The 66,394-nt window shown below is 48.6% G+C and overlaps 9 protein-coding genes and 1 long non-coding RNA gene across 19 annotated transcripts in view; 2 read left to right on the top strand and 8 right to left on the bottom strand.

Annotated features, from left to right (window-relative positions):
* LOC148890945 (uncharacterized) overlaps window positions 1-2,270 on the bottom strand; it is a 3,601-nt gene extending 1,331 nt beyond the window's left edge. For both annotated transcript variants that reach the window (XR_016116449.1, XR_016116448.1), the window contains exons 1-3: window positions 1,508-2,270; window positions 1,354-1,409; window positions 1,159-1,269 (exon numbers count right to left, since the gene is read on the bottom strand). This is a non-coding gene — a long non-coding RNA (uncharacterized LOC148890945). The remainder of the gene's footprint in view (window positions 1-1,158; window positions 1,270-1,353; window positions 1,410-1,507) is intronic.
* Window positions 2,271-6,463: 4,193 nt separating this feature from the next.
* Window positions 6,464-11,723, bottom strand: LOC148890946 (potassium voltage-gated channel subfamily V member 2). The gene is made up of 6 exons (XM_089007613.1): window positions 11,567-11,723; window positions 10,794-10,996; window positions 10,127-10,720; window positions 8,822-9,455; window positions 8,519-8,644; window positions 6,464-7,146 (listed from the first exon to the last, which is right to left on the bottom strand). The coding sequence occupies exons 3-6, from the start codon at window positions 10,651-10,653 to the stop codon at window positions 6,826-6,828; spliced, it is 1,608 nt and encodes a 535-aa protein (XP_088863739.1). The 5' UTR covers window positions 10,654-10,720; window positions 10,794-10,996; window positions 11,567-11,723; the 3' UTR covers window positions 6,464-6,825.
* A 105-nt stretch (window positions 11,724-11,828) lies between these two features.
* rps28 (ribosomal protein S28) lies at window positions 11,829-13,652 on the bottom strand. 2 transcript variants are annotated; one of them, XM_089007616.1, is made up of 4 exons: window positions 13,585-13,652; window positions 13,224-13,271; window positions 12,078-12,200; window positions 11,829-11,944 (listed from the first exon to the last, which is right to left on the bottom strand). In XM_089007616.1, exons 1-3 carry the CDS (start codon window positions 13,621-13,623, stop codon window positions 12,078-12,080), a joined length of 210 nt encoding a protein of 69 aa, XP_088863742.1. In that variant the 5' UTR covers window positions 13,624-13,652; the 3' UTR covers window positions 11,829-11,944. The 2 variants fall into 2 exon arrangements, with proteins under 2 accessions (XP_088863742.1, XP_088863741.1); XM_089007615.1 differs by having other exon boundaries at window positions 13,525-13,638.
* A 5,140-nt stretch (window positions 13,653-18,792) lies between these two features.
* Window positions 18,793-25,574, top strand: angptl4 (angiopoietin like 4). Its single transcript, XM_089007614.1, has 7 exons — window positions 18,793-19,365; window positions 19,842-19,952; window positions 21,304-21,388; window positions 22,401-22,514; window positions 22,601-22,696; window positions 22,792-23,076; window positions 24,225-25,574. The coding sequence occupies exons 1-7, from the start codon at window positions 18,889-18,891 to the stop codon at window positions 24,407-24,409; spliced, it is 1,353 nt and encodes a 450-aa protein (XP_088863740.1). The 5' UTR covers window positions 18,793-18,888; the 3' UTR covers window positions 24,410-25,574.
* Window positions 25,575-26,620: 1,046 nt separating this feature from the next.
* LOC148890949 (dipeptidyl peptidase 9-like) lies at window positions 26,621-39,597 on the bottom strand. Of its 8 annotated transcripts, XM_089007608.1 has the most exons (23): window positions 39,449-39,597; window positions 37,602-37,927; window positions 36,470-36,555; window positions 35,477-35,601; window positions 35,166-35,393; window positions 34,949-35,061; window positions 34,345-34,518; window positions 34,019-34,190; window positions 32,958-33,068; window positions 32,719-32,847; window positions 32,588-32,649; window positions 32,417-32,517; window positions 31,567-31,744; window positions 31,150-31,309; window positions 30,948-31,027; window positions 30,691-30,843; window positions 30,457-30,592; window positions 29,601-29,746; window positions 29,377-29,523; window positions 29,132-29,284; window positions 28,775-28,917; window positions 28,584-28,695; window positions 26,621-28,094 (listed from the first exon to the last, which is right to left on the bottom strand). In XM_089007608.1, coding segments are annotated over exons 3-23 (2,718 nt in total). In that variant the 5' UTR covers window positions 36,472-36,555; window positions 37,602-37,927; window positions 39,449-39,597; the 3' UTR covers window positions 26,621-28,001. The 8 variants fall into 8 exon arrangements, 7 of the variants coding, with proteins under 7 accessions (XP_088863734.1, XP_088863738.1, XP_088863733.1 ...); XR_016116385.1 differs by lacking the exon at window positions 35,477-35,601 and having other exon boundaries at window positions 28,775-29,035; window positions 37,530-37,927; XM_089007612.1 differs by lacking the exon at window positions 35,477-35,601.
* Window positions 39,598-40,662: 1,065 nt separating this feature from the next.
* Window positions 40,663-43,379, bottom strand: rps15 (ribosomal protein S15). Its single transcript, XM_089008942.1, has 4 exons — window positions 43,319-43,379; window positions 42,878-42,963; window positions 41,271-41,505; window positions 40,663-40,827 (listed from the first exon to the last, which is right to left on the bottom strand). Exons 1-4 carry the CDS (start codon window positions 43,319-43,321, stop codon window positions 40,714-40,716), a joined length of 438 nt encoding a protein of 145 aa, XP_088865068.1. The 5' UTR covers window positions 43,322-43,379; the 3' UTR covers window positions 40,663-40,713.
* Window positions 43,380-44,564: 1,185 nt separating this feature from the next.
* cnn2 (calponin 2) lies at window positions 44,565-52,282 on the bottom strand. The gene is made up of 7 exons (XM_089008618.1): window positions 52,122-52,282; window positions 47,778-47,899; window positions 47,636-47,702; window positions 47,186-47,323; window positions 46,981-47,097; window positions 46,235-46,381; window positions 44,565-45,727 (listed from the first exon to the last, which is right to left on the bottom strand). Exons 1-7 carry the CDS (start codon window positions 52,173-52,175, stop codon window positions 45,425-45,427), a joined length of 948 nt encoding a protein of 315 aa, XP_088864744.1. The 5' UTR covers window positions 52,176-52,282; the 3' UTR covers window positions 44,565-45,424.
* Window positions 52,283-53,981: 1,699 nt separating this feature from the next.
* On the bottom strand, window positions 53,982-58,856 carry LOC148890952 (mediator of RNA polymerase II transcription subunit 26-like). Its single transcript, XM_089008653.1, has 2 exons — window positions 58,845-58,856; window positions 53,982-57,936 (listed from the first exon to the last, which is right to left on the bottom strand). Exons 1-2 carry the CDS (start codon window positions 58,854-58,856, stop codon window positions 56,437-56,439), a joined length of 1,512 nt encoding a protein of 503 aa, XP_088864779.1. The 3' UTR covers window positions 53,982-56,436.
* Window positions 58,040-63,015, bottom strand: LOC148890953 (mediator of RNA polymerase II transcription subunit 26-like). Its single transcript, XM_089008558.1, has 4 exons — window positions 62,888-63,015; window positions 61,908-62,420; window positions 61,027-61,101; window positions 58,040-60,441 (listed from the first exon to the last, which is right to left on the bottom strand). Exons 2-4 carry the CDS (start codon window positions 61,986-61,988, stop codon window positions 58,936-58,938), a joined length of 1,662 nt encoding a protein of 553 aa, XP_088864684.1. The 5' UTR covers window positions 61,989-62,420; window positions 62,888-63,015; the 3' UTR covers window positions 58,040-58,935.
* A 476-nt stretch (window positions 63,016-63,491) lies between these two features.
* Window positions 63,492-66,339, top strand: tmem70 (transmembrane protein 70). Its single transcript, XM_089008559.1, has 3 exons — window positions 63,492-63,787; window positions 64,657-64,753; window positions 65,518-66,339. The coding sequence occupies exons 1-3, from the start codon at window positions 63,626-63,628 to the stop codon at window positions 65,958-65,960; spliced, it is 702 nt and encodes a 233-aa protein (XP_088864685.1). The 5' UTR covers window positions 63,492-63,625; the 3' UTR covers window positions 65,961-66,339.
* The last annotated feature ends 55 nt before the right edge of the window (window positions 66,340-66,394 follow it).

Here is a 66,394-nt window from a genome sequence, read left to right on the forward strand (position 1 = left end):
ACGAGATAGGTGGCCTTACTACCCACCTATTAAAAATGGCATTTTCTGTGTCGCTCTCTTGTTACTATTTATAATTGTATTTTATTTATTTATGTACCTATGCTTGTCTGTGACTGTAAAGTGTCCTTGAGAGCTTTGAAAGGCGCTTAAAATAAAATCTATGACTACTCATTCATCAGGAAGAGCTGCACACCACCAACCACGTCCACTGTCGCCGGCGGGAATCTTCAAGATTCCGTCAGTCTCGATGAAGCTGCCCCATCTGACCACCGGCGCTGGGGGAGGGATAAACAGACTTGTTCATGATGATTGAATGCACTACATGGTTAACATTGTAGATATTTATTGATTTCCAGGGGTTATACAGACCTGTGCCGAATGTAGGTAGGTCATCTCAGGATTGGTGCTCAGCTCTTTCTGATGAATGCGAGTAGAGCTCAAGACCGACGTACATGAAACTGACAAATCCATCTGTGTTCTTAATTTCCATGCTTCGTACCACAGCAACCTAGCTGCCTAACAGTCAAACCGGTTAACCGGCTGCCGAATCAAACCCCTTAACTTTACCCAATCATGATTTTATTGTTTTATGTATTGTTTTTATTTTAAAGTGTCCTTGGGTGTTCAGAAAGGCACTTGTAAATTAAATGTATTATAATAAACCTCCTGTATAATGCCTGAATTCTACATTAAACCCAAAGCACACCCCAACTCGAATCCACGATCCATAAAAACAGGGGTGTCCCAACTTGGCACCCGACCGCTGTCCTTCCATAGTCCAACTTCCCTGGGTGGGACACACCAGATTCAAACAATCAGCTCATCAGCCAGCATTTGAACGATCCTGATTGTTTGAAAGAGATGTGCTCATCCGGGGACAGCAAGAAAACAGACAGAACAGTGGCCATTGAGGGGCAAGCTTCGACATTCCCTAGTTTCCCGGATTACGAGATAGGTCGCCTTACTACCCATCTATTTAAAACTGCATTTTCTGTCTGGCTCTCTTGTTAACATTTATAATTGTATTTTATGCATTATATTTATGAATGCATTATTTATTTATTTATTTTTAATTTATTTATTAGAGTACCTATGCTTGACTGTGACTGTAAAGTGTCCTTGAGAGCTTTGAAAGGTGCTTAAAATAAAATGTATTACTCATTCATCAGGAAGAGCTGCGCACCGCCAACCACGTCCACTTTGTCACCGGCGGGCATCTTTTTCAGCATTCCATCAGTATCGATGAAGCTGCCCATCTGAACACCGGCGCTGGGGGAGGCATAAACAGACGTATTCATGATAATTGAATGCACAATGAATTATACTGACCTGCACTGAATATTGGAAACTCACCTCCCTCCAGCAATGGGTCAAACACACTGTATGCCTGCAGCCAGCATTAACGTCTCCTGGAACATCAAGAAAAACAGGACGGCGGTCATTGAGGATCAGGTTTGGCCATCCCCTGGTTTCAGGGGTTTGCAGATTAAGCGTTCGGTGGCGTTACCCATTCATCAGGAAGGGCTCCACACCGCCAACCACGTCCACTTTCTGTCGCCGGTGGGCATATTGTTTAGCATTCCGTCGGTCTTGATGAAGCTGCCCATCTGACCACCGGCACTGGGGGAGGCATAAACGTCAGTCATGTTAACATTGATTTAATAAACTACCGGGGTTAACATTGTAGATATTTATTGTGATTTCTAGGGGTTATACAGACCTGTGCTGAATGTAGGAGTGGTGCTCAGCTCTTTTTGATGAATGCAAGTAGAGCTCAAGACCTCTACGTACATGAAATTGACAGATCCATCTGTGTTCTTAATTTCCATGCTGTGTACCACAGCAACCTAGCTGCCTAACAGTCAAACCGGTTAACCGGCTGTCTAATCAAACCTCGAACCGCTTAACTTTACCCAATCATGATTTTATTGTAAAGTGTCCTTGGATTTTCAGAAAGGCGCTTGTAATGTTAAATGTATTATAAACCTCCGGTATTATGCCTTAATTCTACATTAAACCCAAAGCACAACCCAACTCGAATCTGGGATCCATAAAAACAGGGTGTGTCCCAACTTGGCACTCAACCGCTGTCCTTCCATAGTCCAGCTTCCCTGGGTGGGACACACCTGATTCAGACAATCAGCTCATCAGCCAGCATTTGAACAATCCTGATTGTTTGAATGAAATGTGTTCATCCTGGGACAGCAAGAAAACAGACAGGACAGTGGCCATTGAGGGGCAAGCTTTGACATTCCCTGGTTTCTGGGGTTCGCGGATTCCGAGTTAGGTGGCTTTAGTACCCACCTATTTAAAATTGTATTTTCTGTGTCGCTCTCCAATTACCACTTATAATTGTATTTTATTTATTTATTTATTTATTGTTTTTTTAATGTAAGTACCTATGCTTTTCTGTGACTGAAAAGTGTCATTGGGAGCTTGGAAAGGAGCTTAAAATAAAGTCTATTACTACTCATTCATCAGGAAGAGCTGCACACAGCCAACCACATCCACTTTCTGTCGCCGGCGGGCATCTTGTTCAGCAGTCCGTCAGTAACGATGAAGCTGCCCATCTGAACACCGGCGCTGGGGGAGGCATAAATAGACGTATTCATGACGATTGAATGCACAATGAATTATACTAACTGCGCTGAATGAGTTGACCTCACCCCAGCAATGGGTCAAGCATGTCGTATGCCTGCAGCCAGCATTAACGTTATCCTGGAACATCAAGAAAACGAACAGGACAGCGGTCATTGAGGACCAGGTTTGGACATTCCCTGGTTTCAGGGGTTTGCAGATTAAGAGTTAGGTTGCGTTACTCATTCATCAGGAAGAGCTGCACACTGCCAACCACGTCCACTTTGTTAGTGGCGGGCATCTTGTTCAGCATTCGGTCAATTGCAATGAAGCAGCTCATCGGAACACCGGCGCTCAGGGAGGCATAAACGTCAGTCCTGTCAACATTGATTTAATAAACTACGGGGGTTAACATTGTTGATATTTTTGATTTGTAGGGGTTATACAGACCTGTGCCGAATGTAGGTAGGTCATCTCAGCAGGAGTGGTGCTCAGCTCTTTCTGATCAATGTGGATAGAGCTCAAAACCTCTACGTAGATGAAACTGACAAATACATCCGTGGTCCCAATTTCCATGCTGCGTACCACAGTAACCTAGCTGCCTAACAGTCAAACCGGTTAACCGGCTGCCTAATCAAACCTCGAACCCCTTAACTTTACCCAAACCTCCAGTACAACGCCTGAATTAAACCCAAAGCACACCCTAAGTCGATCCAGGACCCGTCTCAACTTGGCCTTGTGTGTTCTACATACTTGGCAATAAAGAGGATTCTGAACCACTGTCCTCCCATAGTCCAGCTTCCCTGGGTGGGACACACCTGATTCAGACAATCAGCTCTTCAGCCAGCATTTGAACGATCCTGATTGTTTGAATGAGATGTGCTCATCTTGGGAGAGCAAGAAAACAGACAGGACAGTGGCCATTGAGGGGCAAGCTTTGACATTCCCGGGTTTCTGTGGTTTGCGGATTACGAGATAGGTGGCGTTACTACCCACCTATTTAAAATTGCATTTTCTGTGGACCTTAATTATTAATTCTTGAGTTATACAGACCTGTGCTGAATATTGGGAACTCGCCTCACCCCAGCAATGATGAACCGTATCTGACAGGGTACAGCAAGCCCAATGAGCCAACGCCGAATGGTGTGCCGGGAGTCCTTTTAACTGCCAATGATTGAAACGACCTCCACCTGTGCAGCCGCATGCAGGGCCGATGGTGTCACCCATGACACACACACACACACGCTTGTTTTTTTTTTTTTTCCTTTGCTCACAGAATCTCAATGGCTTAATCATTTTACAATACAAGCTATTAGTTCATTTAAAGAGCCATCTGTTGAGAAAACACTCACCACCAAATGCTATCAACAGTACTGTTGTCACGGTTTGCCAGGTGGTGATGGTGGCAGATCCCAAAAAAGCAGGCCAGAGGGCGCAGCAGGGTGTATTTGACAAATCCTCAAACATCAAAGTCACCTGAAAAGAAGAGCACCAATTGCCAAAGAAAACCACGAGTTCAACTCTGCATGCAATATGAACCATACCTGACAGGGTGAAGCAAGCCCAATGAGCCGACGCCGAATGGTCACAAGGTGTGCCAGGAGTCCTTTTAACTGCCACTGACTGAAACGACCGACACATGTGCAGCTGCAGGCGAGGCCGACGGCGTCACCCATTGGTCGCCAACCACAACGTGACAACTGGCCGTATAGTTAGAACTCGTCTTAATTTGACTGCAATATGATGTTTTGTTTATTGTAAAAGAATAGTTTAATGATTAATTTAATCATAAAGAACCGTGACAAAAGTAGCCTTTTATTTAGGTTCAAAGGACTTAAGTCATAAATTTGTACCTAAATATTCAGGATTGAGTAGAATCAGAATCAGAATCATCTTTATTGCCAAGTATGTAGAACACACAAGGAATTTGTTTCCGGTCAAACACACTGCACTAGTCTCATCATCAAAAAATTGCAAAGAGGCACTATACACTTCTATTTGGGTGACTGTTGAAAGAGTTAGTTGCCTGGGGGAAATAGCAATAATGCATCATAATTTAAAATTTAAAAATAACACTAAGGGGGCGAAAATGTTTTGTCAAAACTCTGCCGTAGCCGTCGCTGCCAAAATTACTTTCAATAACAATTTCAATAAAATGTAATTGAAATTGGACTTAAATGTTAAATGCACATAAAAAATGGCAAACAAAGCATCATTTGATTAAAGATTAACACAAGGTTGAAGATTAAAATAAGGCAATTGAAGGTGCCAAACAAATTGTTAAATTCCTTTGATGTCATATTCAGCTGGCGTTATTTGCTGTGGTGACTGACCCCTTGAAGGGAAACACCGAAAGGAAAAGAAGTGATTTGTCCGCTGTTGATTTGACTTGGTGCGTTGGCACGGCGTGTTCACCAGAGGGCGATGAAGTGCAGCGGACCCGATTGATTCGACGGGGTGCTTCTCAATTTAATATTGAGATTTTTCGGCTGGTGTGCCATTCGTGAAAGTAATCAGATTGCATGCCATGGGCACTGTTTTCTCGACAGGGTGCGATGGCGCGGCGTGTCCACCGGAGGAGGTCAGAGAACGAGGCTTTGTTTTTCGGGGGACTGAGGCTCGTCAACGTCATGGTTGAATAATGTATACCTAAGACAATCGTTACAATATGAATCGCAATCAAATAAAATGGATGCTCCAGCTGCGTGCTTGCTTTCAACATTTAGCTTGTAGTAGAAGAGCACGTTCCACCATGTTATCCAAGAGCCACTGGTGAAAAGGACACTTTGATCCTCTCCTCTTTCATCTAGAACCGCTTCATGTAACAAAGAGGGTACAGCAAGTGCTTAAGAATGAATGACTCTCTGTTTCTTTGTGTTATATTATTTGCTACTTATCTATGAAAAGGTTTCTTCAGCCGTCATCTGTACTGCTTGGAAGGTGTCGGACGTTTCGCTTCTCATCCAAGAGGCTTCGTCAGTGAACTAAAATTTTGCTGGTAGCTCCGGTAAAAAAAAATTGAGTTTGCTGACAAAGCTTCTTGGATGAGAAGCGAAACGTCTGACACCTTCAAAGAAGTCCAGATGATGGTTGAAGAAACCTTTTCATCGATGGACCACTCCTGTACGACAGAGAGCTTACACAGACCTATTTGCTACTTCCTTCTTTCCTTTCCTCTTCCTTTCATCGCTTTGCTGCTGTGAAGTGTAAATGTCTCCACTGCGAGACTATCTATCCATTCATTTTCCGTACCGCTCATTCATGCTGGAGCCTATGCCAGCCATCTTCGGGCACCAGGCAGGGGACACCCTGAATTGTTTGCCATCCAATCGCAGGGCAAACACAGACAAACAACCAACCTCACTCACACTCGCACCTCAGGACAATTTGGAGAGAACATACAAACTCCACACAGGACGGCCGGACCGAGTCTTGAACTCACGACCTCTTCAGCGTGAAGCCGGCGTACTACCCACTCCATACTGGGCCGCCATTGCGAGATAAATAAAAGTAAATCCATTCCACGCACCACCTTTCGCATATTTATTCTGGGTATTTTTTTCTTGTTTGAGTACCAATTCCTTTCATCACTTTGCTGCTGTGAAATGTAAATTTCTCCACTGTGAGACTAATAAAGGCAAATCCAATCCAATCCAATCCAATCCAATAAAACACTAGCCAGACCTCTGGCAGTGTTTTTCCCTTCCACAAGTGGTCAGCATTTGCCTTTTTTCCGCTTTGTTCCAGCTTCAGCTGTTGTTAAAGCTTTTTCAAACCAATATGTATTGCATTGTATTTTGGACAGCCGCCCTTATTTCAAGCTCATACCTACCCAAATCATTTAGGAATTACTTTAACTCATTTTTTCTGGTGAAAGAACAGAGTCTAAGGTTTCTTAATCTGTATTGAAAGTTTATGTAGTCCTAAAAGACAATATTCAGCGGGTCAGGGAATTGGAGTGACAATGACAAAAACCCTGGCACGGGAGTGGACACATTTTTGCACGTCTGGCAGTCAATGAGTTGAGTAAAGCGTCCCTCTTTAGATTACCAGTATGATTGACATCAATACACATTTGAGTGTGTTTGTAATCTTGTAGCAGTCTTAGCTGCTCATTGTCGTCGCTTCCTTTGTATTGTTCTCAAGAGATCCTTCTACTTGAGTGGCAAGCATTTAAAGCCATTTCAAGTTAGTAAGGTTGCGCTCTGGCTCTTTTGTTTTGGTAGTTTGACGTCTTTATTTATTGGTTTACTGGTGTTGGCCCTCAAAAGTAGGCTGGCTTCCACTGGGCCTATAGTGGAGCTCATCGTCAGAGTCCTCATCCTGGGCTTGCAAGCAGCTGTTCCACTTGTTCTGCAGACGTCTCCTCAGCTGGAATGTGCGCTCGGTGTTTGAAAATGTATATTCTTGCTCCTTCAGTTTAGCATAGTAGTCTGAAAATTTGTTGAAAAGAATGGAGATGGGCATGCCGTTGAGGATGATGCCAAAGGAAATGCAGCCAAAGGCCACGCAGCGCCCCAGATAGGAGATGGGAACCACGTCTCCGTAGCCTACAGTGGAGATGCTCACCTAGACAGGGAGGACAACATGGAAATGTTTTCTGAACAAAAAGGATTGTGCACAATCACGCTCAATTTAAATGAAAAAATCTCTACGAACACAAAGTCAAACAAATCTAGCAGACGGCTGCCATATTGATAGAGATTAGACAGTATAGAAGTGATCATATTTAAAAGTTTCATGTTGTTATGTGCTTAGTGAACATGTGTGACTCGAGTACACAATGAAAGCACATATCAAATTGAAGTTTGAATCTCCATCCATGTATTCAAAACTATGACATCATTTCAAATTGATCGGACACAGAATTCACTCAAATGAATGATACAGTATTTTCTGGACTATAAGGCGCACCTTCAAACAAATGACATACAGTAAAGTCTCGTTATATCGATATCGGATATATCGATAGTCCCGGTTATATCGATATTTTTTCGGACTCCCTTGAATATCGATATAACGAGACTTTACTGTATTTAAAAATGTTTCCATACATAAGGTGCACCACATTATAAGGGGCATCTTCAATGAATGCACATATTTTAAAATGTTTTCCATACATAAGGCCTGTTTTTAATGTGGACAATTATCAATGAACACATTTTGCCCCTTTTCTGACATATTGCAAACCAAGTTAGGAATTGAATTACCATATTTTCTGCACCGTTTGCGCCCCCATACCTATCTGACCTTCTTCAAATTTCTATTCCCTCTCGTTCCCTCAGATCCTCCCCCCCTGCCCGTCTCAGCACGATGGGTGACAGAGCCTTCAGCTGCTCTGCCCCCAAACTTTGTAACTCACTTCCTCCCAACATTGGTAACATGGATTCTCTTCCCGCCTTCAAGTCCCTTCTCAAAAGCCACACATTTAAAATGGACTTTTCTGTCTAGCTCTCTCTCTTGTTTCTATTTATAATTTTATTTTATTGATTGCATTGTAGTTGTGATTATATTTTATTTATTATAGTACCTATGCTTGTCTGTGACTCTAAAGTGTCCTTGAGAGCTTTGAAAGGCGCTTAAAATGTAATGTATTATTATTATGATATCTAGCTAGCTATCTATTAGCTACATAACTAGCTAGCTATTTGAGTCGGGAAACATATTAGCTATCTATTAGCTAGCTAGCTAGCTATTAGCTATCTAGCTCTCGATTAGCTGGATAGCTAGCTCTCTATCTTTTTGAGTTATTCTGGGTTGAGTTGTGTGGCTGCCGCTGCTCACCCACAGAAAAACGTGTCATGTGACTGTAAAGTGACCTTGCGTTTTGAAAGGCACTTATAAATTAAATGTATTATTATTATTATCATCAATGGTGGCTGAGCTTTTTATGAATGAGTTGCAAATCCCTTCAAAGCTCAGGTCAGCAAGTGATGCTTACCGCCGCCCACCACCAGGCATCCGGAATGCTGCTGAATGGCGTTCCGGGCTGGTCGACCTCCACTGAATGCATCAGAGCTGAGAAGGTGAAGATGCCCATGGCGATGAAGAGAAACAGACAACACACCTGAAAGATCACAAGACAACAGTCACGGTCACCCACACATCATCGTTTATCGGACGGTTCGTGACCCGTCCGATCTTCAGGGCAAGTCAACGGCAAGGAAAGAAATGAGGTGATGATTTTGGGCGGCCGCAATTGATTGCGAACGCCGGCTGGAGTGCTTTTGTGGGATGTTCCCACCTGCTCAGAGCACTGACGAATGGTGAAGCCAAAGGCCCTCATGCCCGTGGAGTGACGGGCCAACTTGAGGATTCGAAAGATGCGCATCAGCTTAATGACTTTCAGCACCTTGCTGACTTTGCTGACCCTGGCCATGGCCTTCAAATCTTCCTGCGCACTCATGTCCTCCGAATCGATCACAAAGGTCTCAAACATGATCTGGATGAAGTAGGGCATGACAGCCACAATGTCGACAAAGTTGAGAGCGCTCTTGACAAAGTGCTCGACGTTGGATGTGGTGAGCAAGCGCAAGAAGTACTCCAAGGTGAAGAAGAGAATGGAAGAAATCTCCACCCATTCCATGTAGGTTTTGCCCGCCAGTTTGTATTGCCGGAGTTCTTCCACTGTGTTCATTGTCATGGAAACGATGGAGATGAGCACAAAGAGACTGGAAAATACTGCAAAGGCCTTGGCTGACATCGACGAGTAAGGGTTCTCCATGAGGTCCCAAAGAATCTTCCGAAAGTTGCCCAGAAACATGGTCTTGTAGCCCTCGTCATCCTGGTGCGGCTTGATCTCGTCGATCAGCTCCTGGTTGACCTTCAGTTGGTCTCTGATGTCGTCCACCTTCTCCTCAAACAGAATACGGCAGCACCTGTGGACAGGGAGAAGATGTAAGCCAGGTATCTCCCCTTCCATACATCACATAGACTTTGACTCTTTCATGATATCCGCCCCATGACCTTTCTAAGAACCTGGGCACATGCGGTGGAGACACAGACTGTTTTCAGACCGTTTCATGGGTCTCCCGTTTGAACGATGTCCTCGCAGTCCTTTAGGACTACACACAAAAATGATTTGGACTCTCTGGATAGCTTTTAACGGTAACAATGTCCCAAAGACTGTTTCCCTTAGCGCAATTGAAGGCCAGAAAAAAGGACCCAAAACCAGGTGTGCTCAAAAGCGGCTCTGGAGTTCGCCTATTGGGGTTGTCTTGGACGTCTCCCTCCTCCAACACACCCGCTTCAAATTGAATTTGAATTGGGTTTGTCGGAAAAGAGAGACATCGGAAACAGGCTAGACGGGCTCTCCTGAGGGCCAGAAAAGAGCAGCCCAGATGCAAATGAGCCAGCTGGTTGAACGTGAGGCCCAGTGGTGGCTTATATGGGCCCCGTGATTGATTGGCCATCAGTCCAGGGGTGTCTGGTAGGGCTGGGGCAAGCTCCGGCACACGGAGATGCCAGCGAGGGTGGCAGTCACTTGTCCAAAGGAGTTCAATTTGACCTGTAAGGCTCGCATTCAACGGGAATACAATGAAGGCCGCACCTTGGGGTGTCTTTCAGTTTCAGCCCCCAAAAGGCCATCTCTTCCTCAAAGTTGACAGGGCACAGACTGTCCATCACCCACAAGACGTTGCTGCAATAGTAGTGGAAGATGTAGTGGAAGAACATTGGATCCCTGTCAAAGAAGAACTCATTGTTCAGAACATTGTAGTCGTCACAAAGCGTCAGACGCTTGGCTGTATCGTCACACAGGGCCAGGATTCCGATCCTGGTTTTGGGGTGTCGCAGGACCAGGTGTTTGGGAATGTGGAACAGCTTGCCGCCCACGTTGAGGTTCACGATGTTTGCTTTTCTCAGTCGCGACGGATCTTTGCTCTGCACTTTCTCTCCGTCCGGGGTGTCAAGGTTGTCCATGGACGTCCATTGCTTCACCGAACTGTCCTGAGAAAAAGGGAATTCGCTCTCTTGATCCTCAATGCTTTGTGAGAAGCTCTTTTCCCGTTTGATGGTGGCAAAAAGACTGGAGCGCCGCTTCTTCAGCACTTTCAGCTTGGGTTTTATAGCCTCCATGGCGGCGGCTACTCGCAGGACCCTCGACAGGACAAATCCAAAGTCTACCGATGAAATTGGCGGACGACTGCAACAACAATGTTCCAGTCAAAAGCCATTCAAAACAAACGCCTGACTGCGTGGAGTGAATGGATGCTTACAGGTTGACAAAAACTCGTCATGCAAGAAGACCGACTGCATGAAGTTGGGGATTCGGTCTCAGCCTCAGATTGGATAATCCTATTGCTGCGCTTCCTGTGCAAACGCCAAGTTAAAAATACTCTTCGCAGGGATTAGCCTTGTGATTGAAGGATTGGAGCTCTGACCGCCACCAGAACCAAGCTGGGACCCTGTCATGTCTGGACTAATGGAAAAGGCAAACCATAAAACCAGGGATGAGAATGACAAATGAGGGAAAAAAAGGCAGGGGGGGGGGGTTGCACTCGCACATATACAGTACTTTGTGATACCATGAATGTTGTTTTCTGTTCCTGATGATTGGTACAAATCCAGCCAAACGATCAGAATAAAAGTCAAGTTGCTGGGTCCATACGCAAGGTTACTGCTAGCTCGCCTGCACACGACTCATTAGCTTGCACGCTTGCTTTTGCTGCCTCTTGCAGAAGTATATTGATGCTAACGTTAGCATGGAGCTTGTCATCGTGCCACTGACATTTGATTGTTTCATTGCAAATTGGAAGCTGTTCTCTCCACAAAGGCAAATCAACCCGATTTGTTTTTACTCGTCCACTTATTCAAAAGGGGGAATTTACCTGTTTCTACATCAACGGCACCAAAGTCAAGATCATCCAATCAAAATGGTGTATACTGACAACCGGCGTCAGTATCATCCAATCAAAATGCCGCATTCCGACAACACAAGGCCAAACAGGAAATGAACAGCGTAAAAGCCAGAATACGTATTTAGTTTTACCTGGTCATTTTGGTCTGAAAGTCGGAAATCCATCGATCGGCGGAAAGTTCACATCCCTGCAAGTAGCATTTAGTGCTGGGCCAGGGTTAGCCGTTTGGCCACACTCGCCAAATTGCTCACCATCGCCAAGTTCTACCACACATCTTGAGTATTCCAGAAGATTCTATCTGACCATTTTCTACTACAAGCGGATGAGGCTTAAGTTCTAGTTCAATGAAACAGCACGGAGCACCCCCCACCCCCCAAAAAAAGCGTGGCAATCTGTTTTTTTCAGTGAGCATATTTATTTGAAAGACCCCGAACAAGCCAGACGTCAGCCAGGGCATGTGGACTCATCTGCTCAGCGACATTCACTCAGCACGGCAAATTCAGTGGGCTCTGCGAGAGGAGGACCAAAAAGAGCAGTCAGAAACTCAAGTGACAGTTGCGCCGCCAAATCTGGAGAAACATCAGCAGGCACGTTGGACGCTCCAACGCATTTTCCTGCGTACGCTGCGGTAGGTCAGCTCACCTAGCGCAGCCTCCTGGCCTCTCGTTCCGACTCCAGAAGAGTGAGCACGTCTCCTTCCCTCACCGGGCCTTTCACGTTCCTGATGATGGAACGGTTGCTGTCGTCCATGAACTCAACGCGGACCTGCAAGGACGATGCCACACGTTCATTCCTCAAGAGGCAATATTTTACTTTGGGGGGAGGAACTTGCAACAATCATGTTCGACGCCTTGGGGAATGAGGCCATTTTCTTGTCGATAACTACAAATCTGTGTTTGTCTATGCTGTTGGCATACAGTGACAGGCACAATGTGTGTCTTGCTTCAATCAAAGCATGCTAAAACAACTTTCCACACCTAATCTGTTCAGTCGAATAATAATACATTTTGTTTCAAGCGCCTTTCAAAGCTCTCAAGAACACTTTACAGTCCCAGACAAGCATATATACTATAATAAATAAAATACAATTACAAATAGAATACAATGAATAAAATACAATTATAAATAGAAACAAGAAATAGAGCTACATAGAACATGCAATTTTAAATAGGTGGCTTTTGAGATGGGATTATGATACAATATAAAATAATATAATGGCATGCAGCAGTGGAGGGACGTTTTGCTATAAGGCCCGGTTTTTCTGAACACATGAGAGCTTCCTTTTGAGATGAATGAGCGTTATCAAGAACAAAATAGCTAAATTCAATGTGTAAAATGATTGGCAGTTTAAGACCAGGAAGCACGATGGAAAAAAACTGCGAAACTGACGGTGCTCCAAACATGAGACTAAGTCATGCAGTTACAAATAAAATAAAAATGTAACCTACACAGTTAAACAAATTAATTTCGTCGTTGAACGCATCTAAACTGTAAAGTGACCTTGAAAGTTTTGAAAGGCGCTTAGAAATGAAATGTATTATCTACCGGGGACCGAAGGACAATCTATTAAAATCTTAATACTATTTTTAAGCAAGGTGAGATATTTGTCACGATCATATAATAACTAGTCACCAAAACAGGCAAGGGAATACTAGTACTCGTGCGAGGATACATCAGTTCCGCCCCCAACAAATATTTGTGAATATTGACACAAAGTAATGTTTACAACAAAGCCGTCAAATGGTTGAAGCGACATGCTCGCCTCATGCTAACAGTTAGCAAGCATACCTGCGTGCATTGTCCCTGCGAACCAGTTCTTCCAAGCACCCTGGTAACCTGAAAGTTGGAAAATAAAGTTTGGGTTATTGGGGCATGCTACACAAAGAGTGTCTAAAATTACTAATCCGGAAATCGCGCGTAACTAACGACCTAGTGAAATGTCATGTGCTGAGCTCATTTATGTTTCGTTTAGCTTAGCTTTCCGAGCTTGCATTGGGGGCGACAGGCCTTCGGAACGGAACGGCCAGTCGAAATCCGCTCAAACTCTGTCGTTTAATTCAAAAAATCCTTTATGGAATAAGGTAATTACATTTCGAAGATTTACAGAGCCCAAAATCGATAAATCACACTTCATGGCGGCTTTTCTTACTCTTGCGATCTTGATCTGTTGCACGCGGCTGGCGTCCATGTTTGTAGCTTCGACCGGAAAGGACGTCACTGACAAATCGGAAGTAGTTAAACACAGCGGCGATGACGCCAAAACGATTTATTATTACAAATATTTCAGGATGTAGTGTTTTTCCTTGTTTGAGAAATAATACTACATATATAGATATATAATAAAGACATAGAGCGAGAAAAAGAGAGAGAGAGAGAGAGAGAGAGAGAGAGAGAGAGAGAGAGAGAGAGAGAGAGAGAGAGAGAGAGAGAGAGAGAGAGAGAGAGAGAGAGAGAGAGAGAGAGAGAGAGAGAGAGAGAGAGAGAGAGAGAGAGAGAGAGAGAGAGAGAGAGAGAGAGAGAGAGTGAAATTGTTTTTTTTTTTCGATAGGTCAGTCGGTACAAACAAAAGAACAGGACAGCCGTGACTTAAGTGCTCTAAATCTGTAAAAAAAAATGGTTCTCCACATACAGCAACAATAAGGGGGAAATGATTCTCAGCTTCTCTTGTCCCCTAAAATGAGACTGGTTTTCTTCCTCAAAATCTCAATTGGAATATTGTTGCAAGTCACTGCAACATGTCGGTTGATGGGGAAAAAGATAGTGAATTTTTCCTTGACACGTAATTAACACCTCTTCTTTTCCTTCCGGCTTTTCACTTCAAGGGGTCGTCACAGCGAATCAGTGTCATCCCTCTTTAGAGGTTTGATCCGCATGTTTGTTTTACGTGGGATGCCCTTCCTGACAAAACCCTCTGTATTTATTCGGGCTTGGGACCGGCACAAGAAGACTTATGTCCCCTTGTGGCTACAGAACAAGCAACTCGCTCAGTAGCTAGATATCTAATAGATAGCTAATAGATAACCAGCTAGCCAGCTAATACAGATAGCTAATGGATAGGCAGCTAGCCAGCTAGTTATGTAATGATAGCTAGCTGGATAGATAGCTAATAGATAGCTAATATATAGCCAGCTAGCCAACAGATATTATTATTATTATTATTATTATTATTATTATGAAGAGAATAATAACTGCTTTGTGAAGCAAAATTTTAAGCTTCATTGTCCATCACAAATTCCCCAAAAACATTTGCGCAACATCATTGGCGTGATGCTTTGTGTACACGTAATCAACACTGCATGTGATTTGAGATATGGAGCGAGCTGCTCATTCAATTCTCTCTCTCTCTCTCTCTCTCTCTCTCTCTCTCTCTCTCTCTCTCTCTCTCTCTCTCTCTCTCTCTCTCTCTCTCTCTCTCTCTCTCTCTCTCTCTCTCTCTCTCTCTCTCTCTCTCTCTCTCTCTCTCTCTCTCTCTCTCTCTCTCTCTCTCTCTCTCTCTCTCTCTCTCTCTCTCTCTCTCTCTCTCTCTCTCTCTCTCTCAGGAAGGCAGGAAGAGGGCCTTCTATTCACAAGAACAAATGCAATCTTATTTTGCCGGGTGACTCAACGACAATTGGAATGCAGAAACGATGTGAAGTGGAATTGCTTGTGTCGCTTTGGTGGATCCCAAAAGAAGCATTTTGGGGACGTTGGTATCCTGACAAGGAGCGACCTCCATTCTTGCAAAGAGGTCATATCGTTGGTGGGAACGGGGCACGCTTGAAATTGGGCTTTCTCAGGCGGACTTTGGAAGCTTTGGGGAGAGAAACTTGCCGACCTCTTTCTCAGGGGGTGAAAAAAAGCGCCAAATGTCTCCTGAAGTCATTTGGGAAAATCCCTCAACACGATCCGCATGCTTTGGCGCCATTTTGAGCAAGGGATCTTCCCTTGGCCTTTGGAAGACTTCTTCCTCTCTTGTTTTTTCCTCCCGACTTATTTGGCATAAAGCCTCCGTTTTCAAATGGTTGCAAGCCATGTGCACGTACGCACTCCCACTGTGAGAATGGCCAAGAGAAACCGTGCGAGCTCAATGTAGCGAGCGCTTCCAGAAGGTCTCAGAGGAACAGAAAAGAGCGTCAACAAGGGCAGGAAATGTGAGCGATCAGGGATCGACCGCAGACCATCTCCAAGTCCCACAGCGCACTTGCGCCATTTGTACTTTTTGTCCTTTTCTGGAAGCTGGCAGCTGCGAGCCTATATATATATATATATATTATTCCTGCAGGGTATCTGATCACTGGCAGGGCATAGCTGTTTATTGCCCGGGTCTTGTTCTTGCCATTGAGCTGGCTTCTGAGGACTTGCCTCACCCGCTGGAGGTATTTGGTCATAGCCGCTTTCCTTGTTGCTAATTCGAGGTTGCCATTGGCCTGTGGTATACCAAGGTACTTGTAGCTGTTTTCAATGTCTGCTATTGTTCCTTCAGGGAGTGAGACCCCTTCAGTGTGAACTACCTTGCCCCTCTTAGTCACCATCCGACTACATTTCTCCAGCCCGAATGACATTCCGATATCACTGCTGTAGATCCTGGTTGTGTGGATCAGGGAGTCTATGTCCCTTTCGCTCTTAGCATACAGCTTGATGTCATCCATGTAGAGGAGGTGACTGATCGTAGCTCCATTTCTGAGGCGGTATCCATAGCCTGTCTTGGCGATTATCTGGCTGAGGGGGTTCAGTCCTATGCAGAACAGCAGTGGGGAGAGTGCATCACCTTGGTATATGCCACATTTGATGGACACTTGCGTTAGTGGCTTGCCATTGGCTTCAAGTGTGGTTTTCCACATCCTCATCGAGTTTGCAACGAAGGCTCTCAGGGTCCTGTTGACCTTATACAACTCCAAGCATTCAGTGATCCATGTGTGTGGCATCGAGTCATATGCTTTCTTGTAATCAATCCAGGCTGTGCACAGGTTGGTATGTCGGGACCTGCAGTCTTGAGCGACTGTTCTGTCAACCAGCAGCTGATGTTTGGCACCTCTAGTATCTCTACTAATGCCTTTCTGTGCTTTGCTCATGTATTGATCCATGTGTCCATGTGTCCATAGCAGAAGTGGCTGATCTCAAGAAGTCCTATCAGTGGCTACAGAGGGCTGGCCTAAAGGACAGCACAGAGGCACTCATCCTGGCTGCCCAAGAGCAGGCCCTGAACACCAGAGCCATAGAGGCAGGGATATACCACACCAGACAAGACCCAAGGTGTAGGTTGTGCAAAGAGGCACCTGAGACAATCCAACACGTAACTGCAGGGTGTAAGATGCTGGCAGGGAAAGCCTACATGGAGCGCCATAACCAGGTGGCTGGCATAGTCTACCGAAACATCTGTGCGGAGTATGGACTGGAAACCCCAAGGTCAAAATGGGAAACACCTCCCAAGGTGGTGGAGAATGACCGAGCAAAAATCCTGTGGGACTTCCAGATACAGACTGACAAGATGGTAATGGCCAACCAACTAGATATCGTGGTCATAGATAAAGGGGAAAGGAAAGCCGTTGTCGTGGATGTAGCGTTCCCGAGTGATGGGAACATCAGAAAGAAGGAACATGAGAAAATCGAGAAATACCAAGGGCTCAGAGAGGAGCTGGAGAGAGCCTGGAAGGTAAAGGTGACAGTCGTGCCTGTGGTGGTCGGAGCACTCGGGGCAGTGACCCCCAAACTCGACGAGTGGTTGCAACAGATCCCGGGAACAACATCGGATATCTCGGTCCAGAAAAGCGCAGTGCTGGGAACAGCACGGATACTGCGCAGAACCCTCAAGCTTTCTGGCCTCTGGTAGAGGACCCGAGCTGAAATGGGGACAGACACCACCCATGGTGGGTGAGACGAGGATTTTTTTTTATATATGTGGATATATATATGTGGATATATATATATATGTGGATATATATATGTGGATATATATATATATATATATATATATATATATATATATATATATATATATATATATATATATATATATATATATATGTGGCCAAAACCACCAGCAAATTTGAGTTCGCTGACGAAGCCTCTTGGATGAGAAGCGAAACGTCCGACACTTTGAAAGAAGTCCAGATGACGGCTGAAGAAACCTTTTCATCGAAACAGCAAGAAGAGTATTTTTGCCAAGAGGGCAGCAGCAGCTTTTGGCTATCCCGACGGAAAAAGGGCACACGCTTTGCCAAGACTTTTGTGAGCAGAAAGCATGTTTGTGACATTCCAGCCAGACACAAAGCGAGAGCCGCTAATTCCTCTGCTGTTCGAACGTTTCCCCCCCCCCCCAGGCAAGCACTGTCAGCCGCTACCTTTCACCCACTTTGTCTGCATGTGCTGCAGTCAGGAGAGGGTTAAATGTGCTCCGCCAGCCTGCATCGGATACAGCCGTCCATCCGTCCGTCCGTCAGAGGTTGTTCAAAAAAAAGAAAGAAAGAAAGAAAAGTGGCGGTCACGTGGCCCTTTTCTGCGCTGTGAACTTTCCCCCAATTCTCACACTGGCGTTCAGCCTACCAGCTGAATCCCACCAAGAAGGTGTTGAGAGCCAAATTTGGAGGTGGACGGAATCCCCGGTGGACATTTTTAGACTTCTGAAGAGCCTGTTTAGGGCGGCCAGCCTTGTTCATGGTCCGGATGCTTCCATGTGTCCCACATGATAACATTCGGACAAATTGTTGCTTCAAATGGATTGGGTTCAACGTTTGAGGTTGCGTTCGATTATGTTGATCAATCTTGCTCTCCATTAAGTCGTTGACTGCCAGATGTGCAAACATGTGTTGTTGTTTTTTCAAAAAAGTTGTCGGCCACCCGCGCGGAGACGTTCTGTAAGTTGTACGCCCAAAGTAAAAGTTGCACACCCCGGGCATCCGGGCAGACGTTATTTCAGACACTGTTATAGCGCTTTAACAACAGCTAAAGCACGAACAAAGCACTAACATGGAAAAAGGGAAAATGCTGACTCCTTGTGGAAGGAAAAAGACAGAGGTCTGAACAGCGCTTGATCGGCACCCGAGCAAGAAAAAAACAAATCTCAAACAAATTGAGGAATGGCGCTCTACTGTACGTCCTATTTTTAATTCCTGAATAAATGTGGGAAGTGAAGGAGATAAGTTGAACATGCCTTGCTGTCATTGGGAAGGGAGCAAAATGTGACGTGATTGATGACATTTGCTTGAGAACGGCATTGTGAGCAATCTCCGAATGGTCATGGGCTTCAAGAAGGACACGAGGGCGTCCACGCTTCAGGATCTCTCCCAAGGTCCGCAACCGCCTTGTTGTTCTCTGACAGAAAAGTGGAGGAGGGAGGGAGGGAAATGTGAGCCAAGGCACCCCCCTCCTTCATCCCAGGGAACCAATGGCGACTGGGCGGGCCGCTGAGCCGATATAAGAGCTGATCTTGGAGCGCCGAGCTCAAAGAGACGGACGGACGGCAAAGCAAGAGACAATGAAGGGTCTGGCAAGTCTCACTTTGGGCTTGGCGCTGGCGGCGGCGGCGGTTGGCTTCCCGACGGAGGCCAAAGCCGGCCTCCGCTTCGCCGCCTGGGACGACGTCAACGTCATCGCCCACGGCCTCCTGCAGCTGGGCCAGGCTCTCAAGGAGCACGTGGACAAAAGCAAGGTCCAGATGAGGGACGTCTCGGCCCAGGTCAAAGTCTACAACCGCACCCTGGCCCAGCTGGCCAAAGAGAACCGCAGGCAGAAGGCCGAGGGGGAGGCCCTGCGGGTTCGCGCCCGGCGTCTGGAGGACGGCGAGGCCCGGCTGCTCAACCTCACCGCCCAGTTGAGGGACGCCACGGACGCCGTGCGACGGGAGGGGACGGCCTTGAGCGGCGGGCTGAGACGGCTGGAGGAGAGGCTGGAAGACGGGCTGGAAGACAGGCTGGACCGCGCCGGAAACGGCAGCGGCCCACGCCACCTACAGGTCAGAAGACTGCTTTCATTTTCATCTTCAATGCTGGTCTGAAAAGACACAAACAAAGCTTTGTTTACTCAACGAGAGATTTTCACTTCAAAACTAAAGTGAGCAACGTTCTTCAAGGAAATGCCGCCAAACAAAAATGCCGCCCAACTTTACGCACCACTTTGTGTGTTGTAGAATCATACCTTCATGCTTTCTATTAAGCTTGCGACTCTTAGAGGGAATTTGCTTCATTCTTTCTTTGTCAAGGACGAAAGCAAGAGTCAAAGAGACATCCGACGGTCCAGGAATGACAAATTTCTGCCCATTGGCGGATTTCTGACTTTTTCACTCCAAAACGAGCAGATCAAACTAAATATGGATTCTTTTTTTCCTCATTTGTCATTGTCATTCCTGAACAGTCGACAAATGTGATTGAAAACAAGGACAAAGAAGGAAATCTTCCCTGGCAACGTTTGAATGAGGTGATTTTCTTCCAGATGGTCGTGGAGGCTCAAAACCGCCGCTTGGACCAATTGACGGCACGTTTGAATCTCCAGCAGGAGAAGCTCGACAAGCAGAACGTGCGCCTGAGAAGCCTGCAAAGTCAGGTGAGTCAAGTTGCGCGGGCGACATTCAGCAACTTTTTCATCAATGCCGCCGCCGCCCTCGGTCAGCAGCCACCAATCATTTCAGCTCGTTTTGTTTTCAAATTTGTGACCAGAGCGTCGAACAAGACAGAAAAAAACAAAACAGGGACTTGTTCAATTGAATGGAGACGTTGTTCACAGGAAACAGGAGACGACCACAGATCACTTTTCACGTATTGTGCCAGGGTCTGAAACTCCTGACAAAAAGTTAGCGGACACATAAAGTTGCCTACCCCATTTTTCACAACATGTCGCAAAAAAAATTGTAGCAAAGTATAAAGGATTTTTTTTTAATGAAGGATGTACCTAGCACAAATGCTGCCTTGCTAAATTGATGGTAAATCTCCCTTGCTCCTGATTTTGTTCCAGTTGTGGTTTGTTCAAACACCGTTGAGCATGTTGCACAATGCACTGTTTGCGTTGCGTCGTCTGCAACAAGCCACTTCAACTCCTCTTTCCACCATGCTTTTAATGTACGTTTTGTAGCGTCGTCAATGTTGTTAGCTTCTTTTGAATCTTTCTTCTGGGGCTGAGGTTTTGGCTTGATTCCGAATCATTTTTCTTGTGTTCTCTGTGCGTCTGCTTTGGAAAATGGGATGCAAATGCACACGGAAGCACAAAGTTATTCGATGCAGGCTTCTGATTGGCTGCAGAGTATGCAAATTGCCAAACAAACCGAAATTCCAACATTTCCAAACCAAACGAAGATTTCGAAATCGGAAGAAAGCAAACGTTTGATTTGAAAAAAAAAAAAAACATTTTTTCCTTGAAAAAGTTGTCGGCCATCCGGGCAGAGACGTTCTGTAAGTTGTACGCCCGATGTAAACGTTTCGTTATTTCAGACACTGATTGTGCATCTGCATACCGACGTCAAATGTGTAGCGAATACGTCAGTCTCAGGTGTCGGACGTCGGTCTCAGGTGTCGGACGTCGGTCTCAGGTGTTGTACGTTAGTCTCAGGTATCGGACGTCGGTCTCAGGTGTCGGACGTCGGTCTCAGGTGTCAGACGTCGGTCTCAGGTGTCAGACGTCGGTCTCAGGTGTCAGACGTCGGTCTTATGTTTACAATGAAAAAGAATGATGAGCTGATCTTGGTGAGGTGACACCAGTGCAGCCAATAGCCGACTTAACGGAGGCTCTGACCCTTTCTGATTCTGATACCCTTGAGAAAAAAAGTGGTCCCCATTTTTACAAATTGACCCAATGATTCCAGTCCCCTGAAAGGGAGCAATGCTACCAGAGCGTCAATGGCTAATTTAGTAACCCAGAGAGATGATTGTGTGTGTGTCCCCCCCCCCCCCCCCTTCCTTAGATCCAACAGTCCGGCCAACGACCGTTCACCAACACGCAAGGCTATTCCACAAGGGGCGGGGTCGAGCAAGGCGACTCCCCAATCGGTAAGTCAAATGGTGAGCGTGTGGCCGATCCATTCCGACGCCAAAGGTGGCCGACGCGCCATCTGTTTGGCCAAGCCGCTCCGCAAGCTTAAATCGCTCCCAATTAGCATCAAGCAACAGCGGCCATTTGGGAACAGGCTTCCTTGCCCAGATTGAGTCCGGCGCTCGCGAGAGGCAATCCGAGCGCGTTAATCGGGACAAAAGCAGCAAGGATTAGCTCATTGGCTCCGTTGGCCAAATGACACTTCTTGGCAGTGGCCAACAAGAAAGCTTTGAACACTGCAACAGATTGTTGCCGTTGCCATTTTGCTGTCCAGCGACGAGGGCGGATGAGATGCCAGCCCGCCGCTGGCCTCTTTTCTCCCGGCATGGCCTCCAACTCACCAACAGCAGAGGAACAATAATAATAATAATAATCCATTTTATTTCTAAGCGCCTTTCAAAACTCTCAAGGTCACTTTACAGTCACAGGATAAGTTTTTCTGTGGGTGAGCAGCGGCAGCCACACGCGCCAGCGTTCACTCAACCCGGAAGTGACTCAAATAGACTAGTAAGACAAATAGAAAGCTACCTAGCAAGCCAGCCAGACAGATAGTTATTGTAGATACATTATATACATGATACATTGATCGGATTTATTTCTTGTGAAAAAAGGAATAAAATGACTTTTACGTGTACTTTTTAATTTTTTTCCCCTAAAACTGGTCCATCTTTTGAAAAATGACCATTTATTTGAGCAAGCGTTGAGTTGGTTTATTGTCAATGGAAATATGCGCACCACTCCTCCAACTTCCAACTCAGTGGATGGACGCAGTGGCTCGCCAGCTCATCTGTGCCTTCTGAAATTCAAATCCGGGCCCTCAAGCACTAAAGTGCGCCTACATCTGCCATCAAAGCAAAAGACTGGAGGGATCCTGGAGGGATCCTGGAGGGATCCTGGAGTCACCAATGAGAGAAAGAAATCAAGTCAACGTCTTGACCAATGATAGTCTTCTCCATCTTGTTCCTCCAGCGATGGCCTCCGATTGCCACGAGCTGTTCCTGAGAGGCGAGACCACCAGCGGGGTTTTCACCATCCAGCCACACAACACGGAAGCCTTCCCGGTCTTCTGCCAGATGACAGCCGGTGAGCAGACAGGAGACGTCGGCGTCACTCGAGTCCGACGTGAAATCAAATGACGTTGTTTGGTTTACTGACGTGCCTGCGTCCAGATGGCGGATGGACCGTGGTCCAGAGGCGACGAGACGGCTCGGTGGATTTTGACCGGCTGTGGTCCGCCTACGAGAAAGGCTTCGGCAGCATCGGCGGTAAAGTGGGAAAACTCCGCACGCCTCGTCACGAGGCAACCCTATGACTCCCACTGCACTGACCCATTGTATTTCCATGGGCTTGCTTTCTTCAGGCGAGTTCTGGTTGGGCCTGGAAAAGATCCACGTCGTAGCCAAGAATGCAGACTACGTCCTCCAAATCCAGCTGTCCGACTGGGGGGGCGACTTGGCAACCATCCGCCTGCCTTTCCAACTGGGCGGAGCAGAGACCAAGTACTCGCTCCAGATCCGGCAGGCTGGCAATTTCAGTCCCCTGGAAAGCTCGCTGGGTTCCGATGCCACTTCCGGTCTGCCTTTCTCCACTCGCGACCGCGACAACGACCACAAGAAGGAGAGCAACTGCGCCAAACATCTCTCAGGTGAGATGTCCGAAATACGCTTGCCTGTGTTTGTTATTCGCCACCGAGCAGAGAGCAGAAATGCGGCAGACTCAATAACCATGCCCGCTCCCCTGAATTGAGACACATGGGTTCAACAATCGGCACTCCCTCAACTTACTACCCGATTTTTGAGATTTTTCAGACACGAGGCACAGCTGAATCCACCCAAGCTCCGCCTCATCTAAACGAGCAGCAAACGACACAACACGTGGCCAAAGTTTTCAATGAGAGTATGTTCCATGAAGAGCTCCGTCACTTGTGGGCCTTTGGTGTCATTTGCCGGCACAGAAAAGAAATTGAATGCGGTGGGTGGAACGGGATCCTTTTGGGAACAACGGCTGCTCAGAAGCAGTGCCCAGTTGTGAAGTGTCGTTCGGGAACGGGCCGGTTCTTAGAGCCGGATCTCGGAAGTGAACAAAAAGAGCTGGCTCCTAACAAGGAGCCGGAAATGGGAGCAACATTTTTCCCCTCTATTCCTCGCCCCCAGCCTTCCGCTAAAGCCGCACGTGATTGGTCAAGAGAAGGGGAAGGGCTTAGGGAAACAGAAGCCCACTGTGACGAGCGCATGAAACAGGAAAGGGAGATGACAGAGCTTGATAGCACTACAAAGACCAAACTAAAGTGGCTCAAATGATTGCAAGTGATTTTCAGCCCTTTTCAAAAAAGGATTCAGAAAATCTACTCGTGCTTTCAACCCAATGGATGCGACTCCAAGCAGGAAATCTCCCCATCGTTGGGCTATTAAAGGCCTCTGATTCTGATTGTGAAAAGACTTTCTCGAAGAATCACACCAGAAGCATATATGACAAAGAACGGAAGAAGCTGGAGTCCAAGAATGGCTCCAAAAAGTCACCACAGGGAAAGTCAAAGTTAGCTTCCACTAACTCTGTGCACATATACATAAAAATATTTGATATAGTATATTTTTTTACACGAGTAATTGGTTTTTCACAGAATTCTACATGATTTTTGGTCGTCAATTATTTTAAGGAAAAAAAAAACTGCGGAGCCATTTGGGAGCCGAACCAAAAGAAGCCGGCGGCTCTCTGAAAGGAGCCGCATGACATGCATGGTGCCCAGGCCATTTCTCTCCCCGCCTAAACGGCTTTCTTTCTTTTCTGCCGCAGGCGGGTGGTGGTTCAGTAACTGCGGTCGGTCCAACCTCAACGGGCGATTCTTCCGGAGCCCGGCGCCCAAACAGCGGCACCAGAGGAAGCAGGGAATCTTCTGGAAGACCTGGAGGGGGCGCTACTACCCCCTCAAATCCACCACCATGATGATTGCCCCGGCGATGATCCACAGCAAGTCTTAGCGACGTCCAGACAAAGAGAGAAGAGATACTGTAGATGGCCATCTTGGACTCGTCTTCCTTTTTGGTAGAACTCGGGTCAGGTTTTACAGCTCGTCACCACGGCAACACGGCGCAGTCCCTTTCCACGACCACAGGCGGAAAGTCGGCAGCGAGTGGGGAACTTTCCGACGTGGCCTCCCGGTGCAACGTATGCAGCCGAAATTTACAGACAAGCCGAGACTCATCGGCGGAGAATCAAGCGCGGCTCAGCGGCAAGCCACTTCTGAAAACGTCTCTTTTGTACGTCTCTGTAAGCTCTCAGTCGTACAAAAGTCCTCCATCCAGGCAAAAATGAGTGCATCCAAAAGATAGGCTGCCAAATGAAAAACAACGTCACGTCGTTTATTCAATACATTGTCAACATGAAAATTGTAAAGAGCAATACATTGGGGAGACTAAACAAATTCTCAAAATCGCAGGGATAATACTAGTGGGCCTCAATCTGCAGTACATATGCACCTAAAAGCTAGCAACCACACATTTGACGACAGTGAGGTTAAAATCTTGGCAAAAGAAGAGAGATGCTTTGAAAGGGGAGTTAAAGAAGCTCTTTTTATAAAACAGCAAACCCCTTCACTAAATCGCCGTGGAGGGGTGAGGTTTCATTTGGATCGTTCTTACAACGGATTTCTTAGACCACATGGGCCCCCCTTTTGTGTGACCGAGCGCGTGTTTTCCCCTTTTTATTATTTCTCCTCTCGCATGGCCTGTGACGTGGAGCAAGATGTGACTTTGATGATCAATAACGCGGCCTCTGGCAGATGATAATGACGGAGTGCAAAGTTGAAATCACTGTCAAGTTGTCAACTTAATTCACACTTGCAATTGTTAAGAGAAACGTGGGCTTCCCTCCGTGAGCTTTGCACGACGACATTCCAGCGACTCAATCACATGACATATTCCTGATTTTCAAGGGGGGAGATGTGCACTACTTCAAGTCATATTGACTTCTTGACCAATGTGGTACTACAGAGTGTAAGAAAGAATATTGTGGTTTGTCCTACAGAATTGTTACTCGTACGCTCCATTCCCCGTTTCCTTTTTAAACGGCATCACGTTGTATTTGTAATTTATATTATCTGTTTTTTTTGGCCTTCTGCAGCCAATAAAATGAATTTAGACCAAAGTTGCTGTTTCGGTGCAATGGTATCTGGCCTTAAGCTTGAAAAACAAGAAATCGTGCAAGTGACTGGTCGCCGGGCAATCGCAGAAGACCTCGAGCAGGAAGTAACTCACAAACTCAAATATCAAATGGGTGGCAATACGCTGTCTTTGCTAACTAAGTATTAGGCTTTGGTCACGAAAGCACTAAGCAGAGTACAAGCAAAATATTTCGATTTTTCTGTGAGAGCCACACGCGCACACAAACACGTGTGTGTATATACACCCTTGTGCAAATGAATTGCATCGCCCTGTTATTTGGCCATTAAATTGATTGACATTTTGTGGCAACTCCAAAATGTCCATTTTAGTAAAAAGTGTGTCCTCCCTTGTTCTTTGTCACCTGAGCGATGCTTTTTGGCATGGCATCCCGCAGATTTTGACAGTTGTTCATGATTGAAGGGTCCCTGTACCAGGTCTCAACTAGAGCACCATTTTTTTAGGCTTTTTAGCCTTACAGCTGCAGCGCGTTTCCGTGGTGATGTATCCATCTCATTGAAGAACTGATTTACAAGCCAAAAACGCCTTCTTTTTACACCTGACGGAAAGGCCATCCCTTAATTATCCAATCAGAGGCCCGGGAAACAAGTAATGAGGGAATGTGGTTGGTTCCAGTATATCGGACAGACTCCACCCCTGCCGTGGCAACCATTGCTCTGAACTTTTCACTAGCTTTAGAATGATTTCAACCAGCAGTCAAGATCACAGGGTGGTGCAATTCATTTGCACAAGGCTGGACATCATATTTTTTTCGAATAATTGAGTGATCATACTCACCATCAATCTGAATGGTTTTCTGTTCCTAATGATTGGTAAAAATCCAGCCAAACGATGGGAATGACAGTCAACTTGCCCGGTCCGCACGCAAAGTTACTGCTAGCTAGCCTGCACGCCGCTCATTAGCTTGCACGCTGCTCATTAGCTTGCATGCTTGCTTTCTGCTGTCGTCATTGGTTGTGTTTGCCATGTCGCTCATTTCCAAGCGTGGGACGCAACGCAAGAGAGCTTGCCAAGCATTCAGCCATTTATTTGTCATGTACAAATTGAATTCCGATGGTACAGAGCAGTTGGAAGCCTGCAGTGCTCAAACGTCGGCCGGCTGCTTTGCAATTAAAAAAAAAAACCCCACAAGCGGCAGGCATCGTCATCACCGCCAAGAGGTACTTTGGCAAATATAAATTATGTGTGGAGAAGGCAAATGGATGATGTGAGCGGACAGAAAACAGCAACCAGTCGCCCTCTGTCAGCTTTCAGTGATAAGAATCAAAATGGCGAAAAAGACTTTCTTTCAAACAAGTGGACACCATCAGAGCTTTTCTTCCAAGTCTTCATTTGTCACCTGGAGCTCAGCTCGGCGGCAACAAAGTGGATTTGATGTGCTGTTGAATTCCATTTGAAGATCCGTCAAGTGTAACGGATGAGAAGGTTTCTTCAGCCGTCATCTGGACTTCTTTCAAGGTGTCGGACGTTTTGCTTCTCATCCAAGCGGCTTTGTTAGCGAACTCAAATTTAGTTTTGGCCCTACTGTCCAGACTCTGTCTGCTATGATAGATCCCTGCTCTAAGGTCTGGGGGAGCAGAGGACTGTACCCTGTGAGGCTACACTGATTACTTCTATTGTACTGCCTGATTTTGGGGTCTATGACTGGCCTGATTGCCCCATTTACTCTTGTATCATAACCATAATCAGGGAGGACAATAGAAGTAATCAGTGTAGCCTCAGGGTATGTGTAGCCTCTGCTCCCCCCAACCTGAGAGCAGGGACCTGTCATAGCAGAGTTCTGGCACCGCCACCTCTGGACTGTAGGGATACACACACACACACACATACATACATACATACATACATACATACATACATACATACATACATATATATATATATATATATATATATAGGGGCAAAACTAGCAGCAAATTTGAGTTTGCTGACAAAGCCTCTTGGATGAGAAGCGAAACGTTCAAAGTACAGATGAGAGCTGAAGAAACCTTTTCATGGATGGACCACTCCTGTACCACTCAGAGCTTCCACAGACGTCAAGTGTAACGTCTTTCCTCCGACTGACACGCACGGGTGGCTAAAACACACAATTTGGAAGCGGGAACATTGGCAAAGATGGAGGGGGAGAATGCGCCCACCACATCTGAGGCTGTCTGCACCTGTACCTGCACCCCCGCCCCCATCTTCGCTCGCCACCTCTCCGGCTTTGTGAACACACGTTCGGTGACAAAGCCTCTTGAGAAGTACAGATGACGGCTGAAGAAACCTTCTCATCGATGAACGCACGGGGGGAAAAAGAAGAAAAGGGGCGACGGGATTGGAGTCCAAGTTTGTGAGCAGGCAAGGTGGACCTCATGCGTTCAGTTGGACGCTGAGGACATCAGCCGCGCTTTCAGAGGTATTGTTGTAGAAAGTGCAAGAGCATGATCTCGTAGTGTTCCCCAGACTCCGGGCAGCGGATGCTGTGTCGTTCGTTGGGGTACACCTGCAAGGTGGGCACAAAACTCAAGGCTTGCGACTGGCACTGCTTGCCATGACAAGAAAAAGATCTTTTCTTTGGTCTTGTTGTTTTGGAAACGTTTCCATGGAAACCTTGATGTGTGTTTTCCGTCTTCAATACTTAATTTCTAATGTTTTGTCACGATCACTTTGGCTTCCGTGTGGTGTGTTTTGATGTCATCGCCAGAGAGAGAAAGACAGAAGCAGAGTAACTGCTAGAGAGAGAGAACGTCGTCAAAGTCGATCTACTTTTGGTGTATAAGGTGTGTCAATGTGTAAATAGATGCCAATTAATCAATAAAAAAAGAGAAAAGGTGATCAACAGTGACAAGTGTTCCCATATTTTGAATTTATAATTGTGAACTATGTGGTGTCATGTATTAGCTATCTAGCTAGCTATCTAACATATCCCGTGACTGTAAAGTGACCTTGAGAGTTTTGAAAGGTGCTTATCAATGAAATGTATGATGATTACCTGAAGTTGATAAGGCTTGCCAGCGCGGATGATCTGCGAGACCAAGAAATTGGTATGGAAAAAGTGCACGTTTTCATCCAGGAAGCCGTGGAGGATCAGCAAGCGGTTGGGCCTGCAACCACACCAAGAGTCAAGATGGCCTTTCCGCTTACAAGAGCCACGTGGCGGCGGCGGCGTCGGCGTCAACTGACTCGCTGGGCAGCTTGTCCACGTGCAGGGCCACCGAGCCCTCCTCGTAACCTCGCTGGTTGTTCTCGGGCACGTCCATGTAGCGTTCCGTGTAGCCCGTGTCGTACGCCATCCACACCGTCACCGGGGCGCCTGCGATGGCCAACTGACGGAGGGAGGCGCGGCGCCGGCCGCCGCGCGGCGAGACACATCGCCGTCAATTCAAGAAGGTGGACAGGGGACCATTTCAAACTGAGACGGAGCCTGCCCGGCCGGGAACCGCTCTAGGAGATCCAGGGCTTCAAGCACCGAGGCCACGCGGGCCGGCATCCAAACCGCGGCGCGTCCAAACCTTCAACGGAGGTTTTCAGCCTGCTCACCTTAAACACGTTTGGCCGCTGGATGAGGCCCATGAGGGAGAGGAAGCCGCCGTAGGACCAACCGTGGATGGCCACCCGGCTCAGGTCCACAAAGTCAAACTTGGCGGCCACGTACTGGAGGCCCTCCACCTGGTCTTCGATCTCCACTTGACCCTGAGGAAACCGCTTGGCTTTCAAGCGACGTTCGCCGACAATCTCAAGGACGCCGACGGCGCCGAAAGAAGCCGGGGCGAGATCCCGCCTACCATTTTGTTTTTCAGGGCGCCTTCAAATTCCAGGCCCCTCTGACAGGAGCCCCTGCCGTCAATCACCACCACGGCGTAGCCCAGGGAGGCCAGCGTGTTCAGGCGCAGGTACTTCATGCCCTTGAAGGAGTTGGTGACCAACTGCACCTGCGAAACAAAGCACGGCGGCCGATGGGCGGCGAGCGCCGGCGGCTACGCAGCCGCCGGCGCTTCTCCACACCAACCTGCGGACCTCCGTACACAAAGAGAACGGTGGGATGCTTCCTGCCGGGCTGCAGGTTGTGAGGCTTGTAAACCATCCCGTAAATCTGGAAGCCCGACTTGCCCGGAAAGTCGAAAATCTCCGGCGGCTTGTAATCTCCCGGGCAACCTGGCGGACGGAGCACGGGGGTGCAATCCTTAACAATAATAATAATAATAATAATAATAATAATAATCATAATACATTTCATTTCTCTCTTTGCAAAGCGTTTTCGGATGCTTTTCCAAAAGAAACTAAATGAGGGGGATGCGCTTTTCAAATTGAAGGTCGTTGGATGTCATCAATGAGCTGGGATGAGCGCTCCCTCCCAGCCCTGCCCCCCTGCCCCTTCCCACTGCCACACTCACCAAACTCTGAGTACACACCACACGCTGTCCTGTCAACCTGAACTCTATTTTTTTTCCTGCGAGACCTCACTTCACCCTTTTTTTGTCTTTGCATTACAACACTACCTCACTTTACATTCACAAATGAGATGTATTGTCTGTTGTCAATTGTCTCTTTTTTTGCCACATTCTAAGTGCCTTGCACGCTGTGTCCGAGAGGACATTAATTTCACCTGCGCTGTATGTATGTCATGCATATTAGCATATTTGACAATAAGGATGACTTTGACTGACTTGAACCCTGAGCACCCCCCTTGAAAAAAATCAAGAAATAAACTAGTGCAGAACAAAAATCACGGGGGTGCAGCCGTCGACAGCCCAAAACGTGATGATGCTATCATGCAGTGCGAAAAGGGATCCAACAGAAATGCAGCAAAAGCTTTCCACCAAAGCCCCAAACAGCAAATTGGTGAAAGAAAGGCCACAACGCACCTGCCGACTCCATCATGCTGGCCCAGACTTCAGGCGCGGCGTGGACCCCGTCGCCTTCCCGGCTGCTCAGTTTGTAGACGTGAACGCAGGGCGGCGTACTCACGTTGCTGTAGTGGCTGACGAAAAAGTCAAAGTTCTGCCAAGCAGCGGCGGCGAGGCGGCCAGGGAGAAAGAGCAGCGGAAGTCAGGCGCAGCCTCCAAAAAGCGCTGGGCGAACAAAGACCGCCGTCTTACTTGACTAACGGAGCAGCTGTGAGAAAAGCCGGGCCTGGTCAGTCGAGCCACGTGGCCCGGCGGGTCGTAGCCCACCACGTAGAGGTGGTGCTCCAGGGGGGTGTCTTTGGTGCCTTGGAAGTACACCGACTTGCTCAACTCGTCCACCCAGATCTGATGGAGGCGCACGCGGGGGGAAGACGCTCAGAGTGGCCTCGAGAAAGACCGGCCAGACTCCCTTGTGGCCAAACCCATGGAGGACCGCGTCGGGGTTTTACCTTTGAGCCGTGTCTGGCAAGCACCTCCCATTGGCCGCTGGTCAAAGCAACTTCCTCCTTGATTGCACATTTAAATTGTCCTGTTGGAAAGACAATCAAAGCAAAGACAGGAGCAGGTCAAGGACGCCCGTCCCACCATGTCCCCTCACGTACTGTCCCATCACATCCCGTCACGTCCCATCACATTCCGTCCCGTCCTTACCTTCCGTATGCTGGTAATCTTCCGTCCACTTGCAGCAGGCGGGTTGTAAGAGGGCTGTGATTTTATACAGATGACTGAAACCCGTTTTAGACTCATTGATCCAAATGAAAGTAAACTCTTCATCCGACGTTTGAGTCAATTGATAAAAGATATCGTGGACCTGCATAAACAAGCACATTTCAAAGTGAAATCAAACCAAACGTGGAACGAGGAAAGACGACGAAGGCCACCATCGCGCTTGCACAGGCTAAAAAAAATAAAACTTTTTGGTTTTATTTTTTCTGTTTTTTCAATCTGTCCAAGGACGCGATCAATGAGCTGGAGAACTGCTGAAAATAGCGATTGGCCAGCGGTCAAGCAAGTGCAATCGCGCCTTTGTTGATGGAAGACAAAAAAAGGCAGACGGGAAGGACGTACGTTAATCCAGACGTGGGTGCTCTCCTCGTAGATGACGTACGGTTGCGCGTCGACGGGGACGCGCTCCAAGCCGACTCGCCTTTGGGCCGGGTCGGCCGTCACCGGGATGAAGAGCGATGGCGGCAGCAGGACCAGCTGCAATTTCCTCTGACTGCGGTCCAGTAGAACCGCCCAGCCGCTAGCACGCAAACACAGTTGGGGGACTTTTGGTTTCTCAGCAATCCAACAAACATTTACAGGGATGACAATAAAAAAAAAAAATCTTCACTGCGAGACTAATAAAAGCAAATCCAATCCAATTCAATACATACGCAAGGTTACAACTAGCTAGCCTGCACACGGCTCATTAGCTTGCACACTTGCTTTCTGCTGCCTCTCACATAAGTATATTGATGCTAACGTTAGCATGGGGCTTGTCAAAGTGCCACTGACATTCAACTGTTTCATCCATGGGATTGTTTCATTGCCAATTACGATGTATCACAGTAACAAAGTTTTCTCCACAAAGTCGATTCAACCTGATTTGTTTTTTTTTTTTTTTTACTGGTCCTCTTCTTCAAAAAGAGGCGTTGACCTGTTTCGACATTGGATTGGATTGGATATGCCTTTATTAGTCTCACAGTGGAGAAATTTACATTCAACGGCACCTAAATCAAGATCATCCAATCAAAATGGCGCTTTCCGCCAACCGGCGTCAGTATCATCCAATCAAAATGGTGCTTTCGTCCAAACAGGAAATGAACAGCAAAAAAGCCAGAATCGTTGTGTGGCAAAAGTTTGTTTTGCTCTGAAAAAGTGGGAAATCCCACGATCGGCGGAAAATTCAAAAATCATCGCGACACCTACTTACTATTTGCCGTCGGTCGTCCAGCCTACTCGGGCGATGTATTCGGTCCCGGGAAATAAGGAGGCGAAGGGAACCGCCAGCTCTTTGTCCTGCACGCTCACAATCTGCACAGACGCCAGCGCGGCCGCCGTCAGCATCCGAGAGGACAAAACCAAAAGGAGGTGGGACACTCACTCTTCCTTGACGGTCGCTGGTGATTTGGGCCAGTTTGAGCGTGGCCTGTGGATTTTTGCTCCCTAAAGGTGGCAAAGGAAGAGGGTCGGTCAAGAGGCGCCGAAGGCCGCCTGCCCAATGAGGCGTCTGACCTGTGCGGGGGTAGCGGTAGGCGTCGGCTTTGCGCTCTTCCAACGCCGGAGACGGCACGTGAATAATTTCCACTTCCGCCTCGTCCACCTCCTCATACAGCAGAGACAGCGTTTCGACCCCACTCGAGTCTGGCAGGGGGACAAACCACAAAGACACAAACAAAGGCGTTGGATGTGGATGCGAGAAAGAGACGCGTGCAAAAGAAGGGAGCGGCGGCGGCGGCGGCGGTGGCGCCAACCTTGCTCTGCTGAGGGCTTCCACCAGTAGCCGGTGAAACGATCAAACTCTTCTTGAATGACAAACGTGGCCACGCCTGCCGACTTGGGGTCTTCTTTCACGTTGTCCACACCTGCAAAAGAAAGAAACAAAGAAGCATCCAACGTCAAGGAAAGCTGATCAAAACTCAAGTCCAAGTGAGTTTTTTTCCAGGGCACGGCGCTCCCCACCAAGCGCAAAGCCAATTTGAGCCGATGAATGGGAAAGACCACAAAAAGGGAGGCCCAATCTCAAGATGGAGTCTTCAGGCGGAAGCTTCGGACGATGGCGCGCCGAGCGTCCACCGGAAGTCATTCCAAAAAGCCGAGGCGAGACGGCTCAGCTTTCTTTGCCTTTTGGTTTTGGCTCGCAAACTCAACCTTTGCTTTTTGGACACATTGCAAAACCCGTCTTCAAAAGAAATAATAATACATCTAATTTATAAGCGCCTTTCAAAACTCTCAAGGTCACTTTACAATCACAGTTTTTCTGTGGGTGAGCAGCGGCAGCGACACACGTCAGCGTTCACTCAACTCTCAAATAGAAAGAAAGTTAGCTAGATAGCTAATAGATAGCTAGCTAGAGCTAGAACTAGTGCGAGTAGTGATTATGCTATATCGACATTTTAAAAAATGTAAAAAAATGGCCATTTTAGGATAGTATAGGATGTCAATCTGTTGTTTTGAAGCAACCTTTTGCATTGAATACCATTAGACAGCAAACTGTTTACAGTTCATTTGTAAATGTAATAACTTTTAGTGTCATTTTTATCATTTTACAGTTGGTATTATCCATTTACATTTTATATTAGGTTTGATATGGTGGTTTAGAGAAAACGCTTCTACAGCTGTTGAAAAATGGCTCTCCCCGCTAACGGCCAGAAGAGGTCGCCCGACACACACGCTCGGACGCCCGAGGAAAAAAAGCAGTGTAGAGTAGCACAGGAGAGGCTATCTGCACTGTCGCGCAGTAGATTGCTGTGCGAGTGCGTGACCCATCCACAAACGCTGGAGGCGGACGGACGGACAAGCGACAAAGTCGGACCTTTGTGACAGAAGGTGAGCCGCTTCTCCTCTCCAGTCTTGACGTTGGCCAGCCACAGGTCGTTATTGTTGACAAAGGCGATAAAGTCGGGGTTCCCCGGGCAGATCTTGGGATCCATGCGGGGGCCCGAGCAGCGGCTCTCGATCTCCACCGGCTTGACAGGAGCCGACTGCTAAAGGCACACAAAGTCAAAGGCGGCGTTTTCATGTGAGCTGCCAAGAGGGGATGGATGAGCCGAGCCACGCCACGCCACGCCACGCCTCGCCTCTCCGATCCTTCCTTCCATATTGTTGTCTGAAGAGCACGCGCAACGGCCACCTACTCACAATGAAGCCATTGCGGCCTCCGTCGCGACAGTAAAACAGGCTGTTGCTAGCCTGGAAGAGGAAGAGGCCGCTGGGCGCGTGGTAGTCGTAGGAGGTGATCCCAAAGGCTCCCAGCCGCTTGCGCTCCCTCAGCAGTTCTTCTTCTCTGGAGTAGGCCCCTTGGTGCGGCGTGGCCTTCAAGTCACATGAGCGGCTTTACAATCAAACGGCACCAATGCAAGCAAATAGATTGAGCGCCTGGCAAAAACAAAATCAAGACAAATACTTCGCAGCGCTTTGATGAGACGTGAGGGACTGGCCGCACGGGTACCGGGACGGCAAAGTACACCGATACCTCGGCTGGCACACTTCAAGGACAACCGACACCTCCGAACAAGTTGCGTCCATCATTTGTCAAATGACTTCAACTCAGCGCATTTTTCTTGGTGTTTTGCCTTTGACTGAAAATATCAGCCTGCGTGTTTTGGCTATTTTAGATGCTCTCAAACGTTTTTCGGATGTCAGTTAGGAATGGTGTCGGTTGCCCTTTAAGAAAAGACATGATGGCTAGTTGTTGTTGGCGTCGGCGTGTCAGACTTGCAAGAAAGGTGGCGAGAGTGTTGACCTGGAAATGGTCCAGCATTTGTTTCCAGGACAAGACTAAGTGAGCCTCCTTGCGGATCTTCTTGGGGATTTCCGAGTAGAGCAAAGAGTTCTCTCGGCTTCCGTAGGGCATCCCTGACAAACGGAGACAAAGAGACGCCTTCAGTCCAAGCCGACCGGGACGCTTTTCAAGGGGCCGCGGAGAGCGACGCAGATTCCCCAAACGGGGACAAACCTACCGAGGTAGTACAAGCGGTGGGAATGGGGAGCGTTTTGCTCTTTCTTCAGCACAAACTGGAAGTCGTGGGGCGCCTTGTTGGCCATGGCGCCAGAGTACTTCCTGCTACAATGGATGATGTCACGCAGGCCTTCCCACGAGTGCTTCTCCACAAAGAACTGGCAGGGCGCGTCCTCCATCTCCACCACCTCCGTGCTGTCCGATAGGCCGTCCACAGCCGTCATCCCAACTGGAACGGGAAGTGGGGCAAGGGGGAGACCACTTTACACTTACAACTTTCCAATTTACGTCTGCGTAGGCTCTCAGTGGTACAGGAATGGTCCATCCGTGAGAAGGTTTCTTCAGCCGTCATATGGACTTCTTTCAAGGTGTCGGACGTTTCGCTTCTTATCCAAGAGGCTTCGGCAGCTAACTCCAATTTGTTGGTAGTTTGGGCCCTATATATATATATATATATATAGAGAGAGAGATCCCTACTGTCCAGACGTGGCGGTGCCAGACTCTGCTACGCTAGGTCCCTGCTCTCAGGTTGGGGGAAGCAGAGGACTATTCGCTGAGGCTACCCCGATTACTTCTATTGTCCTGCCTGATTATGGGGTCGACGACTGGACTGATTGCCCCATTTGCTCTGGTATCACCTCATCAGCACAACTAAGCCTATGTGGTCTAAGATGTCTGTTGTAAGATCCAAAGATGATCTAAATGACACCTCACCCCACCATGCTGATTTAGTGAAGGGTTTTGCTGTTTAATGAAAACAGCTTCTTTGACTCCCCTATCAAAGCATCTATTTTCTTTCGCAAAGATTTTAACCTCACAGTTGTCAAATGTGTGGTTGCTAGCTGTTAGCTGCATATGTACTGCAGATTGAGGCCCACTAGTATTATCCCTGCGATTTTGAGAATTTGTTTAGTCTCCCCAATGTATTGCTCTTTACAATTTTCATGTTGACCATGTATTGAATAAACCACATGACTGTTTTTCATTTGGCAGCCTATCTTTTGGATGCACTCATTTTTGCCTTAAAGTATTTATTGGTTTGAAATAAGTTGGAATTCGGTGTTGCTTAAGGAGTCGTAGTCTTTCCAAAACCCCTGCAATGTAAGGTACTGCTACTCCTCTCCTTTTAGTATCGTCACATATCTATCATGGCAGAGTCTGGCACCGCCATGTCTGGACAGTCAGGATATATATATATATATATATATATATAATGTGAGTATATGTCCTATTTTTCCTCAGTGGTGTTGAATAAAAAACTAAATGTGTATTTTGAGTGTCAGCTAAAGTGAACTATGTACTTACATTGTGCAGAGTATTTCAGCTGAATGGGTCCAGAGCTATTTCCCAACTTCAGATTGTCATGCTGCACGCCAAACGCTGGCTGCCACCTGCATTATTTTGCACATCAATTGATTTTGAAGTGAGATTCAAACTCGGATTTGTATATTTCAAGGTGCACTTATTGCACTGTCTGAAACTCCTGACCAAAAGTTAACGGACACCAGGGCAGACAACTGTGAAATGTTGCCTGCCCCATTTTTCACTACTTGAAACACAATAACGCCTAATCGCAAAACAACAAACAAAAAAAACATTGTTGCAAAGTATTAAGCTTGCTTAATTGCTGGCAAATCTCCCTTGCTGATGATTTTGCTCCAGTTGTGGTTTGGGCATGTTTGGCATGTTGCACACATTGCGTCGTCTGCTACAAGGCACGTCAACTCCTCTTTCCACCATGCTTTCAATGTATGTTTACGTTTTGTAGCGTCATACAGTTTGTTAGCTTCTTTTGAATGTTTCTTCTGGGGCTGAGGTGATGTGGGTCTACTTCATGCTTCATGCACGTATGCTTCATGAATAAAGCAAACGTTTGATTTAAACAAAACAAAAAAATGTTTTGTTTTTTTTCTTGAAAAAGTTGTCAGCCATCTGGGCGGAGACCTTTTGGAAGTTGCACGCCCAACGTAAAAGTTGCATGCCCCGAGCGTCCGGGCAGGCGCTATTTCCGACACTGCTTATTGCAAATGAATCCTGATTCCTGTGTTTTCTTTGGCATGTAAGCACTGCCATTTGTCAGAAATCAATCAAATGCTTTCTTTGCGTACATCTGTCAATGATTCCATGGAAATTGTATGCATGAAAAGTAGCAGCGTTATCGGTGACGTGATGTCAGCGAGCGCGAGTCGTCCAGCACGACGACTGGCATCGCTTTGCAAAAAGTGCGCATCAAACACCAGTGGTGTTCACAGTCAACTCGGATGAATAGCAAAGCGTGCAACCATTTTGGGAATGTTCCACGGCAACTACGTCTGTGACGCCAAGGAAGCCATTTGTGTAGATGGAAGGAAAAAGTGGACTGCACCTTTTGCAGATAGCCTCTTTACTTTGGCAAAGCTTGACCTTTTTCTCTCTCTGCATTCAGCGCTCGACGCACCTCTAGAAACCTGCAACATGTAACCAGCATTGACAGCGGTGAAATGGATGTTCACAAGAAGCAGATGAAGTCCAGCTTGAAAAATAGCAAATGGCTGTTTGTTGATTGATGCGTCAGTCGACTGCGAGACGAAGAAAGGCCAATCCAATCCAATCCAAATCACGTTGTGGGCAACAAGAAGCGCAACCAAGTCAAGCCTGAAAAGTGCTTGACTTTTGGGCCAGACCACAATATTTGCCCGCCTTCAGGGAGAAGCGAGGCACACTCTCCTTCATGCAATTCTCCGCATTCCTTTCTTTTTCATCAGAGTTAGCTCAGGGATTAGCCTGGGGAAAAAAAACAAGAAAGGAAAAAATGTCCTCTTGGCTCTGGAGAACAAGTGAATTTTGGATTGTGTCTGGACACAAAGTGTGACAAACAAATGACTCAACAAAATAATAATAATATAAGAATACATTTTGTTCCTCAGCGGCTTTCAAAACTCTCAATGACACTTTACAGTCACAGGATAAGTTTTTCTGCGGGTGAGCAGCGGCAGCCACACGCGCCAGCGTTCACTCAACCCACTCATAGAAAGCTAACTAGCCAGCTAATAGATAGCTAATAGCTAGCTTGCTAGCCAGCCAGATATCTAATAGATGGCTCGCTAGATCAGAATCATCTTTATTACCAAGTATGTAGAACACACAAGGAATTTGTTTCCGGTAGAACACGCTGCACTAGTATCGTCGTCAAAAAAACTGCTAAGTGGCACTATACAGTTCCATTTTGGCTACTGTTGAAGAGTTCAAATAGTTAATGGCTTGGGGGAAGAAGCTGTTTAAATGTCTGCTGGATTTGGTGCGCATGGATCGGTAGCGCCTGCCTGAGGGGAGTAGCTGGAAAAGGTGGTGGGCAGGGTGCGAAGGGTCCAGTAGGATTTTCCGCGCCCTTGTTCGGATTCTTGCAGTGTGCAAGTCCTCGAGAGTGGGTAGGGCGGTGCCAATGATTTTTTCCGCCGTCCTAACTGTCCGTAGATAGCTCGCTTGCCAGCTACATAGCTAATAGATAGAAAATAGCTAGCAAATAAAGTGCTCGCGAGGCAGCCCGCCAGATAGCCAGCAAGATGACTTATTGGATAGCGCAAAATGTATAAAGAATTTGAAAGTTGATCCTATATTTGAGCGGGAGCCAGTGGATCTCTTGGAGGACTGGCTGATTTGATGAGAGGATGAGGTTCTGCTGATGATCCGCGCTGTAGATATGGATATCGGGACGACACAAAGGGGACAACTGCTGATCACATCACTTTGTAATCAAGTATTAGGAATGACGGAATATCTGAAAAACGAATGACATTCTTCGTAATTGTCAACGTTCGAGTTTCCAATTCTCGACATCGCGCGAAATAGGTTGACAACCGCCGTGACAATTTGATGGGAGGCGGGGAACTCCATTTCAACAATATCGCTGGTGATTGGAAAAAGCTGTCGACAAAAGATCGTTGTTCTGTTTGGTTCTGTTGGGTTGGTTGTTGTTTTTTACGGACACATCGGGGAGCACCAGCGGTCCATTCAGATCCGGCGTTCAACGTTTGCCGCACGCTACGTTCACATTCTGCAGGCAGGGACGGTAAAAGCCGAACTTGCTTTTCTGACATATAAGAGAGCTGATCGATCCTGTTTTCTTTTAATGTTGACATCGACTGTCATTTGCGCTCCGAGGCTGTCTTGGTAACGATTGCTCCCGTTGATTTAGCTCCAAGCTAGCTGATCGATAGCTAATGCTAGCGCTTTCAGAATTAAAAAAACGCAAAAACGCGGTTTATTCCTATGCAATGAAGCCAAATAAATGTAATGGAAACTTACCCAACTACGTGTTGCTTGTTATACCAAGAGGCTTAACTAGATTGTCAATATTTTGCGACGGCTGAGGCTTGTGGCCATTGCCCAGAGTGGCCACACAAAAACGGTGCTCGCTTCCAGAACGGAGAGCGGGCGGAACATGACTCGCAAAGGCGCTGTACATACCCGGAACACTTTCAGGAACGCACCGTGCCACTCCCGTTGGCGGCATCAATGTTGGCGTCACTAATTCGCAAGTGACTAAAACGTAAAAACTAGTATTCGCATGCACACAAAAAAATGAAGTCCTATTTGAACAAATAGCGACTTAGTCGGATCAAATCTTTTTCTTTTGTGCTTTTCCCTTTCAGGGATCGCCACAGCAAATGGGTGTCCTCCATCTTCAGAGGTGTGATTGGCGTGTTTGTTTTGCCAGGGGGAGCACACAGAGGTGAAGGGAGGAAGAGGATTTGAGGGAAAGAGGGAATCGAAATTTGAAGAAGGTGAGACCGGTATGGGGAGTGGGGGGGGGCGCAACAGAACAAGCAACTCAATGAACTTCATAAAGATGAATGAAGCTGCTCAGTAAAAGGCTCCCAAACACAAAATGGTCATCGGCACAGCAACATGCAATAAAGCAAAACTACTCACCATTTGATGACAATGCCCTGATCTGACCGTGAAATGGGCCTATAATCTAATATATTTATGATACTATAGTGTAGTGATACTTAAGAACAACTTAGAGCAGGGGGTACAAAAGTCTGTCCTCAGGGACCCGTCCGTCTTGGCGCTTTTCCAGCTCTCCCGCCAGCAATATGCCTGATTCAAATCAGTCAGAGAGGCCAGACTGAGAAGGTTTGGACATGTCCAGAGGTGAGAAAGTGAACATATTGGGAGAAGGATGCTGAGCCTTGAACTGCCTGGCAGGAGACCAAAAGAAAGGCCTAAGAGGAGGTTTATGGATGTTGTCAAAGAGGACATGAAGGAGGCTTCCTCAGAAGCGACTGGTGAGCTGATCATCCGAATCGGGTGTTTCAACCAACCCAGGGCCAGAAAACAGGCAGGACGGTGGACCTCCAGGCCCGGAGCTGGACAGTCAGTTTGTACACGTTGAGCATCTCCATGACAAATGCAAACTATTTTTAAGAAGGTCAATCTTCCTCAGGCGGAATAGTCAAGACAGGCAGGCAATAGTGAACAAACGTTTGGAATGGAAATGAAGTCTAGCAGAAAGGTTTGGTGAGTAGCCATTTTTTGTTTTTATTGGTACAAAGCAGCCAGCCATTTTACTTCAGAGGGATGAAACGTGAAGAGTGTGTGGCTCCAATACCGGGACGACCGTGCTTGACCGGCTTGTAGGTGATGGAGAACTCGCCCAAGTAGTGGCCACACATTTCGGGCTGTGGGGACAAAACCACTCGCTTTAGTCATCTGCTCAAAGCTTCCTCCATCAGTGACTCTGCTTGCGCCTGTGCCGGTTGGTCGGATGAAAGCAAAAGATGGGCGCGTCCTTGTTGGCGCCGCCGTCGCGCGCAAAGCAGAGGGCGGCGGTCTTTCCAGTGCAGAGTCACACCAAAACGCCCCCCAAAACAATCAACTCAAACGTGGCTTCGTTCAATATTGTCAACTAATTTCTGGATACATTTTAGGCCATTTTCCAGAGGAACTTTAGTGAAATGTCGAAAAATCCCCAATTCTGGGACAATCCGGTGCAAACTCCACACAGGAAGGCCAGTATGGAAATCAGCACGCACCTCCGTTTTGTGAGGCAGGCACGCTAGCCGGCGGCTCACCGCCAACGCCGGCAGATTTTCAAATCAACCATCTGCATTGAAGCCCTCACCTTGATCTCAACCTGGTTGAAGGTCTTTCCGTTGTATACGCCAACCATGGAGCCGACCATCTCGGGGAGGATGACCATGTCCCTCAGGTGGGTCTTCACCACCTCGGGCTTCTCCATGGGCGGCGCTTCCTTCTTGGCCTTGCGCAGACGCTTCAGGAGCGACTGCTGCTTACGGCGCAAGCCGCGGTTCAACCTCCTCCGCTGACGGGCGCAGTATAGCTGCATCAACTGTTCGCTGCGTGGGCAAACACACGTGCTTCTAGTCAGGCTAACTTATTAATGAAGGGAATTCTCCGGCTCCTTTCAGAGAGACGGTTCTTTTGGATCGGCTCACTAAAAGGATCGGGCTCTTTTGGTTCCCAAATGGCTCCTCAGTTTTTTGCTTCAATTAACTACCAAAATCATGTGAAAAACAAATTACTCATGTAAAAAAAATACACGATATCAAATATTTTTATTGATATGGCTTTATATATATATATATATATATATATATATATATACAGTAAAGTCTCGTTATATCGATATCGGATATATCGATAGTCCCGGTTATATCGATACTATTTCTATGCACGCACGGAGAAAATTACATGCAAACAGGCTCGGATATATCGATAGTCCCGGTTATATAGATATTTTTTCGGACTCCCTTGAATATTGATATAACGAGACTTTACTGTATATATATATATATATATATATATATATATATATATATATATATATTCCTTGTGTGTTCTACATACTTGGCAATAAAGATGATTCTGATTTGTATGTGTATGTATATATGTGTGCACAGAGCATTCACTAACTTTAGCTTTCCCTGTGGTGACTCTGGTCTGAAGATCAGCTGTCACTAATTTGCTTTTCATATTAATAATGCTATCATACAGACTGGTAAAATGATAATTGAATGATAAAAGCATCATGTGATAACATTTGTCCACTGTACCTGTCTACACTAGCGACCTGCTCAAGTGGCTCCAAATCAGTGCACGCATCCTGCACTCCCTCCCCAGCTCCTCTCCTAAATTCTCAGAAATGTCTTTCATTGAACCGTTTTTCTAACCCCACCCCCTTCTCACTGCTGCGTGTGTCTGTAAATCTCCCGTCCTGCCTCTACCACGGATCTTGACCAATGACGTGCGGTTTTAACCGAAGACTGGGGGCAGGGAATAGAGGGGGGAAAAAGTCGACTCCCATTTCCGGCTTCTTCTTGGGAGCGGCTCTCTTCGTTCACTTCAGAGATCCGGCTCGTTCGCGAACGACACATGACTATAACGTATCTGTGGTGTTGTAAATTGGACTATTTAATCTGTCCAATCGTTGCTTGACGCGTGCGGCGCGTTTGCAGCCACCGACTAGCGCTACATTAACCCTTTGGCAATGAAAATAAATGAAGGCCAGCGATGAAAGCATCATATATGTTCCTACATTGATACATGTTACACGCAGCGCATCTGACAATAAAGTTGTACTTCAATTCGCACACATCGATCGATCGATCAGTCAGGTCAATCACTTCCAAGTTGAGGTACCCTGACTACCTTTTCCAGGAGGACATTTTACAGCCAAACATTGCAAAGTACTCGCGGCCTTCAACTTACTAGGACATGTCGAGAAGCTGGTCCAGATCAACACCCCTGTAGGTGAATTTCCTGAAGGTGCGCTTCTTCTTGATCTCTGCGTCCGCCTAAGACAAGACAAACGCCGACATTTAAGATTCACTCAAAAATAAATTTCATTTCATGTTGCGTGGATGGCTGAGATGGAAACAGTCTCTTGAAGTAAACCCAAAGCAGACACGAGACGATGTATCGTTAAGAAGCACCGTAGCTAAACTAGCAGTTAGCCTAGCACAGGGCGTCGCGTCCCCCGACAGCGAATGAGCCCATTTTGCCGACGTGAACGAGCAACATTTTCGACTGTGGGCTTGTTAACGGCGTCCAACATTGCAACGATACACTCATGTGTCCCCAACGCTTTAGGCGGGGGGCAGATGCATTTGGATTGTGTGGAGAACCGCTTCCCAAGGACTGCGGACCTACCATTTTGCCGAGAGTTCCGGGAGAAAGGGAGGCGCGGGATCTCGTTCTTTCTCATATCGCGCGACTTCAGGCAGACCACGCTGGCTTTTGCCGGTGGTGCGATACCGTCATTCGACGCAAAGTGACAGCAAAGTTCACATGGTGTTGCGCTAGTCATTCTGGCAGCAGTCCTAGCGTTGTAACAGTAACCAAAATGGTAGCTTTTCGTAGCGATTGAAAGTACTCACGAGAGAATAATGATGCACGGCGTGTCAATCATTGGCCTGGGAATTCGACCAACATTTATTCTGCGCGTGTTCTTAAAAAGGCTTCACAATTTCCGGGTATCACATGATCAGCTCGCAGGTGACATCAATCAATGAAATGTCCCCAATCATGTCTTTGCCTCACACACACATTTACACACGCACACTCAACACATGGCAACAAATGGACAGGAGTTATCGATTATTTTGTTTCGTCAATACAGTTAACGAGTCGGTGGTTGTATATGGACGTCTATTGTACGGAGAATATATGTGTGGATAACATGGTTCTTCCTACTTGGCAATAATTGTAATTTACCGGTCGATCTACGTCCCATCCTTCATCTATGGTCATGAGCTACGGGTCGTGACCGAAAGAAGTGCCCTCCATTTGTTTTTGTTACTTCCACAAAGTTCACTTTTGTTTGGAGCAAGAAGCCTTCGTATGATGGCTGCAAGCATTCTGTGCTAACATTTAGCTCCAGGAATCACCTCGATATGAGGCGACACACTATTGGCTTGTATGTATTTAGTTGTCGGGATCTGTGAGTCTAAAGCGTTTGACGTTTCTCTTTATTCATTAGTCAGATCTGCCAGGCAAGTGAGCCGCCGATGTAATGTGTCCCAGAGCTTGATGGTGGCGCGGAGTCGAGCAAGTCGTGCTGTGAACTCCGTCCGACGCGGTGTGGGTGTCCATGTGATTCTCCCGATCTCTCTGTCGCGCGAAGGCTATTCATATTTGCATTTGCATGCGTGGGAATGCGTCAGGCTGAGACGCACTTGAAAGACATTAAAGACTTCAAGGGTGTACGGCGCACTTCGAAGACGTACTCGCGTTAGCGCCACGGCGCTCACGTGTGACACCACAGACGTTTGTCAATTATTTCAAATATGCCGTTAAATATAAAGGGAACACTTTAATCATAGACGCATACTCAATATCTGCAGAGACACTGGACACAATCGCACAGGGTAATGAATACACATTTATGACAATGACATGAACAAAACCAACGACACTCGCTACTTTATTCTGTACACTTCGACAAGATTAAAAAAACATAATACCGCAATAGAGACGATGATGCTCATATTTTCTCAGATTAACACCAAGATAAAAAGACAATTAGGAGTCACTGAAAAAATATTGATGAAATTCTGTATAAATAAAACAGAAAATGAGAATAAAGATTGTAAAAGGAATGATTCACTTGAGAGAAAATATCCAGTAGTGTATTCATACTTGGACCGTTCAAAAAAAATTGATTGATTCATAAGAACTTCCTGCCACCTTGGACTGTCAAACAACTTCAACTTCAGTGGCTGCAAATGTTTCCTGTGCTGTAATGCGAAAATTAAAATAAGAAAAGGCAAACAGTGTGAGTAGAAACTCTCATCATGTCATCACAAAAAAAAACAAAAAAAAACAGCAAAGTGTCCGACTATCAGCTACCCGTCAAATTCATTGCAATTCAATTGGATTGGATTGTGCGGGTGCTTTCATCCACTGATTTCCCAGACAAATTCAGCATGCTTCACATCTCCTGACAGACCACCACGAAGATGCCAAGTGCAGCACTGGTAAAAAGGACATTTGGCACACCAACATAAAACTCCCAGGGAGACAAAACGAAAGCCAAAGCTTTTGTCGGCTTTTTTTTCCAGATTGAAAAGAAGAATAAATGACACAGCTACCGTCAATTTGGATATGTGGAACAATTTGGGAAGAAGATAAATAAAGTCGACGACGAGGCATCGTGAGACACCCGGAAGATGAAGCATCCTTGGGATAGAAACCTAAAAACATTTGCTATGTTTTTGTTGTTATTTTAAAAGGGAACGAATGAATGGCTCATTGGCCTCAGTAATCAATTCCGTCCTCCCTGTACACCTGTTCCTCCTCTTGGTAACCCTGGTATCCCTCATCTTGGTAGTCTGGGATGTAGACTCCGCTGGCGCCGTGAGTTTCTTCCTCGGCCACCTCGCTGCTCTTGGTACAGTACTTGGCGTCGTAGATCTGCCGGCCCAGGCCAAAGTTCTGGCCACTCTGATTGGCTCCCTGGCTGTAGCCCATCTGGAGGGACATGGTGCTGTTGTCGCACTTGTCCGTGCCCAGTTTCTGGTCATAGATGGCGCGTCTTGTCCCCGGCGCCGTCATCCCGGCCTAAAAACAAAAATGCAACGCTAACATCAGTGCCAAGAAATGTGAATTTCTCCACTGTGAGACTAATAAAGGCATATCCAATCCAATCCAATCCAAGAAACCTTTTGGCTTTGTTTTCTTCTGTCCAATCAGATTTCAATGTTCATCGCCTCATTGGCCCAGGAGAAAAAAAGGCGAGGGGCGGGGGCACATGCATATTATATACAATATACCGTATATTCTATATATTAATGTGATTTTGAGAAAATGATTTCAAAAAAACTCAAAGAGAGGCAGTCGCTAAGCCTCGCTTCCTCAACGACGTCACGTTTCTTGAAGATGAAAGAATCTTCTGCTTTCTGCTCTGATTCCTGCTTGATTTTTCCATTCAAACAATTGATAAGTCTCATCTCACAAAATGACTCGATCAGAGAGCGATTGGTATTCAACAACAACGCGTGCCGTCCTCTTGACACGTATTTTTGGACGATTGCAAAGTGAGGCGCTGGGGCGATTCCCTGCCCTTACCTGGCTCGCCCCCTTGTTGGTTCCCATTTGCAGACTGATGGTGGTGTTGTCCTTTGGGGGCAGCATTGGACATTTGGGGTCGTACAAATGCCTCCTGGTGCCGTAGGCGCTCATGCCCGCCTGGCTGGCACACTTGTTGGTCCCCATCTCAACAAGACAAACACAAAAATTCAAAATCATCATTTACATCCGCAAGGGTTCATTTCTTGATGTGGGCCATTGGCACATCTGTCAAATCCCTCGGCTGGGCCAAAGGATACAATACAATCCATTTTGATTGATATAGCGCTTTAACATCCAAGCTATAAAAAAAGGGCTTCACGCGGACAGCTATCCTATATAGGAAATAAAGCAGTCAAAGAGAGCAGAACGGTCGTAGGATTTGAATTGAACATAATAAAAATAAACACATTTCATTTATAAGCGCCTTTAAAAACTTTCAAGGTCACAGGATCATTTTTTTGTGGGTGAGCAGTGGCAGCCACACGTGCCAGCGTTCACTCAACCCCGAAGTAACTCAGATAGATAGAAAGCTAGCTAGCTAATAGATAGCGAACAGATAGCTAGCTAGGCCTTCACTCAACCCGAAAGTAACTCAAATGAATAGAAGGCTAGCTAGCTAACAGATAGCTAGCTGGGCCTTCACTCAACCCGGAAGTAACTCAAACGAACTGAACGAGACGGCTTTCACGTTGGGCCACGAAATGTACGCGTGCAGTTGTTAGTAGACAAAACAAAGTGTCTACCTGGAGGCCAATGACGCACTGGCCAGCCTTCAGCTTGTCCTCGTCGAAGGTCCGCTTCTGCTTGTCCGCATATTTCACGCCAATGTCGACCCGCGACTGGGCGCCGTTGGTCTTGGCCTGCGCAAACACCACCGCCAGCGCGCAATGGCCAACTTCTGCCTCGAGCCAGAAAGCGGACATTCCCCGGACGGAGCTCGGCACTCACCATGCTGGCCAAGGCCAGCAGCGTGGTCTGCAACTGCGTCTTGTTGCCGTTCTCAAAAAGGTCGTTGGCTTCAAAGGTGTCGTGGGGCTGCAGGCCGTACGCTTTAATGGCCGTGATGAAGTTGGTCAAGTTCTCCAGCTAAGAGTCAAAATCAAACGATTGAAGGAAATACATACTTTTACTGAGTCATATTTAATTAACAGCGCAAGTGCAAAATAAACATGAAAATAGTACGTTTAATCAGTCTAAATATTGCTTTGCTGCTAAAAGATAGAGGGCACCGTGTACAAACATACAAATGCTAGCTCCTAGCCCAGAAAATGCTAGGAGCGGCTGGCAGGGACAACTGCGCTATTTCAGTGGTGGGGGGATTTCACAAGATGCAGTCAGGAAGGCAACGGACCTGAGCGCACCCTCAACAAGACAAGACTGCGTCATGCGGCCACTCACCTGGTGCCAGTTGAGTAACGAGTGTTTGATGGTTTTCACAGAGCCAGGTCGGAGCTTGTTAATAAGCCTGAGAAAGAAGAGCAACGGATTTAGGGGGCGTCCGAGAACCAGACCAAGGGAGCCTTCGGTGCTCTCGGCTTACTGGCACAGGATGACGCCACTTCTGAGGCCGTTCTGGAAGTCGGAGCCGATGGTGGCGCCGGTCAGATCCTCGATCCAGATCCTCAACTCCTCCTCCTTCTGGAGGTCGTATTTCATTGCAATCTGCCCGAGAAGAGAAGAAAGGTCAGGAGGTCATTGGGATTCCTTACCTCCTTCATTTCTAATGGTTCTCGTCAGCGGGTTGCGGGCTTCCGTCAGGGCGAGGCGGCAAAGATGCTTCCGACACGTGAAAACTTCACTTTGGATTGGATTGGATATGCCTTTATAAGTCTCACAGTGGAGAAATTTACATTTATGTCGGTCAAATTCACAATCATGGTGTGTGACGCTCGTTACGGAGCGTTACATTTGCCCTTGTGTGGCAAAAAGGCGGTTCTTTGACTCCAGGCGGACCACAAATTGGAAAAAAAAAGCCATTTAGGACTCCACTCGGGATTTCATTAGCAGCCATTTTTTTTCTGAACGTCCTCTTTCCATGTTTTTTTTTTTTTTTAAACATAGGAGCAATAAATGAACGTGTAGTAATATTAATGATCCATTTCATTTCTAAGCGCCTTTCAAAAGTCTCAAGGTCACTTTACAGTCACAGGATAAGTTTTTCTGTGGGGGAGCAGCGGCAGCCACACGCGCCAGCGTTCACTCAGAAGTAACTCAATTAGAGCTAATAGATAGTTTGCTAGACAGCCAATAGATAGCTATTAGCCGCTAGGTATTAGCCCCCTCTCTCCCTCCCGCGAGTTTCTTTTTGTCCCTGTCCCCCCAGTGCTTTTTCTGCTGCTGCCCATTTGGGGGCCAGCACTTAACTCCCGTGCCGTCCCAAAGATAAAGAAACTTTTGGTTTTTACTTTTGATTCCCGCTTCATGAAGAAATTATCCATCAGTTGACTTGACGCACGCACGCACGCACGCACGCACACACGCACGACAGGATATCCTGTTTCCAAAACCAGCTCAACTCTCCTCAAAGGAAAGCAGAGAGGTTGAGGACGAACGGCTGGTTGCGTTTTTGCGAGCAAGTTGAAAGCTTTTCCGTCTCTGTCGCCAAGACACAAGAGAAGCATTCACGGAGAAAGCATTGGCTGCGAACCTTTTCTTCTGCCCCTCACGTGGAGGATAACAAAGCAAGCCCAAGGAAAGGAGCCCGGGCGCCACGAAATACCCTCATTTTGGGGAACGGCCCCGCAGAAGACAACAAAGATTGGCCACGGGATTGTCAGAGTCCTCCGGATCCTCGTGCAATTGCCACAGCCGTGTGGAATGTGAGGAATGCCACCGACGCTGCTCCCGAGGGCGCATGGATGCTCTCGGAAAGTCGGCAAGAGGGGCTTGAACTCAAACAAGGCCGGCAGGGAGGAGGACTTCAAGTGCTGACGTTTCACTGCTAGCGCACCTCAGCGATAGCAGGAAATACCAAAGTCGGCAGCGACGGCGTTCCGCCCATCCAGCTTGCAGCACTTTCAAGCTTTGCCACTTTGTGCGCATTTGACGAGGACGCAAGTACACTGATACCAACTTAATTGCTTCCCAGACAGAGTGTGTAAGGCCAAAAGTGTGTATCCCAAACATTCATTTCACACAGGAAACCATTAAAATGAGAATAATCCGTTCCCAGGTCCCCATAAAACATCATTCTCTACTTTCTCATTTTCCAAGCTGCAAAACTACACACAATATACCTTATTTTATGTATAATAAATGTGCTATGGTACTGCAATTAAAGAAATAAACTGTACCGTATAATAAAGTGGTTTTATTGACCTTTGTGATGGCCGTTGATGGCTTGATGGCATGGAGTGGCCGCTTTCATCAGCATGAAACACTTGATGAGGAACGTAGCCTTCTTCTTCCACCATCTTGACGAATGATTGATTCCTTGTAAGCTTTGGCAGCTTTCTCGTCAGAACTGGCTGCCTCACCATGACGAATGACACGATGAATCCCTGTACGACGCTTAAAGTTCTCAAACTATCCATGGCCAGCCTTGAAATCATCAATGGATGGCGAACTTCCAGGTTGCCTCTTGACGATATCCGAGTGAAGTTGCCGTGCTTTCTCTGCGATAATTTTACCTAGTTCCTCATCAATTGCGTTCTGTTGAGCTGGGGTGATAGCGTTTTGCCTCAAGTGTACAGATGGCTTGTGTGGGTTATTTGTGGAGCCTGATTGATAAGATATTTTAACCTTGCAGTCTACACTCTGCCTTTGAACTATCAATAAAGTTGAAACGAGTCCAAAGTTCACTGTGTTTTCTATCCATTTTCGCACTCTCTCTGCCGTCCGCCTATCTATTTTAATTTGCAGCTCTGCGTTTCTGACCTCACTGCAGTGTCCTTGACCAATCGCGTGGCTTTAACCGAAGACTGGGGGTGGGTAATAGAGGAGAAAATACAGTCGGCTGCCATTTTGTTGTTAGAAGAACGGGCTCATTTGCGAACCACACACCACTCACTTTGGCGCCCCGTGCGTATCCCGAAAAATAGTTTGTATGCCAAGATTAAATTCTGGTGAATTAAACGCATGTAAGCCAAAAGGTTTGTTAGCCAAGGCGATCGTAAGCCGAGGTATCACTGTACGAACAATCCAATCATTTCCACGTATGAAAACACAGCCACGGGGAGAGCCCGAGAGAGGCTTGAGAAATGTTGTCCTGTGGCATTCAAGTGTTGGGTGTTCCCTTCAAAAGGTTCAATCGTACCTTGGGCCAGCGCTAAATCACTGCAGACGCGCTCCGTTATGCTTGCCGTGGATTTGGATTGGAAAAAGTAGGCTTGATTTTTAAAGCATGCGGGAGTCGTCACACTACCGTATGATTGTTTTTGTAGCATCTTTTTGGAAGATCCGCCATGATCAACAAGAAGGTCACGGGATAGGAAATCATCATTGGATGAGATGCACATGCCACACTTATATCTTGATCGATTCCCCCTCAAAGCGGCCATGTATGTCTTTTAAAGGTCAACCGACACCTCCGGACAAGTTGCGTCCATAATTTGTCAAATGACTTGTACTGAGCGCATTTGACAAAGATTCCACGGCATCTAACTATATTTTCCATTTTAAAACCGGAGCTGAATATTCATGAAGTCTTGTTTTGGAGTTGACGACGATGCCGAAGTGACATGACATTCGGAACGCCCCTGACCGAGAAAGTGACATTTTGGGTACTTTGTTTGGTCTGAAAACACAGTGTTGATGGCAAAATTTCAAGGAAAACGACATAAATGACGCCATGGTGAATCGTGTGGCAGCCAATTGCAGTAACGCGCACAAAGAAGGTGTAAGTGGACACAAATTCCCAGCGGACAAAGCAGCCATTTCCAACGGACCAGAGCAGTATAGCGCCAGCCGAGGAGTCATTTTTATTGCCGTTTTGCGTTTGACTCAAAAGATCAGCCTGCGTCTTTTGGCTGGTGTCGGTTGTCCTTTAACTTGGCTGTTGTTTATTTTACGGGACGCGTTGACGTTTCCGACCGCATTGATCACCATCTCAAATGGCAAGTGCAGATGATTGGCACGATTCAAGAAGAACGCTTCACATGCTACCAAAGAAACCTTATCTCTCGGGTCGACTGTGGTATTTTAAGTGGATCCGGATGTCAAGGGCGGGGGGGGCGCCACACTATTTCCACGCAAACGCCCCTTTTCTCTCCACAAGTTTCCAACAAGCAGCTCATTTGGGAGCCGCGTTCTACACGAAGTCATGATTGGAATGCGTTGGCCGATCAAACGAATAGGAATCATCACAACGTCAGAATAAAATGCTCTTCAAACAATGTGCTTGCCGAGGAAAGGAAAAAGGTTGACTTTGAAATGTTGAAACTCGACAATCGATCGTGTCGAATGGCCAAATGGCACGAGGCGCTATTTTCAGTCACAATGCCAACTTTGCGCATCGGCTCGAAAAGAATCGCCAGCGATTGAAATGTGCCACACGGACACTTGATTGCGCGCCGGCGAGTCTGCGAAATAGAGAGCGAAGAGCGACAACGCCCAAAGTCTGCTTCGGACAAACTCCTGCGCCACTTTTTGGAGGATTGCGACAGTTTTCAAAGTCAACGTGTTCCAATTGCAAAATGCTCGCACGTTGATTCGAGTGAGTCACTTGATGTTGGAAGCGAGTTCGTGGATTTGGTCTTATTTCTTCTCTTGTGGGTGGACGACGTGGTGACCCAACTGGGCTAAATCGGCGCATCAAAATGGAGGCTTCCCAGACGCAGACGCAGACGACGGTCTCGACAAGAGCGCAAAAAGATGCCCCAAAAAACTTTCGGGAGACTCGCGTCCATTTCGTCTTGATAGTCAAACAACAAGTTGAGGTACGTACCTTGTTTTTGACTTCGGCTGTTAAGCCGTAAGAAGGACCTTTGTTGAAGCTCATGCTGGGAGTTTGGGCGTCAAACGGCTGAAAAAAATGACCCGTTGGCGACTTGAAAAGTAAGAAAAAATAAGTTGGGGGCGTTCGCGGCGTCCGCAGGTTGGAGGTTGGGCCAATGGCTTCCTTTTCTCTTTGACGGCAGCCAATCGGAAAGCTCCCAGGGCTCCGTCCAAAGAGGAAGACTTGGATAAACAAGAGAGGAACCCGTCACTCTTTGTGCCATATCGGATGAACAATTGATACTAGTGAAATAGTACTTCTGTATTTGGTATGTATTTGACTGCTTGGCTCCGTGATACAGAGATAAATATACGTATGAATAAATTGTTGCTGATAATTGATTACAATTTGAAAAATAAAGTGAATTTCTTGCAATGCTAATCCTTTTTTTGCATGACCCCACTTTGAGAAACGGATGTTGAAATCAACGCTAATGTGTTTGCTATACGTAGTCACTGCTGCACCAACAGGACAAGATAAATGTGAAACGCTGGCAAATTTTGAACATTTTCCATCTTGTACACACTTTTTCCTCCTTGTTCGTGCTTCTTGGATGAACAAGAATAAACGCAGCAAAGTACTACGCCGTACGTAGTATACAATATGTGTCAAATCCGCAATCGGATGAAAAAGACAAGTGCATTAGTGCAAGAGGGCGAAGGAGGACGCCGAAGTCCGCTTTCTTTCCAATGACAAGGTCCAAACCTTGCTTTTCCGTCGACTCGCCACCAAACAATCAGCAGACGAAGTAGACACGCGTGCAGAACGGGTTAGCGTCTTGGCCGACCACTCACTCTCTGTCAATTGATCCCAAACTTCTTCGTGGTCTTTCTTTGGTTCGGTGGCGATTGAGATGAAAAAGTCCATATATGGAAGGAACTTTTCCAATTCCGTTGCCTGGGTTACCTCCTGCTTCGCTTCCCACAAAGTGGAACTTCAACAAATCCATTTTGTCGCACGTTCTTTTCTCACCGTTGTAAAATACACGCGTACAACCATAGACAAACTTAGTTGTAAAAAAAATCAAAAAACACTCCTATGCCAGAATTGATTTGATTGGAAGATGGTGACTTGGAAGATACTGACCTAGGTGCCGTTAATGTCAAAACAGGTAAACCCCCGTTTTAAAAAAAGACGACGAGCATCTTACACTTCAGGATTCGTTTTGTGGAGAGAACAACTTCTAATTTGCGATGAAACAAGCCCACGGCACTATGACAAGCCCCACGCTAACGTTAGCGTCAATATACTTCAGCGAGAGGCAGCAGAAAGCAAGCGTGCAAGCTAATGAGCAGCGTGGAGGCTAGCTAGTCGCAACTTTGCGTAAGGACCCGGCCAGTTCATTTTCATTGCGATGGTTTGGTTGGATTTTTACCAATCATGAGAAACAGACAACCATTCATACGAAACGTGAGTATTATTACAAAGTTACAGCAGATTGTTTACTTCCAGACAGTGGCTTTTTTAGGTGTTCAATTACCTTCCATGTTTTGGCGGCGCGTACTTCCGCCTTCGTAACACAACTATTATGACAAAGTTATTTGAATGAACACATCCTGTGACTGAAAAGTGACCTTGAGTGGTTTGAAAGGCGCTCAGAAATGAAATGGTTTATTATAATTCTTTGGTTGAAATCACGTGCAGGTGTGTGGCTCTCACTGAAAAACATTTGTAAAAAGTTGACTTATGGCTGCCTTAGTCAAAAAGGTTCCCGAAGTACCGGACAGTGTAGTTGTTGTGGCAACGTTCAAGGTTGCTCCTTCAATCGCATTGCGTAAAGTGGCACGATCCAATCAAACGGCAGATGGGAACAATGAGATCTTTTTATTGGTCAAACAATTGAGATGTTAAACACTGAACAATCAAAACAAAAGAAAACATTCTGAACATGATCAATCTGGTGGAGCACATTTTATTGCCAGCTGAGGTGTGCACTTATTCTGGCTTCCAAAAATGATGTGTAAACCCCCCCCCCCAAAAAAAAAATAAAAATAAAATAAAACCTCAAATAAAGGGTGCATATACCAGCTTGACCGTGATGACAGGATTCAGAGGTGTTGCCCGAGAACCCGTCCGGCCCTGGCAGGCGGAAGCAAATGCAGATTTGCCATTGAGCAAGGCACGTCGGTGGGGAAGAGTGAGCAAGTGCGCCAGGAGGCCAAACGACGACGACCACGTTGGGGAAGGACCGATGGAAAAGGGAATGGACAACAAGCCTCTGCCAGCGGCTTCCTCTCGCCATTTGATTTGGCTTGACAAGCGACAAAATGGAGTCGAGGTGACAGACGACGTGAAAACGTTTGGCTGCGGATTGCCCAAACGAAACAAAAAACAACAGCCCAAAAAGATGATGGGCTCCATATAAACACAGCGGTGCCTTGAGATCCCCCCCCCCCCGTTGCACTAAACGGAAATGGCGTGAATCTGTCGTAGGGCCACCTTAGAGCCCCTAGTTCAATTAAATTAAAAAAAAAAGTAACATCTTTGATGCATACCGATGACAAAAAAGCAAAATCTAGGACAAGAGCGCAGTCGTGAAATGGGCACAAGAGAGAGCAACTCTGTCTGTTTGTCATAGTTGAAATAGTCAACGTTCTGCTCGTCATCCATTCAAAAGTCTTGAAATTAAAAGTCTGCTCCATTTTGTTTGTGGAGATTTTTTTCGCTTCATATTTTCTTGTCGTCATCAATTCAAAATGAGAAAAGGGGAATCAACGCGTCACATCTGAAATGAATGAATTTGTTCAAATAAGATTCTTGCGCAGGACAAACCTTCTAGTTCCCTTTTCAAGTTGTCCAAAACATACAAGAATGACAAACGTCAAAAAGTCTTTTGTTTTCGTCATAGCTTTTGCTTCAGTTCAGCGTGCAAATCATGGGGGTAAAGTCTTTGTGGAGGATAAAGACTATGCGTGCCTGGACGTGCATTTGGTCAAGATGTCCGATTTCAAATGTGAGGCTCTGTGGCTGTCTAGAAGGGAGGGCATATTTGTCACATTTTTGGGCTTTCGTGATGAGCGGTTGAAGACTTTTCTCCCAAAAACGGGCCCACCAAACCGCCACTTGTTGCAGAGCGAGTCAAGTTGACGGGCGCTACGCATCGCCGGCATCAACAAATAGAAGGCAAAAATGGCGTCCCACAGATTTCAAGGCACCGCCGTAGCTCAGCCGAGAGCCATTCGCTCACCCGCAACCTAAACGACAAACTTGCCGTCATTTCCGGATGGGGACTTTGGGCGACCATTCGCCACCACTTTCAACGGACAAACCTGAAAGCAAATTTCCCAACCAGACTTTTTATTTCTGAGTCGCAGACAACGCAGAAATGTCAACAAGGGTGGAATGTGGAGCCCCAACAAAGTCCATTTCAACGCAAATGACAAAGAAAAAGGGGACGCGGCGGGAGTGACGATGCCGTGACACAAATAAAAATAAAGTAAGGGGGGGGGGGCAGGCGTGAGGTCCAAAAGAAAACCAAGATGTTTCCAAACATCAGCAAAAAAGTCCTTGGAAATAAATAAATGCTCCATAATTTACTCGCTGACATCAAGCAGTGGTGTCAAACTCCGGTCCACGAGGGCCGCCCTCCTCCATGTTTTCCCAAGTCTCCCTGTAGCGACGCACCTGAGATTCTAAGGAACAGGCCGTGTCGCGACAGGGAGACTTTTTGTCACTTTTGTAATAACGCCATCTTTGTTTTTCGCCTCAGCTTCAAAATGAATTTGTTTGGGTGTCAAACTGCGGTCCTCGAGGGCCGCCGTCCTTCTCCGTGTTTTCCAAGTCTCCCCGTTGCATTCAAAGGAACAGGCTGTGTTGCAACGGGGAGACTTGGAAAACACGGAGGACGGCTGCCCTCCGGGACCGGAGTTTGACATCCCTGATTAGAGAAAAAAGAAAGAAAAGAGCAAAAAGAAAGGAAAAATGAAAGAAAAAATGAAAGAGAAAAAAGAAAGCTTGCGGCAGGCGTCGGTCCATCTTGTGGAAGATGGCTTGACACGTCAACACCGTCAGATTGAAGCGTCGACGGCACAAAAACAACAAATGAAACATCTCAAATTTTGACGCCAATTTCCCGCGACTTGGGGGGGGGGGGGGGCTCCGTCTCTGCTTGAAAATCAAACACAAAAGCAGCCCTTGGTGTCACCAACTCAAATATTCTTTGTTTTTTGGTACCAAAATCTCCATGACAGATGCAAGAGGAGGGGCGCGAGGGCGAGGGGGGAGGGGCAAAGCAGGTCTAGGATTGGGCCCGACGGACGCGGTCTCAGTCCAGGCAAACGTACGGCAGGATGTGGAGCTGGCTTCGGTCCCCGTGGGGGTCCAGCGAGATGCAGTCGGTCCAGTCGTACCAGGCGGCGTTGGTGTCCAGGCAGCCGTTGACCCCGGGCCAGCGGCGCCGGTGGAGGCGCTCCAGGTCCCGGGCCTCCACGTCCCGGTGGACGCCGGGCAGCGAGCGGGCCGGCGGGCCGGGAGCCCGCAAAACGTGCCGCTGGCCGGCCTCCTTGGCGGGCGGGCCCTCCTCCCTCTTCGGGAAAAGGTGGGCGCCGGGGGGCCGCACCCCGGACGAGCTCAGCACGTTGCTCTGAAGGTTCAAGTAGGACCGGATCATTTCGTTTCGCGACAGCTCCTTCCAGTTGCTCTGCCGGAAGGGGTCGGCGGGCCCCGGGCCGGCCGCGGGCGGCGCCGGGGCCGCCACCTCAGTTCTCCGCCGGGGCTCGGGAGCGGCGACCTCCTCCGACGGGGGAGGCTCCCGATGGACGAGGGGCTTGATCTGACGCGTGACGGGGTCAAAGGTCAGCCGCCGTTCTTTTAAGCGCACCGGCTTCGTGCCGTCCTCCATTTTCTGGCCGTCCAAGTTGACCGAGTAGTCTCGCGAGCGGTACTTCCGCCGCTTGTGCTCCGAGGCCGAAGACGGCGAGACGTCGGCGTCCTCCCAGGCGGCCGCCGCCGGCTGGCGGGGGGGCGCCGGCGAGCTCTCCGAGTCCGGCGGCGAGCGGCGGGGGGCCAGCTCCGGCGAGGGCGTCCGGGAAGCCGACGGCGACGGCGACGAGGGCGAATCTCCCGCCGGCGTGGCGGCGGGGCGCCGCCCGGCGCCGTCCTGCTTGGCGCTCTTGGGACTGGCGGAAAGGCAGCGGGGACTTTTGGCGGCAAAGGCTCCGCCGCCGCCTGCGCCCTCGTCCGTCCTGGCCTGCCGCTGCATGACGGCCACCTTGATTAAAGACGAAGCGCCGTGCGGCTTGGCCAGCGCGGGCGAGCTGGGCCGCGGCTTGACGGCGTTGACGGGAATGCGGCCCGCTTTGTCGTGCTCCGGGTGGTCCGAGCGAGAGCGCTCGGGAGACGTCCGGGCGGCGTCCGGGCTGCCGGCGATCCCGTTGCTGGGGGACGGCGAGGCCGCCGGATCGTCGCAAGAAGGCAGCCTGCAGATTTTTTCCGGCGGGCGCGGGCCGCCGTCTCGCGGCTCCGCCCGCCGCTTGCGGCCGCCCGACTTTTCCGCCTTGGGCGAGTACGTGTTGTGAACGTCGTTTGGGACTTTGACCTCGTGGCCCCCCTTCGCCGACGGGCAGGCGGCGGGCGGCGAGCCCTCCGCCCTGCAGGGATGAGAGCTGCCATTGGTGGAGGCGGGGGCGCAGGCGGGGGCGCAGGCGGCGTGCCCGGGTTCGATCAGCTTCTGCCAGTTGCGCAAGAGCTTCTTGGCCCGCTTGGCGAGGTCTTCGTCCTTGGTCTTCTTGCGGACATCGTTGATCAGCTTTCCCAGGCGGGTTTCCTAATGCAAACGTGCGTTAGGGGCGACTCTTTTGGCGGGCGGGCGAGCGAGCGAGCCAGCCAGCGCTTTTCCACCGCGCGGCGCGACTTTCCTCATTCGCAAATGACAAAGAAAAAGGGGACGCGGCGGGAGTGACGATGCCGTGACACAAATAAAAATAAAGTAAGGGGGGGGGGGCAGGCGTGAGGTCCAAAAGAAAACCAAGATGTTTCCAAACATCAGCAAAAAAGTCCTTGGAAATAAATAAATGCTCCATAATTTACTCGCTGACATCAAGCAGGGGTGTCAAACTCCGGTCCGCGAGGGCCGCCCTCCTCCATGTTTTCCCAAGTCTCCCTGTAGCGACGCACCTGAGATTCTAAGGAACAGGCCGTGTCGCGACAGGGAGACTTTTTGTCACTTTTGTAATAACGCCATCTTTGTTTTTCGCCTCAGCTTCAAAATGAATTTGTTTGGGTGTCAAACTGCGGTCCTCGAGGGCCGCCGTCCTTCTCCGTGTTTTCCAAGTCTCCCCGTTGCATTCAAAGGAACAGGCTGTGTTGCAACGGGGAGACTTGGAAAACACGGAGGACGGCTGCCCTCCGGGACCGGAGTTTGACATCCCTGATTAGAGAAAAAAGAAAGAAAAGAGCAAAAAGAAAGGAAAAATGAAAGAAAAAATGAAAGAGAAAAAAGAAAGCTTGCGGCAGGCGTCGGTCCATCTTGTGGAAGATGGCTTGACACGTCAACACCGTCAGATTGAAGCGTCGACGGCACAAAAACAACAAATGAAACACATCTCAAATTTTGACGCCAATTTCCCGCGACTTGGGGGGGGGGGGCCTCCGTCTCTGCTTGAAAATCAAACACAAAAGCAGCCCTTGGTGTCACCAACTCAAATATTCTTTGTTTTTTTTTTTTTTTGGTACCAAAATCTCCATGACAGATGCAAGAGGAGGGGCGCGAGGGTGAGGGGGGAGGGGCAAAGCAGGTCTAGGATTGGGCCCGACGGACGCGGTCTCAGTCCAGGCAAACGTACGGCAGGATGTGGAGCTGGCTTCGGTCCCCGTGGGGGTCCAGCGAGATGCAGTCGGTCCAGTCGTACCAGGCGGCGTTGGTGTCCAGGCAGCCGTTGACCCCGGGCCAGCGGCGCCGGTGGAGGCGCTCCAGGTCCCGGGCCTCCACGTCCCGGTGGACGCCGGGCAGCGAGCGGGCCGGCGGGCCGGGAGCCCGCAAAACGTGCCGCTGGCCGGCCTCCTTGGCGGGCGGGCCCTCCTCCCTCTTCGGGAAAAGGTGGGCGCCGGGGGGCCGCACCCCGGACGAGCTCAGCACGTTGCTCTGAAGGTTCAAGTAGGACCGGATCATTTCGTTTCGCGACAGCTCCTTCCAGTTGCTCTGCCGGAAGGGGTCGGCGGGCCCCGGGCCGGCCGCGGGCGGCGCCGGGGCCGCCACCTCAGTTCTCCGCCGGGGCTCGGGAGCGGCGACCTCCTCCGACGGGGGAGGCTCCCGATGGACGAGGGGCTTGATCTGACGCGTGACGGGGTCAAAGGTCAGCCGCCGTTCTTTTAAGCGCACCGGCTTCGTGCCGTCCTCCATTTTCTGGCCGTCCAAGTTGACCGAGTAGTCTCGCGAGCGGTACTTCCGCCGCTTGTGCTCCGAGGCCGAAGACGGCGAGACGTCGGCGTCCTCCCAGGCGGCCGCCGCCGGCGGGCGGGGGGGCGCCGGCGAGCTCTCCGAGTCCGGCGGCGAGCGGCGGGGGGCCAGCTCCGGCGAGGGCGTCCGGGAAGCCGACGGCGACGGCGACGAGGGCGAATCTCCCGCCGGCGTGGCGGCGGGGCGCCGCCCGGCGCCGTCTTGCTTGGCGCTCTTGGGACTGGCGGAAAGGCAGCGGGGACTTTTGGCGGCAAAGGCTCCGCCGCCGCCGGCGCCCTCGTCCGTCCTGGCCTGCCGCTGCATGACGGCCACCTTGATTAAAGACGAAGCGCCGTGCGGTTTGGCCAGCGCGGGCGAGCTGGGCCGCGGCTTGACGGCGTTGACGGGAATGCGGCCCGCTTTGTCGTGCTCCGGGTGGTCCGAGCGAGAGCGCTCGGGAGACGTCCGGGCGGCGTCCGGGCTGCCGGCGATCCCGTTGCTGGGGGACGGCGAGGCCGCCGGATCGTCGCAAGAAGGCAGCCTGCAGATTTTCTCCGGCGGGCGCGGGCCGCCGTCTCGCGGCTCCGCCCGCCGCTTGCGGCCGCCGCCGCCCGACTTTTCCGCCTTGGGCGAGTACGTGTTGTGAACGTCGTTTGGGACTTTGACCTCGTGGCCCCCCTTCGCCGACGGGCAGGCGGCGGGCGGCGAGCCCTCCGCCCTGCAGGGATGAGAGCTGCCATTGGTGGAGGCGGGGGCGCAGGCGGGGGCGCAGGCGGCGTGCCCGGGTTCGATCAGCTTCTGCCAGTTGCGCAAGAGCTTCTTGGCCCGCTTGGCGAGGTCTTCGTCCTTGGTCTTCTTGCGGACATCGTTGATCAGCTTTCCCAGGCGGGTTTCCTAATGCAAACGTGCGTTAGGGGCGACTCTTTTGGCGGGCGAGCGAGCGAGCGAGCCAGCCAGCGCTTTTCCACCGCGCGGCGCGACTTTCCTCATTTCGATTCGGGGCGGCCGATTTTGTGCTTGGCCATCAAGCAACGTCAGGACAAATGGCCAACATTGACCTCCAAAATCCTGATTGGCTCAGTTGAAACATTTTGTTGGGAGCGCTCCCTCCCAGCCCTGCCACCCCTCCCCCCCCCCCACCGCCACACTCACCGAACCCTGCGTACACGCTACATGCTGTACCATCATCCTGAACTCAATTTTTTGGGATTACCACACTACGTCATACCTGACTTTACATCCGACACTACCTTACTTTACATTCAGAAACGACACGTATTGTCCGTTGTCAATTGTCTGTCTTTTTGCACCACATTTTGGGTCCGAGAGGACATTAATTTCAACTGTGCTGTATGTCGCGCATATTAGCATATTTGACGTTCGGGGCGCTTTTGGGAAAGTGCCAGGACCATCGGGCGCCGTGCGGTGGAAAACGGGCAGAATTCTGACGGGCGTCGAAAAAGGGAGCATCTCTCTCACCTCAAGTGCTTCTTTGGTGATAGGATACTTCTCAAGACAGGTAATCACCTCCAATACAACCACCATGTTGCATATCTGAAACACACACACAAAAAACAAGTCGCACTTTTCAAAACATCGGTGAGACTTTGTGTAGAATGGAATGGCGTTGATTTTAGAATTGAGGTGGGCTGAATTTGGGCCAAAGTCCTTTTCTTGTCATCGCAGCGTTTGTAACGGGACGAGCGAGCGACGAGCGAGCGACGAGCGGCGGACATTACCTTCAAAGTCACGAATACGAGCGTCGTTGAAAAGTCCTCGACGGCGCGTCAACCGAGAGAGGGCGAAAAACGGTGGACGGAGGCAAAGTGGCGTCGTTGTCTTTCTTTTTCAGAAAGGCAATCGCTGTGCGCCAAGGTTTACCTGCGTTCGTTCGCGTTAGCCTAGCGAGCTTCGCGCTAGCAAGTCGCCGCGGTCGCGGTAGCGTCCCCGAGCTACGAATTGGCTAACCGCAACCGACGCTCGCTTCACGGGGGAGGGAACGCGAGCGTCTCGCGGTCGGCGGCCAAAGTCGCCTGCGACCATTTGGAATTTGGACGACGCGGACCGAAACGCGGCGAGGAGGGGGACCCGCGTTTGTCGGCGTGATGCCGTCGTCAAGCTCCGAATGCTACTTCCGAGCTCTGGCGTCAGTGTTAGCATGCTAACGGACTCGGAGGTTCCAAGCGGGCGAGCGGGACGCAGCCGACCGCCGTTGCTAAATTAGCTTCCGAGCCGTCGTCGACGACGGCGGGCCGCGCGGCTTCCCGATCAAATGGCCACCGAGTGGCAAGGCGAGATGGGCACGGAAAGAGGCGACGGCGAGCAGCTCCGCCCGCCGTGGCCGTTACAGCTCCACTCACGTTGCTGTGACTGTCGACGGCCTGCAGCAGCCGCTCCCTCATCTGCTGCGGGGTTGCCGAGCCCGTTGTCGAACTTGTCATGGCCCGGAGGACGGAGGGAGGAAGCCTCCAAAATGGAAACCGACACACAATCGCCGCTCAAACGCCGCCGTCGCAGCCTTGCCTCGACGGACGTCCGCGCGGCATCCCCCCGCCCCCGACCCTCTACGGCGCCTGGAAGGAAGACAAGTCGGTCGCCCCCCACTCCCCGGTCGGGACCGCGTCGGTGCTGCGTTGCGTGGAGCTCGGGAGGATCGCGGGCGAGAGGCGAGACTCGCTACCAGCTGCGGGAGCTCTCGGCGGCCTCGCGGTGCATGCTGGGGGCTCGCACGCTCTGACGTCCGCGCAGTCCACGCCGAGCAAACATCCGCGCCGACGCCGCCGCGCCGCGCGTGCCCCCAGTCGGAACCCCGAGGTGTGTTCAAACGCTCAAATGAAGTGAGCGGGGGGGACTCCCGAACAAGTGACTTGTGTCTGAAAGAGAGGGCGGATCATGGAGACAGGACACTTGGCCATTTGACGACTGCCAGCACTCAAGCACATATTCACTAGTGATGGGAATTCCGGATCCTTTCAGAGAGCCGGTTCTTTTGGCTCGGTTCAATCAAAAGATCCGGCTCTTTTGACTCCCGAATGGCTCCTCAGTTTTTTGTTCCTTAAATGAATTAAGTACTTAAAATCATGTAAAAATTGTGTGAAAAAACGAATTACCCATGTAAAAAATACACTATATCAAATATTTTAATTTGTATGGCTTGATGTATATGCGCACGCAGAACATCCACTAACTTTCACGTTCCCTGTGGTTACTCTGGTCTGATGATCAGCTGTCACTAATTTGCTTTTCATATAAGTAATGCTATAATACCAACTAGTGCAATTAATAATCCAGTAATTGAATCATAATAACAGCATAATGTGCGAACATTTGTCCAGTGTACCTGTCGACGGTGCCCTCCAGTCACCTGCTCAAATGGCTCCGAAAGAGAGCATGCGTCCTGCAGGACCTCCCCGGCTCCTCTGCTAAATTCTCCCAAATGTGTCTTTTATTGAAGTCAAAATAAGGTCCCCACTTTGACATTTTCAATCGTGTCTCTAACCCCTCCCCCTTCTCCTCACTGCTGCGTGTGTCTGTAATTCTCCCCGACCACGGATATCGACCAATCACGTGCGGCTTTAACCGAGACCGGGGGCGGGGAATAGAAATAGAAATAGAAAAACCGGCCCCATTTCCGGCTCCTTGTTAGGAGTCACCTCTCTTCGTTCACTTCAGGGATCCGGCCCTAAAAACCGGCTCGTTCGCGAACGACACATCACTAGAAGACGACGCAAGGAAGACGACGAAGAAGAGAAAGAGGAAAACAAATGAAACAATACAGGCTCATCCGAAAAAGAGAGACAACTCAGCGACGTCATTGACCACAGATGGAAAACTATCCCCCCCCCGAATCACAATTGGACGCCATTTGTCGGAGCCCAACGGCACTTTCGAGCATCAAGTTGACACCAACACGAAAACGTGGCCGGCGAGTCCCGCTTCAAGAAGGCGACCCGACGAGCCAAGCGTTCTCGGGTCGCCGGAATATGACGCGGGCGACGCAAAGCGCTAGAAAATTAGCGTAGAAGAAGACGGTGAGCGGAAGTTGTTTGCATTCAGAGCGATCGCTCGGCTAACAAATATGCTTTCGCTTGTCCGCATCTCGAGAGCGCCACTTTGTTGCATTTCCAATGGGATCAATTCCGCGCGCCGTCGACTTCTTTGGAGCGCGTCTGGTTTGGAGCGGCCGACGGCAAATGGCCTCCATGCCGTCCAAAGGTCACCTCCTTACCGGAAAGCCAAGGTACCGAGCGACCGAGACGCTGTCAACGATTCAAAAACAGTAGCGACAAGACCCTCGCCGCGCGATCGGGGCTCGGTAGCCTTGAGCATTGGCTGGCGACCGGTTCGGGGTGCCCCCCCCCCCCCCCCCCCCCCCCCCCCCCCCACACACACACACACACACACACACACACACACACACTGCCTGAAAACGACTGGGATTGGCTCCAGCACAATCCCGAAGATAACGCGGTCCGGAAAATGAATGAATACGCGCGCACGTTTCATGGAAATAAATGCAAGCCATTTCATCATTGACTAACTCATTCACTGCCATTCCTGAATGTATTCGGGAATTATAAAGTGTGACGTGGAGCGCCATTCCCAGATTTGTTGGGTTTATTCTTGCAAGGGTGCTGATAAACCTCTGTCATTGTTTTCCCCTCGCACGAGAGGGCAGCGTTTGCCTTTTGTCCATGTTAGCGCTGAAGCTCTTGTTAAAAGCGCTACACCAATCAATATGCATTAGCCCCCATTTCAAGCTCCGATAACCCAGGACCCATATCACTTAGGAATTAACTTAAAAGAGTCGAAGGTTTGCAACACTGAATTGACTGTTGATGTCGTTCTAAAAGTCAATCTTCTGCGGGTCCTGGAATTGGAGTGACAATGACGAAAACCCCGGCGCTGGAGTGGACGTGGTCTGGCAGTCAATGAGTTGGATCGGATTGGATGGACCTTTATTAGTCTCGCCGTGGAGAAATTTACATTTCACAGCTACAAAGTTATGGAAGGAAGAGGAAAGGAAAGAAAGAAGTTGAAAAAGTTGTTGTTGTGCAAATTGGCTCCTCCCTCCCGCAGTGCATCTTCATGAGTTTTGTTTTTTTGCAGGCGCCTTCTGACCCCCCGTCGTCTTTTTTGTGTACCGGGGCCCAATCTGAAGACGGCAACCTGATTTACACCGGCAGTTTGGCAACTGCCGTCCGCGGTGAGCCCTTTGATGACGTCATTTGCCGGCCGGGTTCTCGTTTGGGGAGATTTTGAGTGAAGACGCGCACGGCGGCCGGCGTCTGAAATAACGTCTGCCCGGACGCCCGAGACGTGCAACTTTTACGTCGGGCGTACAACTTGCAAAACGTCTCCGCCCGGGTGGCCGACAACTTTTTCAAGAAAAAAAATGACCAAAGATTTTTTTTCAAATCAAACGTTTGATTTATTCAATAAAGCAAACGTTTTAAAATGAGAATAAATGAGCACGATTTCAGGTTGGAAACACAAACATTGCATTGCGCAACATGCCCAACGGTGTATGGACGAATTGGAAATTGGGACATTTCCAAACCGATTTTGAAATCAGGATCATGTACATATTCTGATTTCGAAATCTTTGTTCAAACGTTTGCGTTATTGAATAAAGCCAATGTTTGATTTGAACCCCCCCCAAAAAAAAAAAAAAATGTTGAAGTTGTCGGCCACCCGGGCCGAGACGTTCTTCTGTAAGTTGTACGCCTGACATAAAAGTCGCACGCCCCGCGTGTCCGGGCAGACGTTATTTCAGACACTTCAATTAGTCGTCTTGTTGTGCTTCAAGTTGTGAAAACTGGGGCAGGCAACTTTATGGGCGGGCAGGCAACTTTTCCGAGTGGTCTGCCCTGGTGCCTTGGAGTTTCAGACAATGCAGATGCGCTTGAAACGTTGCGTCTTGCTGCGTTTTGGCCGGCCGTTTTGGTGACTTTGTGTGTCCTCCCTCAGGGGTGAAGTTGTTCTCTTACAGCACGAGCGCAGCCAGCCTGTGCGTGATGCCGCAGCTGCTGTGGCAAAGCGAGCTGGCGGCGCACGGCGCCGCCCTGCAGGTGGCCTTCTGCGGCGCGGTGTGCTTGTTCACCTTCCTGACGCCGGCGCTGCTGCACCTGCTCACCAGGGGTTACGTGGTGCGCCTGTACCACCAGCCCGAGCGGGACCGCTACGCCGCCGTGACCTACGGCCTCCTTCTGACCGAGCGCCGCAGGCTTTTTCACCAGAAGCAGGTGGCCGTTCCGCCCGCCGCCAAGATGTTCACCACCTTCTACGCCGACGGCGCCGGGCTGCTGGTCAACCCGGAGCGCTTCCGCCTGCCTCAGGATTACAACCACCTGATGGGCTACGACAAGCCCTTCGCCTTCCCCCGCGGGGCGCCGGACCCCGACGGCCCGTGACGGCCGCCCGGCGCCGACGCTTTTTGCCTTCCTCCGCTCGGACGGGCTTCAAAATGGCCGATTTTGGTGACGTTTCCTATTTGGGGCGCAATCAAACGGGAACTTTTGGAAGCGCTGCGGCTTTCCTGAAAGCCTTCCTTCCGTCCGTCCATCACGGTGGAGTGTATAAAGATTGCGTCCCCGTCAAGCGTTTCTGTGTTTGCTCTTCTGTAGCAATCTGCATCTCGCTAGCAAACGCAACCCCTTTGCTTCGTTTCAGCCATGAGAATTTCCCACCGATCGGCGGATTTCCCACTTTTACAGAGCAAAATGACCACATCAAACTAAATAGTATGACTTTTTCACTGTTCATTTCCAGTTTGGCCTTGTGTCGGCGGAAAGCGCCATTTTGATTGGATGATCTGGATTTAGATGCCGTTGATGTCGAAACAGGT

The sequence above is a fragment of the Hippocampus bargibanti genome, linkage group LG11, assembly GCF_051943395.1.
Source record: "Hippocampus bargibanti isolate YZ-2025 linkage group LG11, ASM5194339v1, whole genome shotgun sequence".
Taxonomy (NCBI): domain Eukaryota; kingdom Metazoa; phylum Chordata; class Actinopteri; order Syngnathiformes; family Syngnathidae; genus Hippocampus; species Hippocampus bargibanti.

Bases quoted from the DNA above. Each gene is read 5' to 3' on its own strand.
- rps15 (XM_089008942.1), bottom strand. The intron at 41,506-42,877 runs GTAAGTTGAAGG...TTGCCCACGCAG, and splicing joins CAGCTTCTCGACATGTCCTA to CGAACAGTTGATGCAGCTAT. The intron at 40,828-41,270 runs GTGAGGGCTTCA...TTGTCCCCACAG, and splicing joins TCAACCAGGTTGAGATCAAG to CCCGAAATGTGTGGCCACTA.
- rps28 (XM_089007615.1), bottom strand. From the start codon at position 13,623: ATGGACGCCAGCCGCGTGCAACAGATCAAGATCGCAAGAGTAAGAAAA. The intron at 13,272-13,524 runs GTAATTACCTTA...TCCAACTTTCAG, and splicing joins GCTCTGTAAATCTTCGAAAT to GTTACCAGGGTGCTTGGAAG. The intron at 12,201-13,223 runs GTATGCTTGCTA...TCGTCCTTGCAG, and splicing joins CGCAGGGACAATGCACGCAG to GTCCGCGTTGAGTTCATGGA.
- angptl4 (XM_089007614.1), top strand. From the start codon at position 18,889: ATGAAGGGTCTGGCAAGTCTCACTTTGGGCTTGGCGCTGGCGGCGGCG. The intron at 19,366-19,841 runs GTCAGAAGACTG...ATTTTCTTCCAG, and splicing joins GCGGCCCACGCCACCTACAG to ATGGTCGTGGAGGCTCAAAA. The intron at 22,697-22,791 runs GTAAAGTGGGAA...TGCTTTCTTCAG, and splicing joins AGGCTTCGGCAGCATCGGCG to GCGAGTTCTGGTTGGGCCTG.
- LOC148890953 (XM_089008558.1), bottom strand. From the start codon at position 61,988: ATGACAAGTTCGACAACGGGCTCGGCAACCCCGCAGCAGATGAGGGAG. The intron at 61,102-61,907 runs GTGAGTGGAGCT...TGTGTGTTTCAG, and splicing joins CCGTCGACAGTCACAGCAAC to ATATGCAACATGGTGGTTGT. The intron at 60,442-61,026 runs GTGAGAGAGATG...CGTTTGCATTAG, and splicing joins TCACCAAAGAAGCACTTGAG to GAAACCCGCCTGGGAAAGCT.
- tmem70 (XM_089008559.1), top strand. From the start codon at position 63,626: ATGCTTTCGCTTGTCCGCATCTCGAGAGCGCCACTTTGTTGCATTTCC. The intron at 63,788-64,656 runs GTACCGAGCGAC...GTTTTTTTGCAG, and splicing joins CTCCTTACCGGAAAGCCAAG to GCGCCTTCTGACCCCCCGTC. The intron at 64,754-65,517 runs GTGAGCCCTTTG...GTCCTCCCTCAG, and splicing joins TTTGGCAACTGCCGTCCGCG to GGGTGAAGTTGTTCTCTTAC.
- LOC148890946 (XM_089007613.1), bottom strand. From the start codon at position 10,653: ATGGAGGCTATAAAACCCAAGCTGAAAGTGCTGAAGAAGCGGCGCTCC. The intron at 9,456-10,126 runs GTGCGGCCTTCA...CCCTGTCCACAG, and splicing joins AAACTGAAAGACACCCCAAG to GTGCTGCCGTATTCTGTTTG. The intron at 7,147-8,518 runs GTAAGCATCACT...CTCCCTGTCTAG, and splicing joins ATGCCTGGTGGTGGGCGGCG to GTGAGCATCTCCACTGTAGG.
- LOC148890949 (XM_089007605.1), bottom strand. From the start codon at position 37,585: ATGCAGAGAGAGAAAAAGGTCAAGCTTTGCCAAAGTAAAGAGGCTATC. The intron at 30,844-30,947 runs GTAAAACCCCGA...CGCCTCCATCAG, and splicing joins TTGCCAGACACGGCTCAAAG to ATCTGGGTGGACGAGTTGAG. The intron at 29,285-29,376 runs GTAGGCGGGATC...CGGTTTCCTCAG, and splicing joins GCGCCCTGAAAAACAAAATG to GGTCAAGTGGAGATCGAAGA.
- cnn2 (XM_089008618.1), bottom strand. From the start codon at position 52,175: ATGAGCTTCAACAAAGGTCCTTCTTACGGCTTAACAGCCGAAGTCAAA. The intron at 47,098-47,185 runs GTGAGTGCCGAG...GTGTTTGCGCAG, and splicing joins TGCTGGCCTTGGCCAGCATG to GCCAAGACCAACGGCGCCCA. The intron at 45,728-46,234 runs GTAAGGGCAGGG...TTTTGTTTTTAG, and splicing joins CCAACAAGGGGGCGAGCCAG to GCCGGGATGACGGCGCCGGG.